The sequence below is a fragment of the Aegilops tauschii genome, chromosome 3 (assembly GCF_002575655.3).
Source record: "Aegilops tauschii subsp. strangulata cultivar AL8/78 chromosome 3, Aet v6.0, whole genome shotgun sequence".
Taxonomy (NCBI): Eukaryota; Viridiplantae; Streptophyta; class Magnoliopsida; order Poales; family Poaceae; genus Aegilops; species Aegilops tauschii.
Window position 1 is genome coordinate 233,054,408 of NC_053037.3, and position 72,089 is coordinate 233,126,496.

Below are 72,089 nucleotides of genomic sequence, written 5' to 3' on the forward strand. Positions count from 1 at the left end.
TAGAAATGATTTGGTTTTCAATAACAAAAATGCTTCTCCTTTGCAGGTTAATTTCCGTTGTACGCATTTGCTTCATACGTGGTCTATGCTACAACAAGTGGAGTACCAACCGTTGTTCAAGGCAGTATGTACGCGGTTGGAGCAGGTGGCTACGGAGGTTTTTACCCAACATGGGTGGCAGCGTAATCTCCGGATCGGTCCACCACCCCTTTCGACATAGGCATAGTGTCGATCTATATGACTCTACTGTCACCCATTTGTCTTTTTTTCTTTCTTTCTTTTTATCAAACTTTAGGTGATTGGTGTGTGCATCTTAGTTAGGACGCCGATAACGCCCACACGTGTGGGCGTTAAGGGATGTGGCCACACGTTTTGTGTGGTGTCTAAGAGAACCAGCCCACACGCATACGTGTGGGCAAAACAAGTAATGCCCACACGCTTTTTTTGCCTCGTGGTCCCTCCCACATGCCTACGTGTGGGCAAAATAGATAACGCCCACATGCCCGTACGTCAGGCCTCCTGCCTCATGGTCCCGTACGTCCCGCATGACAGTCACAACGCGTCCCCATAGTTGCCATGGTCCGGACACTCTTCCATGTTCGTTTAACTGCAGTTGCCATGTTGCTGAACTACAGTTGCCATGTCGGACAACTACAGTTGCCATGGTTGCTCAACTGCAGTTACCATCTTAGGTCAAGTGCCAGATACCATTTTTGGACAACTGCAGCTGTTGCCATGTGTGGTCTGGTCTACTACAGTTGCCATGAACTGAAAACTTTAGAAGTTGCCACCTACTAACACTAGGCAGTTGCCATGTAGCACTACAAAAAAGACATGGCAAAATAACATGTTCGGGTAAAGAGAGAGTTGCCATCTGCTTACAAGCACACTAGGGGCAGTTGCCATGTACCCTGCAAAACACATGGCAACTGACAACTTTGGGTGTGGGAGAGGAGACGGGCGTGTGGGCGCGGTGGTATCTTTAGGAGTTGCCATCTACTAAACACTAGGCAGTTGCCATGTAGTACTACAAAAAGGCATGGCAAAAAAATATGTTCGGGTAAAGAGAGAGTTGCCATCTGCATACAAGCATACTAGGGCAGTTGCCATGTACCCTGCAAAACACATGGCAACTGATAGCTTTGGGTGTGGGAGAGGAGACAGGCGTGTGGGCGAACTGATAAACACCCACACACCAGCCCCTTCTGCGTGCGTTGAAAACTGTCGTGTGAGCGAACTGCTAAACGCCCACACACCAACACCTCCGCGTGTGGAAACGGACGTGTGGGCGGCCGGATGAATGCTCACACATCAGCTCAATCCTACGTGGCATAAAAAATCTGGCAAAACATGCCAAGATTCGTGCAAACTCAAACCGACGTTGATCATGCGTGTGGGTAAGATGCAAACGCCCACACGCGTGGGCGTTAGTATTTCTGCTTAATTATGCAGAGGCCGGGTGTTACTCATAATGCTTTGTATCCTCTTGATGCTACATTATGAGATAATAAAAGTGCCCTTTATCGAAAAAAGCAAATATTCAAGGATGACCGATCCCGAGCGACTCATCATCTTCGCCTCATTTATTATAGAGCTGCTATTGAAGATGCTGTTAGTGTAGATATTGTTTTTCTAGCAAAATCTTTCCCAAATGATAACGCCCACACGTGTGGCTTTTTTACACATCGCCCACACACCTTGATCCACCTTAATTCTGTTTTGCACGAATTCTAAAGGGATCTAAGTGCCACGTAGGCATAACATGTTGTGTGGGCGTTAGAGTGCTCGCCCACACGACCCGCAATACGCGGTTGCCAGCTGTGCAGTGTGGGCGAATTAGTTCCTGCCCACACAGTCACCAACCAGCCCACGCGCGTGTGGGTGAAGTGCTATTCGCCCACACGATGCTTGAACAGTGATAGATGACATCTGCAGTTGCGCGTATGCGGCAACTAGGTAAACACGTATGACAACTATGATTCGTTGGTAGATGGTAATTGCAGTTGCGCATACGTGGCAACCAGGTAAACACACATAACAACTATGATTAAACCATACATGACAACTAGGTAAGCACATATGGCAATTATGATTTGATTGCACGCGGCAACTACCATAAATTAGACATGACAACTATAGTTAATCAAAACAGAGAGAGTTGCCATGTTTTTACAATTACATTTGCCATCCCGGATGGCAACTAAAGCGTCATCCCACGGGTAACTAATGTAGCTACACGAGGACGTGTGGGCATTTTTGCTTCATGCCACACGCACAGGTGAGATGAGCAATATTTATTGGGCGTGTGCCGTGAAATAGCTGCGCCCACACTTGTGGTCAGTTCTAATATTCGCCCACACATAACCAGTGTGGGCTGCCTCCTACTTATACTATATATGATGTGTGGATGGATGTCTAATATGCCATGCCTGTTGGCGTTATCAACGTCCAAACCTTTTGCATAATAGGGGCGCGTGTTGGAGCGCAGCGTTTGGGCGCACTATTGGATTGCGGCGACCGCGGAACGGCACGCATTATGTTTCCCACCTGCGCGGCGCAACCTCCGGCCGATCCGACCCACCCCCGCTGCAAAACCGTCGGTGGCGTCGCCCTTCCACCGCGCCGCCACTTCACTACCCCTCCGCCGCCGGCCTCGTCCTCCTTTCCGTCACACACCACAAGCGTTTAAAGAGAGGGGAGCGAGCGAGCGAGTGCCCGCACACGCGTCACTTCTCCGATCTGGTCCGGCTGTTCCGCCAGAGAGCAAGCCCGGGATCCCGCCTTTGTTCTAGCTGCCGCTGCGTGCTGCCAATTCCGAAGATCGACTCACAGGACTGAAGAGGCGCCTCCTTCCTTCTCGGTTCTCGATTTATCAGGCTCCCGACACGCGCCCGTGCCACGATGTCAGAGGACAAGGGCCGCAGTCGCGGCGGTGCACGGGTGAAAGTCCGGGAGGCGGTCTGCAACGCCGTCGCCGGCGGTTCGGCTGGTAAGTATTCCCACTCCTTGTCTCGGGCTTATTTCCTTGGTGCTGGTTTGATGATCCTTCTTGTTTTGTACTTTTGTGGGGTTGATGGTCGCGCAGGGGTCATCTCGGCGACGGTGCTGTGCCCGCTGGACGTGCTCAAGACGCGTCTGCAGGTGTACGGTCTCCCTTCAAACCTTTCCCCTGGCACTGCGCCGCCTGGTAATTTTGCTCGCCTGACGAGGATGACTGTTCAGTGTTGCGAAGATATTGTTTGATATTTGGAAGTCTCACAAAAATCATTTTGTTGGTACCGAGGCAACATCTCACATAATTAGTCTGGTCGTAACGGGGAGTATCATATAGTAATATCATAGTATATCATGCATATGATACTAGTGTATTAGTGTATGATACTACATTCGTAGTGCATAGTATCATGGGTTAGTACTATGGTAGATGACATCATTAATTGTCATGTATGACTCATAGTAGCATATCATTTATTATGATACGGTATCATAATATGATACTCAATCATCTCTTTCTTCATCTAATTCAGTGCCACCTCATCAAAATTGCTTAGTTGTCATGCATGATACTACCTATGATACTCCCATAACGGGCAGCCTTAGGAGAAATTAGAAATATAATCGCTTTTTTTCCCAACGAAAAGCGTTTTTATTAGCTTAGAATGTACGGTCATCATACTGGCCCAAAAATGCGAATATCCAGGCTTTCGATAAGCCCGTGATCACTTTTTAGCCTAAATGCTTATAACGCAGCAGTGTTTGCCAAACACCATCTAGTAAGTAACTTGAACAACCATTTACTAACTAAGGTATCATTATTGACTTGAAGGCCAAAACCTCCGTCGTCTTTCGATCGACAAACCACACTCCATTTGGTTAGCAGACCTTTTCTTTTCATTGTCTCCTTGCCAATGGAATTTGAATCTAGAATAATCTAGCTGGTCTTTCGGTCGACAAACCACACTCCATTTGGTTAGCCTGTACCTTTTCTTTTCACTGTCTCCTTGCCAAAAGAATCTGAAATAATCCTGCCTTTGCAGGACCCCTTTTGGAAGTTGAAAAAAGAGAGTATGTAGAGAGTTGTTTGTGAGAACAAAATTGATCGAAACCAGTAGTCCTCCAACAACGAGCAACTTGCCTGTTCAAGTTGACTATCCTTCACATCTTCACCAAGTTGACTATCCTTCACATCTTCAATGTTCAAAAAGCATAAGGTGTAAGTGAAGCAAGAGGCTGTCGCTTAGAGAAATGGGCACATAAGCATTTTTTGGGAAGAGCGGGATTTTGCTAGTCTCATCGCAGTGAAGGAAGAGGAGTTGTGGCGAGAGAGAATGAGCTCGAGATCCATGGTGAGGGAATGAGAGGAGTTCATGTTGAGGGAGAAGACGTCTCTCGATGGCAGATCTGGGCTCTGGTCTATATGAAAGCCCACTAAAAAACCCCTCTCCATGTCATCCAAACGGCCTATCTTTCTCCATGCCATAAAGACTGTCCATCATAAATAGAAAAGGGTCAGACTGAAGCCAACAACACTTGATATTCACTACTATTCGTGATGGTCACCTCCTAGTTTCACTCCTCGCCTCCTCTAATGCTTCTCCTTTCCAGTGTTTCTTCTCCCTTTAGGTCTCTGTAGATCCTTGATTCCTTGCTGAAGAAGACTATTCCCATCCGTAGTTGTTGATTCCTCGTCGGAGAAGGCCGATTTCTCACTGTATTTTCTCATCAGCCGCTTAATGTTTCGCTTAGGCCAAAGCGAGGCATTTTCCGTCTCAGCGGAGTTAATTGCTCAGCCACCACATTTGTGGGTAGGGTAACAGCTAACCACCGGTTTTGTCAAAAATCACTAAAAACCACCACTTTAGAGGCCGGTGAGTAGTAAAAAACACTGATTCACATATTAGCTGCGTCTAATAGTAACTGACCAATTGGGCCCACATGTCAAGCATGCGTGACATGTCCATATGCACACTGCGTTGAGGTGGCCAGGGGGTCCCACCTGTTAGCCCCCCACCTCTTTTTCCCTTTCTTTCTACCCATCTCTATCTCTCATTGAATTATCCTAAGCGTCGCTCCATTTTGCTCTGACGACCATGCCGCTGTCCTCTCCCCCACCCTCACCCCACACTTGTAGCCTCCTTCGTCTGGCTTCCCTTTGGCAGAGACATAGTCGAAGGGACATCTCTCTGCGGTCTGGCAAGGACGTGCAAGCCGCAGGGTACAGATGAAGTAGGACGTGCAACCGAGGAGCATGATCAAGGGGACCACTCGGAGGTTTGTGGGATGGCAGCAGGTAGGAGTCCAGGTGGCTCACGCTCATGCGGCGGCAGAGGACGAAAGTCCAAGTGGCTGAAGGCTGTTGACATCACGGAGATCCTCGACCCGCTGCTTCGCCAGGCATGAGGAAGACGATGTTGGTGCCCTCGCCAGGGTGTTCTGGAGGATGCGGGGTGGTGCTGTTGCCCTCGCCTCGTCGATGCGGGGCTCCAAGCACCCGGACAAGACGACCGGATAGTTGCATGGAGCGGAATAGCAGCAGCGTTGCTCCAGTGCTATGGTTGACAATAGTGGCGATGCGTGGTTGGCCGAGGGCTTATGGCCTGAAATTAATGCGTGCATCATGAGCAGGGACCGGAGGAACCTAGGCATAGAAGGAATTGGATAGCGGGGCTTCACGCCTTCACTGATGATGAAATCGTTGTGTCTGAGCCATTAGTCACCAGCTTAATGAACACTTGGTCAGGTGCGGTCAAGCCGCACTTGCCCATGCTCCTAGCGAACCGCGGCGCAGTGAAGATAATGACTAGGACCAGCACGACGGCGGACATTAAGAGGGCTTCTTCTCCCAGCCGGTTCACCTCTCATGAGTGGGCTCTCGTAGGTTGTCGCACAACTTGGGAATGAGTGTTACGAGCCCGTGGGCTGGAGGAGTGATGGCACACAACGCGTGGCTGTCGACAATGAACTTGAGTCCTCAACCACACCTTGTGCCCTCTCGACAACGCCTTGCCGGCCATGACACCCTTGTCCTCCATCAACACAAAAGGAGTTGCGTGGGCAGGAAAAAGGGGATGCACAAGCGGGGGAAATGGAGTCGGGGAGAGGCCGTGGTTAGCGGAGGCGCGGAGGGCTTCTTCATGGCGGAAGTCTCGTCGTCGCTTCATGGCTCGGGCATTTGGCTTCGAGGTGGTGGCTTCTACTCCTTGGTGGGGTCCCCTCGGCGCGCGTTCCCTCCGGCTGCACGGACCGAGCTCCACTGCGGCATGGCATGGATGATTTGGGGGAGGGAGAGAGGAGAAAAAGGGGAAAAGAGGTGGGTAAAAGTGTACACATAAGCATGCGTGTCAGCCCGACGGGTGGGTCCTGCCAGTCAGTTTTGCTGTTTGTCCGAGCTAATCCATGAATCAATGTTATTTGTTACTCGCCGGCCTCTGAAGTGGTGGGTTTTATTGAATTTTGGCAGAACCGGTGGTTACCTGTTACCCTAGCCATATTGTGGTGGTTCTGAGCAATTAACTCTCGCTCAACACTTGAGCGCTTTAGCGTCGCTTAAAAACGCTTTCTTGAACCATGCCACTAGGTGCAACCGCCCAAGTGGTATTGCAACAAAGAAAAAGTGAGATCGAAGGTGCATGGTTTTGTCCAATTTAGATAGTTGTGCAATAGAACATTTTAGGAACTTTGTTTTCTCTTAATTTTGGAGATACAAGCGATGATAATCGCCAAAAGAACACTAAGACTTTGCTGGAACTTATTTCGAACATAGCTCAACAACGTGCACAGTAGCATATCGACATCGCGCCCCACTGCTTGCTAGTGCAGCTCCAACCAACTGGTCTAATGAGATGTTGTGTTCGGTAGAGGGAAATGGTTAACCTTCTATGATTACAAGCATACATGATCAGCATAGATTGGCAGTGTACACACCGTGGTCCCAACTTTGACCCACCTCTGCTACCCTCATGGTTGCCCTTCTCCATTTTATATAATATGCACTCTACTCATGGATCTTCTCCAAGCTTCACCGGCTTCTGGAAGAAGCTACCCCGAACGCGTCAGCTCCTAGAAGCCAGCTTCGTGGAGCCTGTCCCCGACCAGTGTATTTTCTTCGGAGCAGCGGAAGCCCAACTCCTAAAAGAGTGGAAGAAGAAGTTGATCCAATTTATGCGAGAATGCCATTCCAAAGTGGTGCATGCGTACCGTTTCGATGTGAAGAAGCCCTCCCGAGAGATACAGAGCGACCGCACACACGCAGTCATACCTGGCGCCTCTCCTCCCTCCTTTCTGGCACTAACCCTAGCAGTCGCCAATCCCGCCGCCGCCCCATCGCCAGTCGGCTGGCCGCCACGCCGCTGGCAGTCTTCCGCCGCCGCCCCTCGCATCTCCGCTGCGTCCACCTCGCCGGCAACGGGATGCCTCAACCCCACGGGCGCCGACACCATGACGCTTCAACCCCAACATCTCCGGCAGCAGGACGCCTCACCCCCAGCAGCTCCAGCGCCCTGACACCATGCGTCGAAGCCATCCTTGCCCTCAACTCTAGCTCAAGGTGAGCTGCCCCTTCCCCTAACTCTCTTTGTTTTTGCTGACGGAGAGGAGCTGCTCTCTGTTGCCGAACGGATCGCTGCTCCCATCGGAAGCTGGTGCTGGCTGGCTTCTCGAGAAGTTGGCTATTTCGGGAAGCTAGAGAGGATCCGAACGGGGCCTACATCATGTGATTTTGGAGTAAGGTGCTCTCTAATGCCGTTTGATTAAGATCCAAGTGAGGTACCGGAAAACCTGGTGGAAAACCTATTACTAGATGTTTTGTACTTGCAGATAATGTGTGTATTTTTGTATTTTATGGGAGAATAACTGTACAGAAGGGCAGAAAAGGAAAACAAAAAGCTAATACAAGGCCCTAAGCCCTCTACTGCTGTAGAAAAAGTTAGATGAAAGCTTCAATGGTTCAACCCGAGCTTGTAACCCTGTGTATGCTTTCCTTTTTGCTCTATGAACTAGCCAGTTCATTGCTTTCTTGAATTTCCTCCTGCATCTATAGAGACTTTGCAAGACTCCTTCGAGAATAAAGTCATTTCTGGTGTTCCAAATCGCCTTGTACTTACGCAAGATTTGTACTTGAAGAGGGGTTGTTTTTGTATGAATTATGGACTGCACAATACAACCTTTTGTGTGTGTATAAATATGATGGTTTGATTGATAGAATGTCACAACATATACACTACTTGCTATATCGCCATTATCACTATAGAATCTTGGTAGATAAATGTTGGATATTCAGAAAGCACCGATGTCATGTGCATGCATTCCAAATCGTAAAATCCACCATGCCGTCTTCATTTGATTTTATGATCAACATTTTACTATGATATCTTTTTTTTGTTTCATTTGCTAAGTAATGTTCCTTTGTTTATTAGGTAGGATAATTCTTTCAGGATTGCAACACATACTCAAAACTGAAGGCCTTCCTGGGTTGTATCGTGGCCTTTCTCCAACAATAGTAGCACTATATCCAACTTGGGCTGTAAGTAGTCATTAATCTTGTATCTAATGGTACACAAATGTTGGGCTTCATTGTAAGTTGTTTGTACCTAAGTAATCCTTTTGTGTTTTGTTGCCTAAGTATGAATCCAAACAACAAATGAATTATAGAGCCATCCAGTGCTGATTTTGATGTCATCGATTCACTCGTGGGATGACCTATGTCATAAGTTTGTGTCCAACTTCTAGGGCCACACGGCCGATCCAATACCAAGCACAATCTACAATGCATTCGATCGGGAGACGACAAGCCACTTTGGGATTTAATCCAACGTTGTTTGGAGTCGCAACACCATCTCATAGATTCATGATTACTCGACCATTCAAGCCTTCAATTGAGGGCTATTTTCCACTGCTTGCGCTGCCAACCTAGCAAAGGCTCAGGCACGCTCTGTGAAAGCTGTCATGTGGGCATGGGAAGCCATGATGCTGAAGATGCCATGAAACTTCTCTTAAACAAGCACTCGGGCTCATCCAGGCTGAGGTCGCACCACAATGACCATGTGTCCGGCAAAAATAAGTCCTTGGGAAGCAACAACTCCAAGTCAACCTCAGTCGTTGCTTTTAACAACATGCCCAACCCCTCCATTCAAGGGGAAGGACAAGCCTACATCCACCGCCGCTGCTTTCCAGCCCCCACCAAGGGGAAGATCTGAATGCCTCGAGGTAGAGGTAATAAAAGCAAGAACACCTTTGGCATGCTTATGGCATCCTTCAAGCTTATGCCCTCGTCAGTAAATAAAAGTTCTCGCTTGCCAGGGGTGGAAATGATGGTCAACAGTTGTATTTTAGCGACCTTGTACTGCCTCTTGGACTCGTAGGGTGCTGAGCCCCTGAACATGCGGCCTATGGTGCGATCTGATAATCGGTCGACACAACTCCAATGGAATGCACCTCTCGACCTAGTACTTGCAACACCATTCATGTCAGCATAAGGACACCTTTCCTTTAGAGGAGAAACCATGATAAGGTGCCTCATGCGTAGATGGGTATGTCTTAACTGAGATATTGCGGGCGTCCACAGGGAGGAGAGTTCTGCATCGCAGAGTACTTGTTGCCACACACAATTGATCCGTGTTGCACCACAGATTCCTCGCTTTCGTGGAGGAGAGACGACCATTTTTTTGAACAAAACGACAAAGATGATTTAAACTCTAGGGCTATTAGGCAGAAGCTACGAACTAGCTTGCAGAACGTGACCTCCAAACATTGTTCCTTTATGGTTATTCATTAGTACACAATGCAAGCAATAAAATATTCTGTGCAAGATGCTAGTCATACTAGAGAACGGTTTTTGAGCTTACACCAATTCCAAATATTTGTCAATCAACCAGCTTAACGATCCATAATTAAACTAACTTGGCTGATCGAATAAACCAAATAGCCAAATTATACTTGCGACAACACTTCGGTCGAGAATGTTCATGACTAACCCTTCGCTCCTCATGTTAGACTATTTTCTAATAGGAATGAGACAGAGGCAGATTCGAGCCATGGATGACCGGGATGGCCGCGCGGAGATTAGAGGGACAACCTAACCATTAATTAAGGTTAGACATGGCACTTAAATTGCCTACCCAAGATATTTGTACCTCCTAGCAAACCCACACCTCTTTCTGCCATAGGGCCAACTTCAGCACCCTGATCTCTTGGGGCAGGCCACAATAAGCCCCTTTCAAAACACTACTGGTGCTCCTGCCTTGGCATTGCATGGGATTCGGGTAGAGGGGCAGAGACGCCATGTGGTAACCTATATAGTAAGCGGTGCCTTGGGACGACCTCAAAGATGACTAGGAAATCGCAACCTGCTCGCACATTCCAGAATAAGCAGGCTAGACCACCTGACCCAAGACACCGCCCTTGGGCTAAGCAGCTCGAGGACTAGGAAGGAGTTGAAAATTAACTAAAGATTAAATGCTATGGAGAAGAACAATCCATGGAAGGGGAGGTTGGTATTATTTTTCTTTAGTTACATAAATTTTTGGGTTGTACATAAATTTCTGGGTTGTACATTCATTATTACAGGGGAAGACCCTACGAGCATGAACCACTAGGGGTTGGAACATCCTCGCCGTCTGTTAGGGATCGAGTCGCCACACAGGGAAGTGGCCACGCTTCGGAAACCACACGTGTAGTCAATGAATCGTATGGAAGCTGTTGGCGACACGGGCCAAGATTTCAGTGACTGCTCTCTTGCTCGCTGATCTCACTTCTTGCACCCATTCCTGACGCATCGAGGCAACAAGGGAGTCTTCAACTTGTTGTAGTTCATCGAGGTTATCAAGATCCCTAAGGGGCTTCATCCATAGGACCACACGAGATAAGAAGCGATCACAAAAGTTGAAGACTGGCCCCAGACTCGCTCTTGGCGTGGCATCGCCAAGGACCTCTCCCGCGATGGGGCTGCCTCCACTGCGCCAAGGCGTTCCTTCAGTTAGCACAACTCCTGTTTCGACGCGGCGCAAGTCGTCCGCTCCGCCCCTCCATGGGGCGGCCAGGTGGCGTTCTAGGAGTTAGGATCGTGCGGTCAATAGAACATTGTCCTTCTCCTAGACAAGCAACTTGGCCTTGAAGTCCGACAGGTCTCCTTTCAGGTTGGCCACATGTGCGAGTCCCTAGCAGTACCATCTGCACACAATGATCAGGTTAGTACCTCTTGTTGAATCTACTTAATATAATTGCATTATTTTTTCCTTAGCATTATTCGCAGGCCAGGATGCCTGGAGGATAAGAAGCAACAGCTCGGCACAGGAGTCCAACCATGTTCCGTACACGTTGGTGGAGAGCCTCACACATAGCTCCTGGACATGGATATCGTCCTGCATCTTATCTCGATGGTTCTCTTGAGCGCTACAAGGCTCGTCTTGTGGCTGGTGGCTTTGAGCAGGAGCGTGATCATGGCTAAGACAAGATATTTGCTCATGTGGCCCACATGACCACTGTTCGCACCCTTCTTGCCATAACTTATGTTCACCATTGGTGTCTCTCTCCGCTTGATGTCAAGAATGCCTTCTCAATGGTGAGTTCCGTGAGCAGATCTACACGCGGCCACCACTTGGGCACTCTGTTATTGATGGCATGGTATGCCATCTTTGTCGCTCTCTAAATGGCTTTAAGCAAGCGCCTTGTGCCTGGTTTGAGTGCTTGGCCTCACTGGTCAATGCTATTATTTTCTGGCCAGTGATGATCATGGTGCTGTGCTCTTTGTCCACTATTTGTCTCGTGGTTGAACTCTTCTCTATACCGATGACATGATCATCACTGGTGATGACCCTGAGTACATTATCTTTGTGAAGGCTTGTCTTAGAGCACATTTTCTAATCTTGGTCCTCTTACTTCCTTGGGATTTAGGTTTCTTCTACCTCAGATGGCCTCCTTTTCTCCACTAAGAAGTATTGAGGATCTTTTTGCTCGTCCTGCTCTTCCTGGTGAGAGCACTGTTGACTTTTATGGATCTCAGAGTCCACCTCTGAGCTTCTAATGACGAGCCTCTATCTGATCTGATGCGTTATCATCATCTTGTTAGGAGTCTTGTCTATATAGCTGCCACTGGCCCAGTTTTCTCCTATCATGTTCACATTTTAAGTCTGTTCGTCTTTGCTCCTAGTCGGTTCACTACTGTCCCCTCCTTTCTATTCTATAATGTCTTCAATCTGTCGCTGTCTATTCATTCCATGTTCCAGTTCGTTACAATTTTTGGCCTATTTGGATGCTACCTGGGGCCGTAATCCTTCGAATTGTTTTCCCCCTTTTTGCTTATTGTGTTTTTCTGGAAGACGAGGAAACAAACTACAGTTTCCCGTTCATGTACAGAGGTTGAGTTGCGAGCTATGGCTCTTTCGACAACAAAGGTGACTTGGCTAGGGTGATTGTTTGACGATTTTGGTGTTCCTGTCACTACGCCAACGGTGTAATATCCCGGTTGTATGAGGGGTTTTCTCCATATGATTATATATTCCTGGGAGTATATATATGTAGGATATATAGGAAAATGATTATATACTCCTGGGAGTATGTACTCCCGCTCTTCATATACCACATAGATGATACAACTATACCTTATTATTATTATTTTTAATATTCCTTATTAATGATTACTAGATACCTCAAAATTAGTTTTGTGATTTTTTTTCATTTGGGTGCATGTATATTATTTATATGCACAAACTGCTTTTTTGTACGTACAAATGGTATATTACGCAAACTATGGGCCTAGATTTTGTTTATAAATTTTGTATCAAGGTATCTTAGAATAATTAATAAGGTATATTGAGAATGAAAAAGAGGTATAAACATTTGATTATGAGGTATATTGAACGTGTGAGTACATACGAGTACAGAAAATTAGTATATGTACTCCTGGGAGTATGTACTCCCGCTCTTCATATACCATATAGATAATACCACTATACCTTATTATTATTATTTCTAATATACCTTATTAATGATTACTATATACCTCAATTCAAGGCTTGAATGGTCGAGTAATCATGAATCTGCGAGATGGAAAACTCACACAATCTTTTGTCCGTAGTTCACATTTTTGCTATACTTTCATCAACCTTCAATGTCTTTTTTGTTTTTCTGCAGGTTACATTTTCAGTTTATAATTACGTGAGGGGTCTTCTTCGATCTCAAGGTTATCCAACCGTACTTTACGCATCGGTCTTATTATGTGTGTAACACGTTACTAGTAGTGGACAGAACTGTCATTTTTGTAGGTGGATAGTTGTGATTGAGTGGCATTATGTTTATTTTGTACATCTACAATTTTATTTTCAGTTATTGAAGCATTCAAATGAACATCACCATCTTGATATGCTTTTATTTTTTTATTTGTAGCACTAAACCATGTTTAATTGGCAATGTTGATGAAAATTTGATATCTGTTTGTTCATGAAATCTCCTTTTGTGATACCATCAAAGCGCTTCAGCTAGGAAAAATGTGTTTTTTTTATAAGAGTAAGGTCATACTATCTTTCATATTTAATTCATGACTTTTTGAGTGAAGGCGTATTCATTTCTAGAGTCCGATGCTTCTTTACAAGAATATATTTCAGCGTTATGTGATTTCTAGAGTCTGATGCTTCTTTACAAGAATATATTTCAGCGTTATGTGATTAACTGTAATGGGCATGGCAATTTATTTCATGTAGCTTGAATGTGGTTGGCCTTGTTACCCCTGAGACCCCATATGGCTTTCCCCATTTGAAGCTTAGCTTTCCTTCTTCTGGAATGAGTTTCTTCTTGAGCACAAGGTCGCCCACTGTGCTTGTTCTCTATTGTGACTTTGTGCGTTTCTTCTTGAGCACAAGGTCGCCCACTGTGCTCCACATTCTCCACTGTGACTTTGTGCTCGTCGTTGTCTAGGATGTTGGCAGTGCGTATTGATTTGAGCTTCAACTCTTCTGGTGTGACAGTCTCTTCTCCGAATAACAGTTTGAATGGGGTGAAGCCTATTGGTCAAGTCTCCATAGTCTTGGTGGATTGTAGTAACTTGTGTAGCTCTTCTACTCATCGTCTCTTCTCTAAATCATTGAGACATGTTTTCAATCCTGTCAAAATGGTTATTTTTGCCCTTTCCACAACGCCATTTGCTATTGGATTGCCCATTAATGCAGAGCATAGCTTGATGCCTGGGTTCTCACAAATGTTTCGAATGTCTTGTAGTCAAGTTGTCTAGCATTGTCTACTATGATGTCGCTTGGGACTTCAGATCTGCAAATGATGAACTTCGAGACAAATCTCTGGACAACGACTATTGCTTTCTTAACTAGAGGCACAACTACGTATTTCGCCTCTCTGGGGGCTATGCTCAGTCATCCGATTAGATCCATTTCACATCTTGTGATGGGCCAAATTGGTGGAATCGGTTGTAACTCATGAGCTGTTTTGTTTGCATCTCATGCCATCCATTGGCATGTAGACATCTCTTGACAAATTCCTGGGCGTCTGACAGGGTTGTCCGCCAATAGAATGGTGGCATGCCTTGGCACCAAGTGACCCATAGAGGCCTTCTTGAATGTCCTTTATGAGTTCTTCACCTAACTCTTTTGGCTTCACATCCTCCAAGTATTTTCATATTTTTTGAGCGCCAATCTTCTTGGTTGTAAGCAAATTGATTTTTAGAATTCCTTTTGTCGAAGGGTTATGGACCTCCTCATAAAATGCACCTTCTGGGATGTTGGTTCTAGATCTTGCTTGCAAGTGAGATGCCATAGAATCAAGTGAGATGTCGTAGAATGTTTCGTACATTTATTCTCCAAAGTGTTTGTGCATTCCCATTGATAAAGCTAGGTACCATTTCATTTTTTTGGATCCTTTGTTTGAAGTTCTTGTCTTTGTGGTTGGTGATGAGTTGAGAGTCAGTTTTGACCAATGCTATGTTGCTCATGTTGCTTTTAATTTTCTCAGGCCCAACAATAGTGCATAGTTTTTATGCCGTCCTCATATCGTCACCGTACCGACGATATAAAGTTGTGGCGCCCCTTCAGTCCAAGTCGTCGGTCTCGCAATATGTAGGTGTTGTAGCCAATGTTTGGTATGGAGGTGGTAGGGTGGGGCACTCGCTAGACGCAAGGCTCGTCGCCGTTTAGGCGCCTTGATCAGTAGAGGGGTGACAAGGATCCTGGGAATGGAGACGTTGGCCATAGGTGCTAGGAAGTCGACGGCCGAGACCTCACGGACTTGGTAAGCTTTGGAGAAGGAAACAGAACATACGTTGTTCGGCGCAACCCAATAGAGCTAGCCCGAGACTGGTCCGACTCTAGCCATGTAACCCTGATTTGACCAAGTATATATTGTAAGGCAAGTCATTTTCCCACCCATCTCTTTTCTTTTACTTGTCCGCCGCCAGGCCGAGAGACTTGTAACCCAAGAGATATAGATCTCCTCGGCGATCTTCTCGATCCATGGCGTGCACCACATCAATACAAACATCAGAGGCAGGAGCAGGGTCTTAATTCCTCCCGGAGGGCCTGAGGCCTGAACCTGGGTAAATCCTTCACCCTGTGCCTCACCATCTCGATCCGCCGTGTGCTTGCCCTATCGAACAAAACGTCGTCCCTTGACGGCGCCTGTACTACCGACATTTGGCGCACCAAGTAGGGGCAAAGTACGCAAATCTAACTTACCAAATCGAGATGGCCTCCGCAACCATGATTTGCGGTTCTGTGGCGAACCAAGATCTTACCCTTGGCATCCTCTACTTTGTCTCAAAGAAGGCAGAGGCCTGGATCCTTCCCACCCCTTTCCGTAAGGGATAGGCCTTTAGCTTCGAGGGCGTGGACTTCGTCACCGGGGTCCTTGGGTCGTGCTCTGTAGTCTCCACTCGGCCGCCTTGCTTGCCCCTTGAGAATCTGTGCCAAAGAAGGCCCTGGGCTGACCATGGGCTGGCGTGAGAAGTCTTCATGACGGGCCTGATCCTCGGCGCTGTCGGAAGTCATGACGTCCTGTCAACCCTCATAATGGAGCAAAGCCCTGCGGGCGCACACCTCTCCGTCGAGCAGTAGGAACTCAAGCGCCAGAAGGACAAGTTCGCCGCCCGACGCCTCAAACGCCTCCAAGAGCTACGTGACCACACTCTTCAGGTCAACAACTAGTTCGGTCTCCCGAAGAAGGGGAGTCCTCGTCTTCCTCTCCGGTCTGGAACCTCGTCATGGTTACGATAGCGGCCAACGCAATTGAGATCCTGGAAGGAGTACCAGGACATGAGAAGTTGCATTAGATCCGGGTCTAGTTCGAGGAAGCCGCCGCCTCGCAGGCGGTGATCTCCGTGGCGCGGGCTTGATTGGTAATGACAAGTTCCAATACCAAGAGCTCAAGGGCCCCTCAAGCTTTCGGCTCTTTGGCCCATCATCCTGGAGCCTCGGCGAAGTCCAGATTCGGCCATTTCAAGGACTCACCAAGGCATGCCTTGCCCTCATCATGCTACCCTGAGATCAGAAGTTGGACAAGCGACCGGCCTTTGGTCTGGCAGCTTCACCGTGAAGTACATGGTCCATGGGGGAGTGGACAACGAAAACGCTGCCATTTGCAAGGGAAAATTCTGCCACGACTGCAAATCTGGCTTCAGCCGAAAGCCCTGCAATGGCAGTAACTCCCACTAGAGTGACTACATCGAGGACGCGGTATGTCTGATCATGAGTGCAAGTATAGTCCTGTGCGGCATGCTGTCGGTCGTGGGATGGCGAGGTCCAGTAGGAGAGCATGCATCCAGCAAGAATAAAAGGGAGAAACGCAGCATTAAGTAAGCTACACAAAAACTCTTGTGTCTCCTCTGTTCTTCGTTTTTGACTGAGAGAGAGAGGAAGTTTTTCAGAGTGTTGACATCATGGAGAGCTTGGTTTGCTTCCTCCGCACGGTGAGCCTCTTATTGGCGATGCACTATGCGCTCTTCTTGTAGGCGACGTCGAAATTCTTCTTGGTGAAGTTGTGGTGCCCAATCCTCTTAGACGCATTTTTCATGAGCTTCTTGTTCACGGCGTTCACAGTGAAGTATGGGGTTTCGAAGTCCATTGCCCCTATGAGGAGATGGCGCTTGGTCTTCATGGTGGGATGTCGTCGAGCCCGGTGTGAATAGTGATGGAAGGTATCTCGAAAGCATGGGTACTTGATCGCCATCTTGAAGAAGGCGAATATCATGAAGACTTGTGGTTGTTGAACATGACCTGGATGCTCTCCATTTGCCCTTTCATCGTGGTAGTCCTTGCTGCGAGCTTCGAATTCGCGCATCTCTGCACGGAAGTCGGTGGCGAGGTTGTTGATGCGCTCATGCAAGATGGCATTCACATCATTCATAGCTTGTTTTAAGCTGAAGTGGTGCGTCTTGGTGACATAGTCGTTCGCATCCTCTTGGTTGCCGTAGACCGGGCGAGATGTACCATCCCTATCCGTAATGACACTCAACAAGGTGTAAGTAGAGATGGAAAAGAACAATACCAAATTTACCTCTTTTTGATGTTGGTGAAGGATCAAGCGATCTCACAGCTGACAATGTGAAATGAGTGCACTTGGTAATGAATCTTGTCCAACCTCACACCTACACACAAAGGCACGACTTAGTGGAGCTCAGTAGGGGTTAGTGGCACGACTCAAGCAGTTTGGAGTTCAACATGTTGTAGAAGTTGGAAGCGAACCGCAATGAACTCAAAATGCTATGCAAGTGATTACAAATGTAAGGATAGAGATATTTTGGGGATTTGGAGACCTTGTATTCATCTGCGAATTCCGTCAGTACCAGGAAACTGACTATGGAAAGGGCTTCGTGTCCATATGCTAGCCTGACTTGGGATTTCGAATTCTGTCAGTACCGGCAAACTAGCCACGGAAAGGGCTTCATGTCCATTTGCTAGGCCCTTGACTAAAGGTTGACTTTCGGGGCCCTCTGGTCCTCAGAACTAGATCCCGGTCAGCTCCGGGCGCCTTGTCATTCTCTTGGCTCCACTTGGGGGCACCTTCCGCGATCCTTTCCTCTAGGGCCTGTCGGACCTAGCTTGGCTGGTGTGGATCCTGGTGGGGCCTGGACATTCAAATTGTTGGATAAAAGCCAAGAGTGAGAACCCATAAATGATGATTGCATCAGTTGGAGGTGGACATGGTTCCATTATAGCACAGCAATCTAACTCCTTGTCATTGTTTTCAAGGCGTCCCTAAGGCGTCAGGGCGCCCTCCAATCTCAAGGCGTCGAGCTCGCCTTTGACAGCCACAGAAGGTATCCGCTTTGCAGCTTGAGGAGTCGCTTAGACGCGCAAGGCGCCACCTTGGGCGAAATTAGACACCATAGTCAGAGCAGGCAATGGGAAATAGCTCTCGAGCGGGAACATGGAGCTCGTGCAGGAAACTGAAGGGGGGGGGGGGGGGGAGGGGAGAGGGAAACAGAGGTGAAATCACACACACAAGTTGCGAAGGAGGTGAGAAAGAGAGAATCTGACCAGTCCACACCAAACGCTTGCGGAGAAAGGGCTTTCTCCTCTCTCACGGATGTTGGTGACTGGGGTTTGAAGAACCTCCACCCACGGCTTTGATCTGCGCCGCCGGCAACAAGGTATGGATGGATTCCGTCCTCTCTTCTTTCCCCTCGTATAACTTTTCCCCGCCCTCCTCTCCTCTCTAGGCGGCCGTTGGCGACCAGATCCGCCAGCTTCCTCTCCGGTTGCTGCTCCCCATCTGGCCCCTCTCCCCTCCTCTCTCTTCTCCCGCCCCCTCCCCTGCTTCAGTCCCCTCCTTCCTGATGCTGCGGCCCCAGCTCCTCGCCTTAGCGCCTTAAAAACATTGCTCCTTGTTGTATTAACTACAGGTAAGCTCAGAGCCATACAATAAAGTAGCAGAACATGGCTAATCATAGCAAACATTCTTCACAGCAACATGTTCCACAGGACAAAACCATGTTATTGCAACAATCTTAAATGCACCTTACTTCATCAGACCTAACAGCGATTGAATTTCACATGAAATAGGGGTTCTTTGACATTCATATAGGACATCTCCAAACGAGTGAGTAGTTTGGGCGCTGCCCATGCAGATGAAAGGAAGATACTGAGAGTTGAAGTTGAATTGATTTTGTACTGTGGAATGGAAGAAAATTTTATCTGTACACAGTTATACTGTATTAGGATTCGCCTTTCTCTCTTTCTTCCCACTTGGACTTTTAGATTGAACACCTGATATACATTCAATCTGCAAGAAAGATGTTCCATCTTTTTTACTGAGCTGATAAATTATCAGGTCAAATGTATATCTTAATCCTGGTTAGCAACATTAAAAGATTGTCACTACCAGGTGCCAAGTTGTACTTACTGGTTTTTGCTACTAGTGGCCTTGATAATTTTAAAGTATTTGGTTCCTTGTCCTTACATGAAATTCGTAATGTCTTTCTGATTCAGTGCCTTTTGCATGCAAAATGTGTTTATTTAACCATTCGGTTATGGAGACGTATTTATTATCCCCTGCTACAAGAGCCAAAATGGTTTTTACCTTTTTTTCACTTGCACCATGCACCACACTTAGCAGTTTTAACACATCTATTCACCATTTTTTTCTTAACAATTTACTTAGAAAAAGCACAAGCTGATATAAGCACACATATCACTAGCAATCAAGCTCAAGCACACATACTACAGCTATCACCTAGCTAGCTGAAGCAATTTAACAACATTTGAACATGCGTATTCAGTCGGTTGAGACAATTTGATTCATTCAAGCCAGGGGCAAATTAGGCATTTCATAGGTGCTATTTCTCCTCCCAACATGTGGAGTTAATTTAGTGACTGTTTTCTAGCAAATTCTGGATTTTTGTAATGGTACTTGGCAAATTGTGTTTTTCAGAGTGTCTGGGCAATTGATGTAACATCACATTGTCGAGGAGAAAATTTGGCATAAATATTACCCACGTGGTGTTTTTTTGTCTGCAGATGTATTTTTGTTATGATAAATTAATGGTGGTTTTTTTTAACCCACAGTAGTGGATTTTTTTAAACAAGAATTTAATTTGTACTGATTGTTGACAGCATACCATGTTAAATATTAAACATTAGCCATGTTCTATTTTTGTTGATGCAGATAATAGAACAACGTACATACTCGGGTGTCAGCTCCTGACTATTCTTGTTCATTTTGCAGATGCTAAAAATGGCGAACTGTCCATACAGCAAAATATTTTAGCTGCTTCCTGTGCAGGGATTGCAACAGCTGTTGCAACTAATCCATTATGGGTTGTGAAGACTAGACTACAGGTATGTATACTACATTGTTATGCTTGTCTTTATTTCAGAAGGCCCAATTTATTTTTGCAACAGAGGCACATATCTTATATACTCCCACCTTTTGGGTTTAGAAGGCCTCTTACCAAAATCAGATATGTTGCTAATGCAAATTCCATTACCCTTGCCATCCTGTCCCCACATTACTCGCTAGACCATTTACTCATTGGTTGATTTGCAGAGTTTAATACGAGCACTAACTGTGCTATGAGTAGTGCTACATGTCCGATGATTTCTCATTGGATCTTTGTCCGACGGTAGCCAATCACCAAGGGATCACATCGCTACTTGAAAAACAAACATAGGATCACGTTGCCGTACACAGATCAGATGTAAATCATCATACGCAAAACAATTCCTTTGTGCTATTGGCCGTGCATGGGCAGAGTTAAAAGGGGGGAAATTAGGTGGGAGATTATAGCGAGCATTTTAGGATGTGGTTAATAAAAAAGATTGAAATGTTAATGACTGTCTTGGTATGGGTTTTCTTTGTGAGGGGCCTTGTAAACCCAAAAGGATGGAGTATTAAGATCATGCAAGACTGATTGTATACCTTGGCTTGCATTAGTTTCTTTTACGCTGTGTTTGGGTGTGAACAATCGAATCAAAGCCGGATGGATGAAGTGGCGCCAAGCTTCTGGCCTTCTGTGTGATAAGAGAGTGCCACAAAAGCTAAAAGGCAAGTTCTACAGGACGGCGGTTCGACCCGCAATGCTGTATGGTGCTGAGTGTTGGCCGACTAAAAGGCGACATGTTCAACAGTTAGGTGTCGCGGAGATGCGTATGTTGAGATGGATGTGTGGCCACACGAGGAAGGATCGAGTCCGGAATGATGATATACGAGATAGAGTTGGGGTAGCACCAATTGAAGAGAAGCTTGTCCAACATCGTCTGAGATGGTTTGGGCATATTCAGCGCAGGCCTCCAGAAGTTCCAGTGCATAGCGGACAGCTAAAGTGTGCGGAGAATGTCAAGAGAGGTCGGGGTATACCGAATTTGACATGGGAGGAGTCCGTTAAGAGAGACCTGAAGGATTGGAGTATCGCCAAAGAACTAGCTATGGACAGGGGTGCGTGGAAGCTTGCTATCCATGTGTCAGAGCCATGAGTTGGTCGCAAGATCTTATGGGTTTCACCTCTAGCCTACCCCAACTTGTTTGGGACTAAAGGCTTTGTTATTGTTTGGATGTCTGTATTGGAGGCCTCCATATTGAATTGGTTTCATTTCCAGTTCAGCCATGAAATTGTAATGGACATGAATACGAATTCGGTTATTTGGGTGTTAACTGAATTGGCTCACGAAATCATACTGAGGTTTCAGTACGGAATCATGTATGGATGGCAAACTATGGAATTGCATAGCAACATATGTATGCGCATCAAAACAATTTTGTTTACAATGTGTGACTATAATTGGATGATTATATAGGATTTCTTTTACCAAATTTAACAACACAATAGTTCAGATAGCTTCAAGTTAAACATGACATAGTTCCAAATTTGACAAAACAATAGATAGGTTCAGATTCAACCTTGCGGCGCGCTGGATTGTTTAGCCCTATGACATTCCGATTGAAAATCACATGGTTGCAATTATTCGTTAACTATATGGCAAACACATTTGGAAGTGTTCTATAAAGGCGAAACGTAAGCACACAGATTTTGACGGAAACATAGTACTGACGAAAGAACAACAATTGAACCTGAAGAACAAAGATACAAAACAGGGCTCGTTCCTGTCGAGCTAGAGCTTCTTGAGATACATAAGAGGTCTGGTTCCTCGACAACACGCCACGCCATGCGGGCAGCCGGCCCTTGGTCCTCCTGGCAGCTGGCCCCCGGTCTTCCTGTGAAGCTGGATAGCCGGAAGGAGCCCAATAGCGCATGAACCACATCGGTCTCGGCAGCATCCAATGGCTCCTTGAATATCGATGAACCAGTGCATCAGCTCCCCCTCGGAGGTGTTGGAGGGGATGCAACAATGGGCTTGAGCTCAGATGGGACCTGGCGGTGTGGGGCCAGGGCCAGGGCCAGGGCCAGGGAGGACAAGATCGAACTGTGGCGAGGAGACGAAGGGACAGTGGCGGAGGAGGAAGGGAAGGGACGGCCTGCCGAAGATACCTGCGTTGCCGTGGTTGATCGTTGTGTTCTCTTTTGTCCTCGTTTCCTCCCCTTTTCTCTGTTCGTGGTCGTGGGACAAACATTTCATCCTTAACCGCTATGTTTTGCTGAAGAGCCAATTCGACCGAAATCAGAGCGAGAGGGCTCCGAATCGCTGGGACGATAGTTTGCCTGCGAGCTCTAATGTCTGTGTATTCGTTACAGTTTTGGTGTGATGTTTCAGAGTACATCCGAACACCTGTATTGAGAGCAGCCAATACCAAATCCAATTCGACAGCCCAATACAGACATCCAAACACAGCGTTAGTGTAAATGGTGCTTGTATTAATGTTGATGAAGGTGCATAATTGTCTAACAACTAATTCAAGTAAATCCTAGCCCCAGACACAAGATATTTAGCAAGGTTAGTCTCAACCTTGTAAAGGATGACGCTATCCATTGGGCTGTCGCATGTTGGCATCGTCTTAATATGAATCCAGGGGCATATATATGGTGTTCCCAAATTTAAGTTGTAAAACCTGATATTTTCTTTTACCAAACCGGAAGAGAACACAACGTACAATACACACACAACTTAGGATGTTGACCAATCTAGCAAAGATCAGCTGTATTACTTGGATGCTTATTATTGAGACTAAGGAAGTGTTTGGTTAGGGCACTGTTAACACAAATGCTATTGTAATGATTTTACATCGTGTTGTGTCTCTATTGAGACTATTGCTCATTTTGTTTGGTTCTCTCCGGTAATGGTAACAGTCTAACAGCGACAAGGCAAGCAATCAAAGAGGTGAGAAAAGGCACTTTAAGGGGTGCCACTGTGTGATTCTCCTGCTCTATTGCTGAGATGACCCAGAGCTGAGAAGGACCATGTGTAGCGAGCCATGCATAGTCGAACGATCTCCAACGACACACACATTGCCGGAGTCGAGATTATCAGCGGTGTGGCAATAGTGGCACGGTGCTTGCAGGGAGTGGAGTGCTATTGATCAACCAGATCAGGCGATGGCCAACGCCCGAAGCTGCTCGAAGAATGACTATGTACCCTAGTTGGCATTGTTGTGATAGATATGTCGAGCAAGCTGAGAAAAAAAGGGGAACAAGAATGACAGTGCCATGTACCGGGTTACACCAGCGGGCCGGAAGTCGACCCGCCAGGCCGGACATTTGCCCATCAGGCCATGATGCGGCCCATGCCCGCTTTCTGGCTGGCGGGCTCCTCAGGGCGTGGCTATTTACTTGGGGATCAAGCGTGGCTATCTCGGAGATCACGGGGTATCTCCACCGGGTCGTAATCAACATGGGCTCATGTAAACCCTAGGCCTTGTCCCCTATATAAGTGAGGCCTAGGGATAGACATCTAATCTAGTCTCAATACACCTATGCGATCATTGTACTCCAAACCTCAATCAATCTAGCAGGAGTGTAGGGCATTACCTCCACCGTAAGGGCCTGAACTTGGGTAATTGCTTCGTGTGCACTCTCGGCTAAACTTCCATCCCGCGCTTCCATCCTGGACTGGTAGCTCGATGACGCAATGGTTTATCTCACCCTTCTCCGGAACCCCATGGCGGTCGTGTGGATCTGCACGACAACATCAACCTCAGGTCAGATCAACCGATGGCCAAGTGATTCAACACTGTGATCAAGGCAACAGTGGTGCAACACGGCATGTCAACCCAGATGCGCAACCGACTAGCGATCACCTCTGAGCTGCGCACAAACGCCAATTCTTCGTGCCCAATTGCAACCGACCTGCAGCTCAAACTCGTTAGGCCGCCCGTCACCATTCGATCTGACCCTCATGGTTCAAGACCGACTCGTAAGTCGGCCGATGCGTGGGATACCATTCGAGCCCTTCGCACTCGTAGAGCACCACGGTACCGGTGGGACCCAGAGGTCCTTAGCCCGGTTCACTCAAGTTGGGCGGCATTCATCAACTTGGCATGCTTTATCAAAGACATCCTCGAGCACCCTTTCTCGCCAAAATTCCAGGTTTGGGGCATCGACAAATATATGGGCGACTCCAAGTCGGACAACTGGCTGGCCGACTACCTCACAGTCGTCAACCAAGCCAGAGGAGATGAACTGAATGCACTTTGCTACGTTCGTAGCCAATTCTATCTACAAGTGCCAGGTTTCTAGGATGCGTTCATGACAGATTTTGAAGGCACCTACCAGATGTCATGCAGTGCCTATGACCTCACTTATTGCATTCAAGAGCCTTAGGATACAATCCGCTGGTTCATCTCGTGGTGGCTCAATAAGAGAAACTCTTTGGACGATGTTTCCAGTGAGCTGGCTATTCAGGCCTTCAAATTCGGGGCCTGGAAGTGTATGTGCGAGCTCATGGAAATCGCCAACAACTTCGTGGCCGACGAAGAGTCCGTGTGAGCCGGCAGGAGAAACTGGACCTGCCAGGACAAGCCCGAGTCCTCCAAGTCAAGGGGCTACCGTGATCGCTCCAGGCAGAACCAGAAGCGCAAGCGCAAGAATGTCGAGTCGGACTCTGACCTTGTCGCCGCGGCGGAGTACAACACCACGATGTAAAGGAAGCGGCCCTGGAAACAAGTAGTAGTGCATGTGGCAGCTGAAGGGGAAAACCCCAAGAAAAACCTATGATGAGATAATGGATGGCCTTGCAGCTACCACACCTACATGGGCTACCAGGCGACACACACAAGCCGACAATGCAACTTCAACGACTAGTTGGTCGCCGAAAACCCAACAAGCAACAACGACTTCGAGAACAGTGCCCCAAGGGTGGCAGTCATCCCGAGAAGGTCTTCCCCCAGGACGTAAAGAAGGTGATGGGGTCTTTTGCGGCCTCGAATCCTAGCGGGTCTGAAAGATCACACAGTGCAAGGCAATGTGCTAGTGCCCGACGTCCCCAATACCTCGACTGGTCCTACCGTGCAATTCTGTTTGACCAGTCCAACCTTCCGGACTACATATTCCTCACCTAGGGAGATTCACCTTGGTGCTCGACTTGGTCATGGGGGTTGCCATCTGTCCAAGGTCCTGATGGAAGACGACATCAACATATTCTACATCGAGACGCCGGAAAAGATGGGCATATCTCACGCTTGCGGCCGACCTCCAGCCATTTCCACGACATCGAGCCGGGGAAGTGTGCCCAGCCATTGGGATGGATCTCCTGGGATGGATCTCCTTGGAGGTTGTTTTTGTCACTCTCGAACTTCCGAGCCGTGACACTATCTTTCGAGGTCATCCCTTTCAGGAGCGCCTATCATGCCCTCCTCGGCTGACCAACGCACGCGAAATTAATGGCAATCTTGCCTATCATGCCCTTCTCGGCTGACCAACGCACACGAAATTCATGGCAATCCCATGTTACGTGTACTTAAAGCTGAAGGTGCCGGGCCCCAACTGGGTAATTATGGTCAGCGGCAACTTCAAGTGCGCACATGATTTCATGGTGGCCAATGTCGACCTAGCTGAAGCTGAGCTCGCCAAAATCCAGAAGACGGCAGGTCCAGAGGCCCTCTCACCGACCAAGAAGGTCAAGTGACCTCTGCTTTCCAGCTAGGCCAGGACACCCAGAAGGTCAAGCTGACCGTTGAGATCAACGCCGACCTGAGCAACACATAGGAAAGTGCTCTCATCAATTTTCTCCATGAGAACCGAGACATCTTCACATGGCAGCCTGCTGACATGCCTAGTGTATCGGCAAAACATGCCAAGCACTCATTGCACGTCTTGAAGAGCGCTCGACCCGTGAAGCAAGCCCTGCGTTGATTCGCACCAGAAAGGTGTAAAGCTATTGGAGAAGAGCTAGCATGGCTCTTGGCAGCCGGTTTCATTTGAGAAGTTTCCCACTTGGACTGGCTGGCAAACCCAGTCCTCATCCGGAAGAAAAACTACACGTGCCGCATGTGTGTCTGACTACACCGACCCCAACAAGGCATGCCACAAGGATCCGTTTCTGCGCCCTTGCATCGACCAAGTGATCGATTCCATTGTGGGGTGTGAGCGCCTATGCTTTCGGGATACCTACTCGGGATATCACTAGATCCGGATGAAAGAATCTGACCAGGAGAGGACCTCCTTCATCATGCCTTTTGGGCCCTTCTGCTACATCATGATGCCCTTCGGACTCAAGAACGTTGGCGCAACATACCAGTGCACCATGCGGAAGTGCCTCGACGAGTAGATCAACGTCAACGTCGAGGCCTATGTCGACGACGTGGTGGTCTCAAGGTTTGGAGGACAGCCACCTGGCCGACCTCGCGAAGACGTTTGCCTGTGAAGACGTTTGCTAAACTGCGTCGATTCTGGATGAAGCTAACTCCGGATAAATGCCTGTTCGAGGTTCCTTCGGGCAAGCTTCTCGGCTTCATCATCTCCCAGTGTGACATCGAGCCCAAACCCTGACCAAATGGCGGCGATCTCAAAGCTCGGCAAACCCAAGAAGCTGAGGGACGTCCAGAAGTTGGCAGGTTGCAACCCTAAGCCGCTTCATTTCCCAGCTCGGCGAAAAGGCCTTGCTGCTGTACGGTCTCCTTCAGAATTCGGACTAATTCATCGGGATAGATGAAGCCCAGTCGGCACTGGACAACCTCAAGCAGCTGCTGTGAAGCAACCAATTTTGGCCGCTCCAAGAACTGATGAATCCATGCTTTTATATATCTGTGCTATTACATAGATTGTAAGCGTGGTGGTCGTGGTTTAATGCGAGGAGGAAGGCCGAGCTTAGAAGGTCCAACACCTGATGTATTACGTCAGTGAGGTGTTTTCCCCATCGAAGTCTCGTTACACCCACTATGAAAAGATCACCTATGGGGTGTTCATGGCGGCTCGGAAGCTGCTACACTACCTCCAAGCTCACCCGATCACTATGGTCAGCCACGCACCCCTGGCCGACATCATCAACAATAGAAACGCCATGGGCCTGGTCGCCAATTGGCGCATCGAGCTCCTTCCCTTGAAGATCACTTACCAGTCTTGCAAGGTGATAAAGTCACAGGCCCTGTACGACTTCCTAGTTCAGTGGACCAAGTCCCAGAATCTTCCGATGTAGGTCGACCTTGAGCACTGGTTTCTTGACGGATCCATTGGCGCATCGAGCTCCTTCCCTTGAAGATCACTTACCAGTCTTGCAAGGTGATAAAGTCACAGGCCCTGTACGACTTCCTAGTTCAGTGGACCAAGTCCCAGAATCTTCCCATGTAGGTCGACCTTGAGCACTGGTTTCTTGACGGATCCATGATGCTCGCGAGGTCTGGAGACTTCTTTTTTGTTGCCAATTTTTAGCCCAAAAGGTCCTGAATATGCATTTTCCTTATAATTATTTATCTGTTTGGCAAAACGTTTTGAAACTTTCCCTGATTGAATATCATGGGAACCAGTCAATGGTCAAAACTGGCTGGGATGACTAGGCAGTCAATGGTCAAAACCAGTCAAAACTGTGTGAAACTGGTTTAGGGTTGTTTTTTGAACGGTTTTGAATGTTTGAGGTTGTAAAGTAGACGATTTTGAAGTTCGGGGTTATATCTTTAGACTTTGGTAACAATTCAGGGTTGTAACATGGACTTCTCTCCGATTTAATTGAATGTTTATCGTTAACAACTTAAACTAAGTCACAATATCTTTGGACCTGATCATTTATAAGAAGTCATACATGAATTTTTGTTGTTGCTTAATTTTGGGGCACAATCTTGCATTTGTGTGGCACATTGAATGATATTCAACAACTATATTACTCTGTTTTCTCCTGAAGACACAAGGGATGAGGCCTGGCGTGGTGCCTTACACGAGCATCTTATCTGCGTTACGTAGGATTGCAGCAGAAGAAGGTCTCCGTGGATTGTACAGGTAGTCTGCATTTTGACTGTAAAGCTCAATCGTTTTTACTTTTTGTTGTGTCCTTGATTGTTTCTTCCATGACAACAGTGGTCTTCTTCCTTCTTTAGCTGGGGTTACTCATGTAGCCATCCAGTTCCCAGTATACGAGAAGGCGAAGCTGTACATTGCCAAAAGAGGTAATGAGATATCTTCTACAATGAAAAGTGAGACGAATCTGGGCAAGAGATTGACTGAAAAGTGTATGTGTTTTCCAGACAATACTACAGTTGACAAGCTTGGCCCTGGTCAAGTAGCAATTTGTTCTTCAGGATCCAAAATAGCAGCCTCGCTCATAACATACCCTCATGAGGTATGTTTATCGATCCTCCCTATTCGATAGTATACTTTCATCATCCAAATGCTTTATCATTTGCTGCATACATGCTTCTCCTTCTATGGTAGTACAAACGCAGTGTAGTTTGTAACTTCTGCCAGATCTGTTTGTGTCCCCATTATGGAATAGCAAATCATGGAGTGCAACAATTTTAATGCCTTTTTACTTCTCACTGGGATAACTGAATGGAGCAGTTGTTACTGCCTACTCCAAATGAGGAGTCTATTTTCAAATGAAATACATAAGCTTATGAAATGAGAGGCTAAAGAAATATTTCATCCATTACAAAATGTAAGTCGTATTTTTGGCCAGACGAGGATTTGACCAATAATTAGTCCATTAATATGTGGTTTGCGTCTACAAAGTCACAATCAGGATTCTTTGGACAACATATCTAGTGACACCAATAACATGCCTTGATGAAACAAAATAGACCCTGACATGGATGGAGTATGATATATCTGATCTCCTTTAGGAGTTAAATTAGAGAAAGAAACAGAGAGATGTGTTTAATTTAACAAGGAATAATCACCTTCTGTTGGCACATCAAAAGGCCCTTGCTATTATTTAAATTTTCAGTCATTGTTTTACACGCAGGTTGTACGATCTAAGTTGCAAGAACAAGGCCGTGTTCCCCATGGTGCTATACGGTATATAGGTGTAACGGACTGTATAAAGCAAGTGTTACAGAAGGAGGGGATTGCTGGATTCTACCGAGGTTGTGCTACAAATTTGTTGCGAACAACGCCGAACGCTGTCATTACTTTTACTAGTTATGAGATGATCAATCGACTCATGCACCAGCTCCTGTCCTCCTAATTGAAAGATGGAAACCAACAAATCTTCAATGTGCTTGCAATGCTGAACCGTAAGTTCTGGCTGTAATGGTTCGTTATCGTGGTTGCATTGCCATTTGTCCATTATTGGAGAAAAGATAGCTGTTGACGACAGATTTTGGTAAAAGTAGACAGATCCAGAGGTTTGTGTTTTGCCGTGAGGGAGAAACCCTATTGTTTTAAATTCATTCTGCATAGTTGTTAGGAGCAAATCGTTGTCTACAGAACGTTGGCATGCTTTTCTTTTTTTGTGCATCAAGAACGTTGGCATGCTAATTGTCCATTCACGTTGATTTAAGCTTTTAGAAGAATATTTGGCCAGCTATTGTAGCTGATCATATGTTATCATTTTTTTCTTTGAAAGTGTCTTTTTTTGAGAGTACGCAAATTGCGTACCATAGCTTTATAGAAGGAGAGAAAATTAGTACATGACATCTACCACTCGTTGCGAACAATGAGCGTAGCACAACACCACATTCGGCTATCCTCAGGACAGCCACACACGACAACACAACTACAACATGGAAAACCTGCCCAAAATCGAAGAACCTCGCTGTGTCTTGATCGACTCCGAACACCTTCGAAGAATAGCAACTCCAGCTTCCTTTGGATTCATCCGCGACGACCATACATAGCATTGGAGGAGAGCGGCCAGGGCCACGATCAACACTAGAGGAGTGCCAACAGGAAACTCAGTCTCCTCATACGATGCTCCCAACAGAGAAACGACGTCGCAGACGCCGCCATCATGCCGCTTTAGAGGACAAAGGCTTTTGACCGGAGACAACTACCAACACCAAGCACGAGGGAGATGGCGACACATTCGACGTCGCCTCCAGAGAGGGGAACGACACCCAAGGGTGCCATCGACGCTGGCCGGCAAAAACCGGACATGATTTTCATTCGTAATGTTGCGCATCTCCACTCCGACGAGGTACCGGTAGCACTGTTCCTGAAGTCTCGCACCGCTGTCACCGTAGCCAATCCGCCGAAGCCGTGTAGCCATGGTCCAGCACCACCTGCACTGTTGAGAGAGCGCGAACCAGACCTCCACCAACATCGCCGTCGAGAAGCAACCACACCTCCAAGCGGAGCAAAAGCCAGATCCGCTTCATCGGCCTTCATCGACACCAAGAGACTGCCGCTAGATTGGATTTGGCCCGCCCCTCCAACCTCACTCCGGCGCCATCTTCACGGGGGCATCGCCGCGATCCCCTCACACGGAGGCGGCCGGAAGCCCGCTGCACGCCAGGACACCTTTCTGGCAGGGCCATCTCGGCGCCGTCGCCCTCATGGCCAATCCAACGCCGCCGCCACCGCCGTGCTGGCGCTCTACCTGCAGCCACCTACCAGTAGTGCTCCTCAGCAGGATCCGGCGAATGCCCTCGCCGTGCCCCCGCTGTGCCTCCAAACCTCCACCAAACAGCCGACACCACCCCGCCAAGCACACCGCAACCACCAACACCACCACGGTGCCCAGCAGCAGTCAGCCTTGGCGACACCACAAGGCGAGGAACCAAAGGCGAGAGCTTCCCCACCGCCATCACCTGCACCATGCAGAGATGACCGGTCAAGCAGCCCGAACATCACCACCGAAGCCAGCTCCGGCAACACCAAGCTAGATCTGACGTCCCAATGCACCACGGCTGCTGCCGCTCTTCTAGCCGCACCTAGACGAGAGCACGAGCAACACGTCTCCCTTCTAGCCGCGCCAGATCGAGAGCACGAGCACACCGCCGCCCTTCAAGCCACGCCAGATCGGCAGCTCGCCGCCGCCGCCTTGAAGCTCCTTTTCCCGAATCGCTCCCCATCCAAGCCGACCACCGCCACGTTGAAGGAGCCCGAGGCCAACTCCCCGGCGCCCACGAACCGCCTGAGCAACGCGCCGCACCGGCCGGATCCCTCCTAACCAGGCCGGGCGGGGAAGGAATCCGCCGCCGCAGACAAGGCCGCGCGAGGGAGAAAACCCCGTCGCCGCCGACCATCATCGGGGCTTTGCCCGGTGACGTCACCTGGCGGCGGCGAGGGGCGGGGAGAGGAGGTGTGGAGGGCGGCGGCGGGCTGGGGTTCGTCCGTGTCGCCCCCTGGGAGCGACGCGGACGCGATGGGGAGTTCCTTGATCACATGTTTGTTGTTTCTTCTTTGGAAGTGTCACACCCTTAGTTTCAACCAGTGGCGGAGCCAGGAAAGAAATGGTGGGTGTGCACACCTAAAAAAATTCTACCTAATCCAAGTGTCATACATATAATAGTTGGCAAAAATATAATACAAATAGCCCAATCAAGTCAGACAACATTATAGTTCCCAAATATTCCAAATTTGCAACGTTGCAAATACAAATAGTCTTACATGAAAGATATACATATGTAGGCATGTAGAAATTATAACACTAAGTAACTCTACGACGTTCCTTTGCCATGAAATCTTCAACTATGTCTTCCTCGCTTACTTTCAAGAACACGTCTCGCTCAATGAATGTTACTAAACAGTTGTTCATGAGATCATCACTCATACTATTTCTCAACTTATTTTTCACTAGATTCATTGCCGAAAATACTCTTTCAACACTCGCTGTGGCCACCGGTAAGATCAATACCAATTTGATAAGCATGTAGACCAAATCATAGAGAACATGTTTGTTTGTACCGACAAGCATAACAGAGAGTTCACCAATATTACGCACATATCTTAACCTATCATCTTGTCTCATATCATCAATAAAAGTATCAAGTTGGAATTCAAGCCTTACCAAATCCATGCTTGATATGTCCTGGGGGTAGAATTCAGCAAGTTTCATTGCCTTGAGTGCATCATAAGAAGCAAATGAATTGGCGGGGTTCAAAGCAGACATGCAAATAAGCAACTCCATATTAACCTCATCAAACCTATTGTCAAGCTCTTGAATGATTTGATCAAGGATACCAAGATATATTTCTCTTCTATAACGATCATCATTTGTTTGCACTTGATAATACCGAGGTGATCTTCCACGAGGCACATAATTATCCTCTGGTGTAGGAACTTCAATGCCATGTTTGTTGCAAAACAATGTCACCTTTGCAAGAAATTCTTCCTAGCCATGAGACCTCATATGTCACATTTTATTCTTTGCCAAACTAACAAGTGTCATTGCATTAACAATATCTTGATCTCTCTTTTGCAATGACTGAGACAACTCATTAGTGTGGCCAAGAATAACAAGCATCACGTGAAGATTGAAAACAAAGTCATATGACTCCAAGGCAAAAGCCACTGCACGTATTCTTGTCCACTCACCACTTTGTGAAGGATCTTTTCCAATAGTATCAAGTACTTCTAGTATTGTGGGGTACATGGTAATAATGTGCAGAATGGTTCGAAAATGAGAACCCCACCGAGTATCACCGGGTCTAGCTAATCCCATCTCTTGATTTAACCCACTTCCACTTTCAATTTCACCCATTTCAAGTGCTTCCAGAACCTTTTGAGCTCTAACATCTCGAAGCATGTCATGACGCTTGCAAGAAACTCCAACAATATTCAGCAAGTAAGAAACATGATCAAAAAACCATTTACATGGTTCATTTCCCTTTGCCACGGCAATAAGAACCAATTGAAGTTGATGTGCAAAGCAATGAATGTAATAAGCAGAGTGCGACTCTTCCATGATCAATGTTTTCAACCCTTTAATCTCTCCTTTCATGTTGCTAGCCCCGTCATATCCTTGCCCACAGATTTGAGTAAGAGTCAAATGATGATCGGTAAGCAAAGATTCAATTGCAGCTTTAGGTGACAAGGAAGTTGTGTTGGCAACATGAACAACTCCAAGAAACCTCTCACACCCCTTTCCAACTTTATCAACATAACGTATGCAAATAACAAGTTGCTCTTTATGAGATGCATCACTAGACTCATCAGCTAGGATCGCATAGTGCTCATCACCAAGATCTTCAATAATTTGTTTTGTAGTTAGCACAACACAACATTCAATAATTTGTTTTTGTATCGTTGGACTAGTCAAGATGCAGTTTCCAGGAGTATTGTGCAAAACAATCTTATCAACTTCATCATTTTCTGCAAGCCATTTTAGAAGTTCAAAAAAGTTCCCCCTATTGCTAGATTCTTCACTCTCATCATGTCCATGAAATGCCAATCCTTGGTTCAAAAGAAACCTCAAGCATCTTAGTGAATAAGTTAGCCTAGCCTTGTAAGGACGCAGATCATGTTTAGACACCCTCACCATGGTATTACAAATTGACGTTTGAGGTGTCACAAATAAATTGTACTTCTCTTGAGCTTGGTTGTGAATGCTACCAATACCGCCCATATGTTTGTCCAGTGCATCAGGTTTGTTCCAATTTCTCCAACCAGTTTTAACAAAGGCATCACCCCTAGGCCCCCCATTAGTTTTCCCTTTGAACAAATAGCACACAAAGCAATATGCTGCTTCCTTTGAGACACTATATTCTAGCCAACTGTACTTTTCAAACCAAACAAAACTAAAGTGTCGATTTTTACCGTAGATTTTCCTGACTTGAAAAGCATGTGCATATGGTCGGCATGCAGTTTTTGCAATGTATCTTCTTCGAACACTATCTTGATCATTAAAAGCATACTCTAAAATAGGAGTTCTTTTCCCTGGATCACCTGAAAAGACATGTGCACTTGGCTATTGGGGTGATGGAAGACTTGGCGTTGCATCTTCAATTTCAACATCGATCTCAGTATCTGTATCCATGTCCGTATCGGAATGGATTGGAGGTGGGGAATTAGGACACCGCACATTTTCAATAACTTCAGTGTGATGTTCAGTAGCAATCTTCCTCTCTTTCTCTTCATGTTTTCGAAAAAGGTCCAGAATGGCACCATTCCTCTTCATGTTCTGCTCTGCAATTATATCAAAATTAAAACATCATTGGTAGCAGCAGCATATCGAATCAGTTCTACACAATATAAGCATCAGCTATTGACCATTGCATATAAACCAGTACAAATAAACGCTGGATTGGGCCACCGGGGCACTGGACATCAACTACTAGCAATTCATAATTCATATACACTGGACTGGGCATCAATTTATTTGGAAGCAGCAAAGCATCAATTTTGGGGGGAAGCTTGGAATCTCACATTGCTGATTTGTTCAAACGGAGGTTGGGGAAGATGATTTGAGGCCGTCCGGCGCAGTACTGGTCCGGCGGTGGCAGTGGTGAGGGAGACGCAGCTGGAGAGGCGTCCAGCCAGCCGCGAGCACGGCAGGATCGATCCAGCCGCAGTCTGCAGGGGAGACGCAACGGATGCCCCTGTCTCGTCTCTCCTAGCCTGACGACGGCGACTGTGGGCGCCTGGGCGGGGCGAGAGGAGGGGAGCGGCGAGAGGAGGGGAACCAGTGGCCGGAGCTCGGAGGAGAGATAGGTGAGGGATTAGCCGCTGAGGCGGCGTGGCCAGAGAGGAGACGGAGGCACGGAGCTGCCTTCACACGCGAGAAGAAACCTAGATGGCTGGGGCTGGGCTTTGGACAGTCCTTTGGGCTAAATTAGTACATGGTAGAAAAAAATTCTTCAAATTCTGGGTGGGCACGGCCCACCGTGCCTACACGCTGCCTCCGCCACTGGTTTCAACAATGACGATTATACTCCTATATAAAGTATGCTGGTGCCGCGAGGACAGGGCGATCTGCCTCGGCGGTAAGGTGTGGTGCCACCATCATGGAGCAGATTCGGTTGTGCTTGTGAGGAGCCCCCCTTGCGCCCGCTTGCTCGTGATGGCGTGATTGGACCTGCCTGTTGGCTGGCTTGTACGCCCCGTGTCGGCTGCCCGGTTGCGACAGGCAGGGCGTGCGTTTCGCCCGACGCCCACGCCCGCGACACTGGTTCACGCATGGAGGCTGGCTGTCAGCATCGTTCTAGACGGGCATGCGTGGCTGACACAGCATGGGACAGACGACTATTTAGAGAGGGCCAACTGGCAGTGCTTGGTACGCTAGTCGGTTTTACTCCCTCCATCCCAAAATAAGTGTCTTGAGCTTGATACAAATTTGTACTAGAGCTAGTACAAAGTTGAGATACTTATTTCAAGACGGAGGGAGTTTTTGCGTGCTTGCCCGTTAGTTTTATGTTTTTTTGGATTAGCTAGTTGATTTTATGTGCGTGCTTGTCTAGACGGCCAGCATTCGTCGCCCCTGCTGGGTCGGGCCAAATATAGTGTTTTGACCTGTTAAGCTGGATTTGACCTGGTTCGAAAAAATTTCAGAGGATCTAGTCTCTATCCTTATTGTTGGGGTCGATGGCGGTAGGGTATAACTGTCTACCGCCGAGGCCCTTGGCGGTAGGCCACTTATCCACGCCAGCTTAAGTAAAGGACTTGTCACCCGTGCCGTCAACCCTACCGCTGAGGCCCCTGGCGGTAAGCTGTTATACCCTATCGCCAGCGAGCCCGGCGGTAGGTTTTGAACAGTTATAAGCCGGCTGGCGGGGCCCACCCACCAAGCCAGCCCCTACCACCAGGGCGGTAGGGTTGCATACCCTACCGTAAAATATAACCCACTCAGGAACAACACAGATTTCCCCTCTTCGACACCTACCGTCGAGGTAGTTGGCGGTAGGGTACTACAGGCTACCGCCAGGCACTCTATCGCAAAATAAACCCCAGTTTCAGGAATAGAATCGTTTGGAGCTCGGTGTCTAGGGAGGTGTGTGTGTGTGGGGGGGGGGTGTTTGAAGCCTACTGCCAGATACATTGGTGGTTGGGTACTTCACCCTATCGCAGCCTTCTTTGGTGGTAGGTACATTCTAACCACATCAGCAACAACCAACGTTGTCCGCCTCTGCCGTCAATCCTACCGCAAGGGGCCTCGGCAGTAGGTAGTTATACCCTACCGCCATCGACTCCGGTGGTAGGAAAAGGGTTAGATCCTGATTTTATTTAAAACGAGGTCATATTCGGCTTAACTTCTAAAAAGGGCCAAAACACTAAATTTGGCCGCTGGGTTGCCTCGTACGCGTGCGCCGCGTATGCTTGTGCACACGAATCGGGGTGTGAGCGCTGCATGACCGGCCTTGCCTGCCGCATGGGTGTTTGCTAGGTGCTTTTCTGGCCGGTCTTGTTTGTTTGCTTTTCTGGCCAGTCTTGTTTGCGTATTGTTTTTCGAAAAGAGGGGACATCCCTTGGCCTCTGCATCGAGTGATGCACACATCCTTTTATTTATCATATCAAAGTTCATCATCGGACCATAACAAAGTTCAACCAATAAATTGTCGCACACGACTGCCCCCGGGGCAATTTTTTTTTAAATAGAATATTATAGGGAAATGGGACTCATGCATCACAAATCCTACTAGTAGTCCGCCAACCAAATCGGCTGAATAAATATTGATAGACCATCTCCCATCGGTTGCACCCAAAGATCATGGGTGCCCAATCCTCCTCCTTGTGTAGTAACGACCATATATGGATCCAGCTGGTAGCCTTGAAGATAACCTGCAAAAAGTTCGAAACTTTCGTTCTGTTAAAAATACAATCATTACTAGTGTTTCAAATGGCCCAAAGTAAAACACAAATTCCCACACGGATGTGAGACTTCAACTTGGGGTGCACCCTCACTAACCAGTTTCCAAATATATTCGTACTACTCGTGGGTGGAGGTGGATTGAAAGCTATATGGATTGTTCACCATAGTAGCTTGGCAAGTGGGCATTGAAGGAATAGATGCTGAATCGACTCCTCATCACCACAAAAGCAACACTTAGTGCATCCCTGCCAATGTTTTTTAGATTATCCCTTGTCAGGATGACATTGCGATCCAAGTACCACATGAAGATTTTTATTTTCAATGGGACTTTCATTTTTCATATATATTTGAGGTGAAAAGGCTGCCCATCATTGACGAGGTCTGTATACATGGTTTTTTTGAACCGGGCTTTACCCCTTTCCATTGCAAGAGAACGGAAATACAAACCAGTTCAAGTTGTCAGGAGGAGGGAAAGAGGGTAGAGCAAGTTCAAGCACTACCCGGAAACCCATCACATCCGCTCGCCGTTGAAACGGATGCCATGGGGCGAAAACCTGGTAACACCAACTTTGTCAAGTCTATTACAAGCCAAAACCAACCAGGGCAAAGCCGAGGTAACACAAAACAAATAGCGGACTAACGACCTAATCAGCTAGAGATGAGAATAGACAGCGGAAAGCTTTTTGACTGAAGACGCCTTTGTTGTCTTTTTTTGGGATGCATGGGTCTTGGACGCCTACGCAGAAGCACCCATGACCTTTCACGAGCTTTGGATCGGTTGCTTGCCAGCGTCGCACAGCCTCATGAGTTGCATCGTGCTGGTCCTGATCATCTCCGCGCCCGCGCGTAGCTCCCCAACCGCTTCTCCTTTTCGCAATCCTGTCCAATATAAAAGAAACGAACAAAGAGAGAAAACAATCTCAAAAGGAGTCTTTATCTGCTTCTTTTCAAAGGTGGCCCGATTACGTGTCAGCCAAATGGCCCAACAGGTAGCAGCTAATCCCACTGTATAGAATGTTTCTTTCCTAGGAAGAAACTTATTGCACCAAACAAAGTACTTCCAGTAGTTGTTGGGGCACTTGTCAGTGCCCAAAACCACCCCAATAGATCTCCAGACCACCCTGGCAACTGGGTATGTAAAGAATAAATGTTTAGAAGTTTCTACCTCCTTGCAGAAGGAACAACAAGGATTTCCTGGCCAATTTTTCTTCCTTATCACTTGTCTCATATGCACCGCATCCTGAGATAACTACCATTAGAAGATTTTAATTTTAAGAGGGATTTTAGCTTTCCACACCCACTTATAGTTGCATCCAGCAAGAGGTTTTTCCAGCAGTTTGTACACAGACTTGGTACTAAACTTGCCGTTCTGGTTAAGCCCCCAGAAGATTCTGTCACTGTCACCTCCCCTGACAAGGGGGATTTTTCTGACTATAGATAATAGTTCTTCCCACTGTCTAAGCAGCTCAGGGGTAAGTCTGCGTCTAAAGAACGAAGGTGTCAGCACCATTCATTTTGTTCAAGGTGCAGTCAGGAGTTACATATGTCAAACATTTGAGGGTATTGCTCCTGAAGAGGAGGTAACCTGTTAATCGAGTCTTTCCACATCCTAGTGATGTTCCAAGATTTAGTCTCAATCTTTCTGCCTATCATATACACCTCTTTTACTTTTAGTAATGCTTTCCAGCATGGTGAATCAGAGAACCTGGGAGTGACATCCGCAACAGTTTTGTTGCGGAGGTATCTGGCACGAACAATATCCTGCCAAAGCCCTTTTTGAGTTTCAAGTTTCCACCACCATTTAACCATCAAACTGATGTTTTGTTTTCGAAGATCTTTTATTCCCAGTCCACCTTTTTCTTTGGATCTACATATTCTTCTCCATTTCACAAGGTGGTACCTCCTTTTTTTGTTGCATCCCTGCTAGAAGAATCTCCTTCTGTGCTTATCTAGCCTCTCTATGAAGGTTTTATTCATAAGCCACATCGACATATGATACAAAGAGATCTGTGTGACCACGGAGTCTAATAAGGTATGCCTTCCCCCCATTGAGGCCGCATTGCCCATCTAGGCCTAAAATCTCTTTAGGTACTTGCTCATAATAAATTCCCAATCAGAAGTTTTCAAGTTCGTATAGCTAACAGGCATACCTAGATATTTGATAGGGGAACTTCCTATCTCACAATTAAATAGCTCCGCGTATTTTTGACAACATTCTCATCCCCCCACTGTAAGAATCTCACTTTTTTGGAAATTTACTTTCAGCCCAGACATCAATTCAAACAAGTAGAGCAGTAACTTCAGGTTAACTGCTTTCTCTACATCATCCTCCAAGCATATGATGGTGTTGTCTGCATACTGCAAGACAGCCACCCCATCAGGGATGAGATCAGATGCTAAGCCCGTGATCAGTTTGTTTTTCTGGGAATTTCTGATCATTTTGGTGAGGCATTCAACAGCCAGGTTGAACAGGAAAGGGGAGTGGGGGTCCCCTTGGCGAACCCCTTTGGCACTCTGAAAGTAGGGACTAGTACAGTTATTCAGTTTGATACTAACTGTCCCATTATACAGAATTTGCTTAATCCATCCACGCCATGTTTCATTAAACCCCACATTTTGTGACACTCAAGGAGGAATTCCTAGTTAACTTCGTCGTATGCTTTTTCAAAATCTAGTTTAAGAACAACCCCCACTCTTTTCTTTACATGCGTGTAGTTGAGTATCTCATGGAGAGAAAGCACTCCATCCATGATATTTCTTCCTTTCACAAAAGCATTTTGAGTGAGAATAATTAGTTTATCAGCATACACAGCAACTCTGCGATCGAGCACCTTAGTGATGAGTTTGTAAGGACATCTAAGGAGACATATAGGCCTGAACTGCTGGATTCTCTTAGCACTAGACACTTTCGGGAGAAGGGTAACGATCCCATAATTAAGGCATTTAACATCAAGTTTTCCTTGATGGAAATGATCAAACAAAGCCATGATATCCCCTTTTACGATACCCCAACAGACCTAATAAAATTCAACAGGAATATTATCAGGTCCGGGGCTCTATTAGGGGCCATGTCAAACAGAGCTTCTTTAACTTCTAGCTCCGTAAAGTCACGACAGAGATCTAGGTTATCACTCTCAGTGAGCTTCTCATCGTCAGTCCACGTATCTGGGCTTAGATGGAATTGATTACCAGGAGCTGGGCCGAATAGATCTTTATAAAAGTTAATGGCATGAGCAATCAAATTGTCCGTGCCCTTAATTGTCATCTCCTCACCCACCTTAAGTGAGTGGATGGTATTTTCGCGTTTTCGCCCATTGGCTATCTTATGGTAGTAATCTGTGTTCAAATCCCCTTTAAGGAGCCAACGCTCGTGGGACTGTTGCAACCAGAAAATCTCTTCATTCACAAGCATTTCATGTAGTTCAAAATTGGCATCCATCTTCCTACTGTAGAGCTCAGGAGGAAGTGGCCCATCCTCTTCAAGTTCCTCGAGCATGGAAAGTTCCAATCTAAGGTCTTCCTTTTTCTTTTTATCATGACCATATCTATCGGACCCCCAGCCTTTGAAGTAAGTTTTAAAACTTTTGAGCTTGATATTCAGGATATCTATAGGATCAGATGATTTAACTTTCCTAGTCCAGATTTGTGTGACTAGTGGCAGGAATCTATCATCTTTAATCCAGGAAAGGTTAAAACGGAATTCTCTCGGTTTAGGGGCTTCTCTCCCCTCATCACCCGAAGAGAGCAACAAGGGATTGTGATCAGAAATCTCTCGGACTAGCTTTCAGACAGATACAAGAGGATACATGTCTTCCCAATCTTCTGACATGAGGATACGATCCAGTTTCTCTAGTGTGGGGTGAGCCTGGTTATTAGTCCATGTATACTTCCCCCCGTTAATGTGGATCTCATGCAGCGCTAAGGTACTAATGATAGAGTTACATACATACAGATGATTGTGGTCCGATGAATATTGAGGCTCGTGGCGGATATCGTTATTTTCTCACCTTCACAGATGATTTGAGCAGATATGGGTATATCTACTTAATGAAACATAAGTCTAAAACATTTGAAAAGTTCAAAGAATTTCAGAGTGAAGTTGAAAATCATCGTAACAAGAAAATAAAGTTTCTACGATCAGATCGTGGAGGAGAATATTTGAGTTACGAGTTTGGTCTACATTTGAAACAATGCGAATAGTTTCGCAACTCACGCCACCCGGAACACCACAACGTAATGGTGTGTCCGAATATCGTAATCGTACTTTACTAGATATGGTGCGATCTATGATGTCTCTTACTGATTTACCGCTATCGTTTTGGGGTTATGCTTTAGAGACGGCTGCATTCACGTTAAATAGGGCACCATCAAAATCCGTTGAGACGACGCCTTATGAACTGTGGTTTAGCAAGAAACCAAAGTTGTCGTTTCTTAAAGTTTGGGGCTGCGATGCTTATGTGAAAAAACTTCAACCTGATAAGCTCGAACCCAAATCAGAGAAATGTGTCTTCATAGGATACCCAAAGGAGACTATTGGGTACACCTTCTATCACAGATCCAAAGGCAAAACTTTTGTTGCTAAATTCGGAAATTTTCTGGAGAAGGAGTTTCTCTCGAAAGAAGTGAGTGGGAGGAAAGTAGAACTTGATGAGGTAACTGTACCTGCTCCCTTATTGGAAAGTAGTTCATCACATAAACCAGTTTCTGCGACACCTACGCCAATTAGTGAGGAAGTTAATGATGATGATCATGAAACTTCAGATCAAGTTATTACTGAACCTCGTAGATCAACCAGAGTAAGATCCGCACCAGAGTGGTACGGTAATCCTGTTCTGGAGGTTATGTTACTAGACCATGACGAACCTACGAACTATGAAGAAGCGATGGTGAGCCCAGATTCCACAAAATGGTTTGAGGCCATGAAATCCGAGATGGGATCCATGTATGAGAACAAAGTATGGACTTTGGTTGACTTGCCCGATGATCGGCAAGCCATTGAAAATAAATGGATCTTCAAGAAGAAGACTGACGCTGACGGTAATGTTACTATCTATAAAGCTCGACTTGTTGCGAAAGGTTTTCGACAAGTTCAAGGGATTGACTACGATGAGACCTTCTCACCCGTAGCGATGCTTAAGTCTGCCCGAATCATGTTAGCAATTGCCACATTTTATGATTATGAAATTTGGCAAATGGATGTCAAAACTGCATTCCTGAATGGATTTCTGGAAGAAGAGTTGTATATGATGCAACCAGAAGGTTTTGTCGATCCAAAGGAAGCTAACAAAGTGTGCAAGCTCCAGCGATCCATTTATTGACTGGTGCAAGCCTCTCGGAGTTGGAATAAACGCTTTGATAGTGTGATCAAAGCATTTGGTTTTATACAGACTTTTGGAGAAGCCTGTATTTACAGAAAGTGAGTGGGAGCTCTGTAGCATTTCTGATATTATATGTGGATGACATATTGCTGATTGGAAATGATATAGAATTTCTGGATAGCATAAAGGGATACTTGAATAAGAGTTTTTCAATGAAAGACCTCGGTGAAGCCGCGTATATATTGGGCATCAAGATTTATAGAGATAGATCAAGACGCTTAATTGGACTTTCACAAAGCACATACCTTGACAAAGTTTTGAAAAAGTTCAAAATGGATCAAGCAAAGAAAGGGTTCTTGCCTGTGTTACAAGGTGTGAAATTGAGTAAGACTCAATGCCCGACCACTGCAGAAGATAGAGAGAAGATGAAAGATGTTCCCTATGCTTCAGCCATAGGCTCTATCATGTATGCAATGTTGTGTACCAGACCTGATGTATGCCTTGCTATAAGTCTAGCAGGAAGGTACCAAAGTAATCCAGGAGTGGATCACTGGACAGCGGTCAAGAACATCCTGAAATACCTGAAAAGGACTAAGGATATGTTTCTCGTTTATGGAGGTGACAAAGAGCTCATCGTAAATGGTTACGTCGATGCAAGCTTTGACACTGATCCGGGCGATTCTAAATCGCAAACCGGATACGTGTTTACATTGAACGGTGGAGCTGTCAGTTGGTGCAGTTCTAAACATAGCACCGTGGCGGATCTACGTGTGAAGCGGAGTACATAGCTGCTTCAGAAGCAGCAAATGAAGGAGTCTGGATGAAGGAGTTCATATCCGATCTAGGTGTCATACCTAGTGCATCGGGTCCAATGAAAATCTTTTGTGACAATACTGGTGCAATTGCCTTAGCAAAGGAATCCATATTTCACAAGAGAACCAAGCACATCAAAAGACGCTTCAATTCTATCCGGGATTTAGTCCAGGTGGGAGACATAGAAATTTGCAAGATACATACGGATCTGAATGTTGCAGACCCGTTGACTAAGCCTCTTCCACGAGCAAAACATGATCAGCACCAAGGCTCCATGGGTGTAAGAATCATTACTGTGTAATCTAGATTATTGACTCTAGTGCAAGTGGGAGACTGAAGGAAATATGCCCTAGAGACAATAATAAAGTTATTATTTATTTCCTTATTTCATGATAAATGTTTATTATTCATGCTAGAATTGTATTAACCGGAAACATAATACTTGTGTGAATACATAGACAAACAGAGTGTCACTAGTATGCCTCTACTTGACTAGCTCGTTGATCAAAGATGGTTATGTTTCCTAGCCATAGACATGAGTTGTCATTTGATTAACGAGATCACATTATTAGGAGAATGATGTGATTGACTTGACCCATTCCGTTAGCTTAGAACTTGATCGTTTAGTATGTTGCTATTGCTTTCTTCATGACTTATACATGTTCCTATGACTATGAGATTATGCAACTCCCGTTTACTGGAGGAACACTTTGTGTGCTACCAAACGTCACAACGTAACTGGGTGATTATAAAGGTGCTCTACAGGTGTCTCCGAAGGTACTTGTTGGGTTGGCGTATTTCGAGATTAGGATTTGTCACTCCGATTGTCGGAGAGGTATCTCTGGGCCCTCTCGGTAATGCACATCACTTAAGCCTTGCAAGCATTGCAACTAAAGAGTTTGTTGCAAGATGATGTATTATGGAACGAGTAAAGAGACTTAACGGTAACGAGATTGAACTAGGTATTGAGATACCGACGATCGAATCTCGGGCAAGTAACATACCGATGACAAAGGGAACACCGTATGTTGTTATGCGGTCTGACCGATAAAGATCTTCGTAGAATATGTGGGAGCCAATATGAGCATCCAGGTTCCGCTATTGGTTATTGACTGGAGACGTGTCTCGGCCATGTCTACATAGTTCTCGAACCCGTAGGGTCCGCACGCTTAACGTTACGATGACAGTTATATTATGAGTTTATATGTTTTGATGTACCGAAGGTTGTTCGGGGTCCCGGATGTGATCACGGACATGACGAGGAGTCTCGAAATGGTCGAGACATAAAGATTGATATATTGGACGACTATATTCAGACACCGGAAATGTTCCGGGTGATTTCGGAGAAAACCGGAGTGCCGGAGGGTTACCAGAACCCCCCGGGAGAAGTAATGGGACTTATGGGCCTTAGTGGAGAGAGAGAGGGGCAGCCAGGAGGGGCCGCGCGCCCCCTCCCCCTCTGGTCCGAATTGGACTAGGAGAGGGGGGGGGGGGCGGCGGCGCCCCCCTTTCCTTCTCCCTCTCCCCCTTCCTTTCCCCCTCCTAGTAGGAGTAGGAAAGAGGGGAGTCCTACTCCTACTAGGAGGAGGACTCCTCCTCCTAGCGCGCCAACAAGGGCCGGCCGGCCTCCCCCTTGCTCCTTTATATACGGGGGCAGGGGGGCACCCCATAGACACAACAATTGATCTATTGATCTCTTAGCCATGTGCGGTGCCCCCCTCCACCATATTACACCTCGATAATATCGTAGCGGTGCTTAGGCGAAGCCCTGCGTCGGTAGAACATCATCATCGTCACCACGCCGTCGTGCTGACGAAACTCTCCCTCAACACTCGGCTGGATCGGAGTTCGAGGGACGTCATCGAGCTGAACGCGTGCTGAACTCGGAGGTGCCGTGCGTTCGGTACTTGATCGGTCGGATCGTGAAGACGTACGACTACATCAACCGCGTTGTGTTAACGCTTCCGCTTTCGGTCTACGAGGGTACATGGACAACACTCTCCCCTCTCGTTGCTATGCATCACCATGATCTTGCGTGTGCGTAGGAATATTTTTGAAATTACTACGTTCCCCAACATTGACGTCCTTTGTCCAGGATCTGTTTCACCCATTACCTCCACAACCTGAGCAAAGTTAGTAACTGTGGATGAGGGATTTAAATGTTTTTCATTATGTGGTTCACAATTCACCTAAACTTCTTGTGAACAAGCCCCAATGGCAACAAGATCCTTGGGGATAATCCACTGAGAGGAGTTCAGCTTCTCCCCACGAGTAGATTCATCAATTTCTCTCTACATTGTTTCAATGAGAAGGGAGGTATCTGCCTCACTTTCGGACGAGACATCTTCATCTTTCTCAGTAGGCAGCAGGCGACAGGCCTTGCCCCCACGATATGAATTGTCAAGCTTTCCAGATCTATGAGCATCAGGGGACTCTCTTTTTTCTCTTGATCAGTGCGTTTCCTTTTAGGAGTGTATTCAGGCTTTGTTTTATCATCAGAAACAAGATCCACAGTTTCTTCCTCAACAGGATTTTTTACCAGAATTTCTTCAATCTCATAAGTGAACTTGTAGAAACGTCCCCCCAACACACCCTCATCAGTAGCAGGAAGTTGAGCCACAAATCTGCACCCAATTCTGGCTCTGACAGAAGAAGGGCGATTTATAGTAGACATGTCAACTTCCAGAGTGATCCCAACCAGCCCCCCCGCATAAGCAACAACCTTATCAAATCTTTTATTAGGTGGAATTTTACCAATTCTAACCCATGCAATTTCCAGAAGCCCCTCGGAATCAATGTCCTCAAACCAGGGAGAGAATTTGACACTGACTCCGCATTTTTTAAGTCTAACATGTTCAACAAACAGAGCTCTATCAACCTCTCTAGGGTTTGGCATTCTCATGACAAATTTCTGAGGAGCAAAGAATCTAGCAGAGCATCGCCACCCCTGACCAACATAGACACTCAGCTCATGCTCAATATCTTTGGTTTGAGAAGAACCCTCAGTAATGGTGACCACAACATTGTAAACTCGCTCTCTAGGCTGCCTATCAACACCAAAGTCAGGAATATAAAAGAATCCCTGCCCTTTGGACTAGAAAGCACACCTCACAGGAGTGCATTCCCAAGGGAAGAATTCAGTGCACACAACAGATAGATGACCTCTTTTTTTTCAACGATCACAAAGTGCTTGTGGACATCTAACTGTATAATGACTAGGAATATTGCATATCTGACAAGCATCACAGGAGGGGATATTAGTACCAGAGGAGGTGTGGAGCTCACAATTCCTTGGAGGAGTCTTGTTCTTGGTGGAGGCGCGCGGATCTTTGTCACTGCCGTCAAGGGCACCCTGCCTCCCAAGATGCAGAGGAGGAGCCGTCTGCTTCCCGGCGCCTCCACCTCGCCTGGTTACTGTCCGGCCTCCGCGCTCCCGCCCCAGCGAGATTGATGAGCGTGAGCAGCTTGATGCCCGCCGGCGGCTTCATCCCACTTATCGAAACCAGATCCGCCAGATCCGAAGGCTCTGGTCGAGGATGAGTTCACCACCTCCAGCCTGCACTTCCACACATGGAAATCAAAACCACGGCCGCGGCCGCGGTTGAAGTGTCCAGCCCCGCGGCCATTGCGGCCCGCACCGAAGCCCTCCCCTCTTATCTCAACACTTTGCTACCTCTCAGTGACTCGGGTGGATTTGTGGAAGGGGGAGAAGCAACTACTTGAGTGAAGGAGCGAGTATCACCATGGATATTGCCTTCCCACCAGGTGTAGGGCTGACGAACCCTAGATCTGGCGAGAGGCGGAGCGCTCCAGAAGTGGGCGAGGCACTCGTCCAGATCCAAAATGGGGGAAGGGGTAGCGGCCACGCGTTTAATCCCTACGGCGCCCGCAGAAACCCTAGGTCCACCCTTTCCATGGCGGTCGGATTCGATCTCTACCACGTGGCGCACATCCGGTTCATGGCGGTCCGGTGCGCGCCCGAGAACCCCCGGCCCATCTGTTATGGGGGGTGGGCGGCGACGCATCCCCAGGAACGTGCGCCAGTGTTCGTGCACCACCGGGTCAGTTGGCCCCGTAAGTGACGTTCCCGCGCCATGCAACGGTGCGCCCTCGCCGGAAATCGTGGAGTTCGCCGGATTTTGGTCCAAAACCCTCGCAAAATGACACGGGAGATAGACAATATCGCCGATATCGATGAACTCACCTGCCCTAAGGAACCACACATCCACCATGCGCCCTGCGATGTTGAGAAGGACGATCCTGAGCACCTTCGATCGGAGCCACAGCTCGCCGTCGTCGAGTCGGACCTGTCCCACCGTCCCTAGATCTGCCGCGTATCGGACCCGCCAGCGTACGTCGCCCGCCATCGTGAATCGTCGCCCTTCGGCTCGCAGGTCTCCACCTATCAACTAGTGCAGAGATGAGTGCACGATCAATTGAGTGCAGGAGTGCTAGCTGGACTGCACATATACATGGATTTGACTGTGAAGGCACCAGAAGCAGTCCAACTCCCAACGGCATGTGTCTGATTCGTGTGAAAGGTTGACCATCATCAACCTTTCGACAAGGTTTAATCAGTCTGTCCATTTGTCCCCAATCAGTGGTCTTCTGAAGGCAACATTCAACGGTATGTGGCCCATCACAAAGGCAACATAGACATCTTTCTGCTATGCAATATGATAGAGACGAGGGTATTGCATGGCTATTGGCTTGTCCCCTAGCCATGTATCTTCCCAGAACCTAGTAGTTAGGCCATTTCCTGCAGTGAACATCCTTTTGTGAAAAAAAATCATTTTTAACTCCCATGAGTCCTTTCCAGAAATGCGAGTATGTTGGTTTTGCCTGAACCTTACAAAGGGTTTTTGAATGAAGGTACTTATTCCTAAGTAATTCTTGCCAAACCCGTCCCCGGTAAGTATCTTGTAAAGCCGTTTGCTCAACGGACACTTATTTTTAATCTCAAGGTCTTCCACCCCTAGACCTCCTTGGTCTTTAGGGCGACATATCACATCCAACCTTGTCAGGCGGTATTTACGCTTATGTTCATCGGACTGCCAGAAAAACCTGGATATGTAGTAATCCAATCTTTTTCTTACCCCTTGAGGTATTTCAAAGAAAGGTGACATGAACATAGACAAGCTTGTGAGAACGACATTGATTAGGGTGAGCCTTGCCCCATAAGACATAAGCTTACCAATCCAGCAACTCAACGTTTTCTCAAAGCGATCCTAAATACCTTTCCATTCTTTATTAAGAAGTTTACGGAAATGCTAGGATACCAAGGTATCTAAAGGGGAAAGAGCCTGACTCATTAGCCCGACTCACAACCAAAGAAGAAGAGTTCGCTTTTGTGGAAGTTAATTTTGAGACCAGATAATTGCTCGAATAAAAAAAGAATAAGTTTCATAATTTTTGTCATTTCAATGTCATGTTCCGTGAAGATGATGGTGTCATTGTCATACTGAAGTACCGATACCCCACCGTCCACAAGATGAGGAATTAAGCCCGCAACATGACCCACTTCCTTGGCTCGGCTAATGAGAATCGGTAGAAGATCTGCCACAATGTGGAAAAGAATAGGTGACATAGGGTCTCCCTGTTGCAAACCCTTTAGTGTTTGGAAATAGTGACCAATGCCATTATTTATGTTGACACCTACGCTTCCTCCTTTCACAAATGTGTCAATCCATTGACACCATTTTCTCAGGAAGCCTTTCATGCGCATACATTGTTGCAAGAATGGCCATTTAATTTTGTCATAGGATTTTTCAAATTCCACTTTGAAGACAACTCCATCAAGTTTCTTCGAGTGTAACTCGTGAATCGTTTCATGCAAGACAACAACCCCATCCAGGATGTGTCGCCCTGGCATAAACATTTTCTGGGTTGGTCTCACCATGTAGGATCGAAAGAAGGTCTAGAGGGGGGGGGGGGTGATTAGACTACTTGACCAAATAAAAATCTAATATTTTCCCAATTTTAGTTGTGCGCAGATTTTATCAATTAGCACAAGTCAAGCAATCAACCTACACATGCAATTCTAAGAGTGTAGCAGCGGAAAGTAAAACATTGCATATGAAGGTAAATGGAAGGGTTTGGAGAGTGCAAACGTAATGATGACACGAAGATTTTTGGAGTGGTTCCGCTAGGTGGTGCTATCGTACATCCACATTGATGGAGACTTCAAACCACGAAGGGTAACGGTTGCGCGAGTCCATGGAGGGCTCCACCCACGAAGGGTCCACGAAGAAGCAACCTTGTCTATCCCACCATGGCCACGCCCATGAAGGACTTGCCTCACTCGGGTAGATCTTCATGAAGTAGGCGATCTCCTTGCCCTTACAAACTTCTTGGTTAAACTCCACAATCTTGTCGGAGGCTCCCAAGCGACACCTAAACAATCTAGGAGACACCACTCTCCAAAAGATAAAATATGGTGTGTTGATGATGAACTCCTTGCTCTTGTGCTTCAAATGATAGTCTCCCCAACACTCAAACTCTCTCTCACAGATTTGGATATGGTGGAAAGATGATTTGAGTGGAAATCAAATTGGGGAAGGCTAGAAATCAAGAATCTTGTGGTAGGATTGGAATATATTGATCTCAACACATGAGTAGGTGGTTCTCTCTCAGAAAATGTATGCTGGAAGTGTAGGCACGTTCTAATGGCTCTCTCACATATGGAGAAGGGGGTGGAGGGGTATATATAGCCACCACAGAAATCCAACCGTTACACACATTTGACCCAACTCAGTCAGACCGAATAGAAGAACTCGGTGAGACCGATTTGGTTCAAAATGTGAACGTTAGGAATCTCGGTGGGACCGATGTGCTAGGGCTCAGGTGAAACGCCCATGATGCGGCTATATCTCCCACGTGTCGAGGCACGACTTAGAGGCATAACCGCATTGTGGTTTTGTCGCAAGAAGGGTCATCTTCATACAATCACATGTAATGAAGAAGAAAGGGATAATAGAAGGTTGGCTTACAATCGCCACGTCACAAAATGATCAAATAATTCATACATCATTCAGAGTACACACATAGTCCGACTACAGACAAAACCAAATGAAAAGAAGATAACCCCAAATGCTAGATCCCGATCGTCCCAACTGGGCACCACTAATGATCATCCGGAAACGAACATAGTAATGACCAAGGTCTTCATCGAACTCCCACTTGAGCTCGGTTGCGTCACCTACACTGGTATCATCTGCACCTGCAACTGTTTTGGTAGTATCTGTGAGTCACGAGGACTCAGCAATCTCAAAACCCGCGAGATCAAGACTTTTTAAGCTTATAGGTAGGATGTGGGTATGAGGTGGAATTGCAGCAAGCGCTAAGCAAAATATGGTGGCTAACATACGAGTACAAGAATAAGATAAGAAACTACACAACGGTCGTGAAGCTAGAAGTGATCAAGAAGTGATTCTGAACTACTTACGTTCAAACATAACCCAAACCGTGTTCACTTCCCGGACTCCGCCGAAAAGAGACCATCATGGCTACACACGCGGTTGATGCATTTTAATTAAATCAAGTGTCAAGTTCTCTACAATCGGATATTAACAAATTCCCATCTGCCACATAACCGCGGGCACGGCTCTCGAAAGTTTATACCCAGCAGGGGTGTCCCAACTTAGCCCATCACAAGCTCTCACGATCAACAAAGGATATTCCTTCTCCCGGAACAACCCGACCAGACTCGGAATCCCGGTTACAAGACATTTCGACAATGGTAAAACAAGACCAGCAAGACCACCCGAATGTGCCGACAAATCCCGATAGGAGCTGCACATATCTCGTTCTCAGGGCACGCCGGATGGGCCAGACGTCGGGTTGGCATAGACCCTGGTTGCCCAGGGGGCGGCGGACATCGCCCAGGTTGGACCAGCACTCAGAGGAACACTAGCCCGGGGGGGTTAAATAAAGATGACCCTCGGGTTTATAACTCCCAAGGGAAATGTTTAGGTTGCTGTTAGGCAAATGGTAAAACCAAGGTTGGGCCTTGCTGGAGGAGTTTTATTCAAAACGAACTGTCAAGGGGGTCCCATAACCCCAACCGCGTAAGGAACGCAAAATCAAGAAACATAACGTCGGTATGACAGAAACTAGGGCGGCAAGAGTGGAACAAAACACCGAGCAAAAGGCCAAGCCTTCCACCCTTTGCCAAGTATATATATGCATTAATTAAATAAGATATATTGTGATATCCCAACATATCCATGTTCCAACATGGAACAACATGCACTGCACCTGCAACTAGCAACACTATAAGAGGGGCTGAGCAAAAGAGGTAACATAGCCAAACAACGGTTTGCTAGGAAGGTGGGTTAGAGGCTTGACATGGCAATATGGGAGGCTTGATAAACAAGTGGTAGGTAGCGCGACATAGCGATAGAACGAACAACTAGCAAGCAAAGATAGACGTGATATCGAGGGTAATGGTCATCTTGCCTGAAATCCCGCTAGGAAGAAGACCGAATCCATGAAGTAGACGAACCAACGTAGTCGAACGAATCCTCACAATCGCAGCGTAACCGGAACTATCAAGGAGAAGCGCAACCGGAAAGAAGAAAACATCATGGTAAACAACCATCACATAAACATGGCATGGTGCGCCATCAAGTATGATGCATGTCCGGTCTAAATAGGCATGGCATGGCAAAGTGCAACAAACAACACTACAAATTAAGTGGAGCTCAATATGCAACGAGTTGCATATTGATGAAACGCCACGTTCAATTATTTAGTTCGCTCTTGTTTATGCTACTCATCAATATTAAATATTATTAAACATGGCAAGGGGTGAAGCATATGAAAACAACCTATCTAGGCAAGTTTAAATGAGGCCGGAACAACAAACAACAATTCCGGAAAATCCTCATATTCATATTTCGAATTTGCTACTGTTCTGCCCTATACACAATTTTAGAGTTGTTAAACATGCAAAGTAATGCCACTATGTTAATCTATGCATTTTTCCACCCCATTTACATATAAAGTTTATTTAAAATGGAGCTACGGTTATTTAGTTATGAAATAAAGCCTTTTAGCATGGCATTTAAGCAAATTAATGCAAACAGAAATTTAAACATGGATGAAAGTTGCATATTATGAAACTAGATGAAATTCTAAGCATTTTACCTATATAAATCATTTTAATCCGATGCACGGTTTGTGAGATATTGAATGCATGAAGTGCAAGGTTTTTTTTTTGTAAAACTGGCAGTCTGTGGATAATTAAAAAATTCGCAAAACTGGAAAAAAACATGACATGGGCCGAATCTAGTTGGGCCAAGAGTGCACAGGAGAGGGGGTGGGTGCTGCTCACCCTGGGCCAAGGCCCAGCCTGGTGAGGAGGGCGCTGGCTGGGCCAGATCTGGAGGCAACGACGCGGTCAACGGGCGCTGCGGGACTTGGCGCTGGTTGTCCTCCTCGCATGCAGAAGTAGGGGAACAGCGCGACGAAGAGGCCAGGAGCACCGGCGCGATGCAGAGGAGGCAGCAGGCTGTGGGGCACAAGGAGATCGGCGGAGCTCGTCGTGGACACTGAGAGGAAAAGGATCCGGTGGCGAGTTGAGGCCAGGGCCGTGGGGTCGATGCGGATGAGCGAGACGAGCACTCCGGCTCGTTGTAGAGGAGGAAAACCGACAGGTTCAGGAGACGACGGCGGTGCAGGGACGACGCGGGGTCGGACTTGAGGCGCAGGGGAGGAAGCGGAACTTGGCACGGCAGCGAATGCAGGAGACGGCGGTGTCGGGACCTCGAGGCCGAGCTCAGGCCATGGCTGGCTTCCATGGCTCCTGCACGGGGAGAGAACAGAGAGTTGAGAGAATCGAGAGAGAAAGAGAAGGCAAAGAGCAGGGTAAGGAGAGAGGCAATGAAGCAGCAGCCTGGTGGTGGTGCTCGTCTCTGGCGAGCTGGCAGGTGACGCGCGGGACGACGGCGGGGCCGAGCAGAGGAATCATACGGGAGGTGCTCCAGAAGAAGCTCCTCTTCCCTGGATCGAGAGGAGACAGGGGCTTCGGGAGAGCGAGGAGGGTCTCCTCTCCTTGGATCGAGCAGGTGGAGAGCTGCAACACCGGTTGGGTAGGCGCACAGATCGAGGGAGGTAGGTGGTGCTGCGGGTTGGCTCGGGTGGAGTGGATCGGGAAGGTGGGGGCTGGTTGGGTGGCTGAGGAAACCGAGGAGGATTTGGAATGAGCGGCGACGGCGAGTGAGGGGATGGATGGGACAGCCGTCCGAGATTTTAGGGTTAGCTTATTTATATAGGTAGGGATTAGGGTAGGGGTTACATGGACCCTCCAATCGTAATCGGACGGTTCGGGAAAAATAGGCTAGGACAGTTTAACAAAGAACCAAAGATATTTTAGGGGTGTTTGGAGATGATCCGGATTCATCAGTCACGACTGCCCGGGTCGGGTTTGGGACAACTTTCGGATGCGCACGCGAGGGGAGGTTTGAGAGAGGCCATGAAGACAAGGGGTTTGATGGGCTCAGAGAAGAGAGAGAAGAGAGCAGACTGGTTGATCTGGGAGGAGGTCAACAGAAACAAGGAAGAAGCGACAACTACAAGCGGATGCAAGTTTTATGAAAACATGCGGATGCAATGCTCATGATGACATGATGAATGCAACAAAAAATTATTAACACAGCTGGCACGCAAAACATGAAAGGCATCTGGAGCGCCGGTCTCGGGTCGTTACAACTCTCCTCCACTTACAAGAGATCTCACCCCGAGATCTAGGGATGGCACCGGAGAGAAGCGGAAGAGGAATAGGTAAAACAAAGTTGCTTCTTGTACAAATGAGTGAAACCAATGAACCTTGAGAGGTTAAACAATTTTGAGAAAAGAATACAACGGAGATGATTGAAGTTGAAAACACTCCGTTAGAAAAGAGGAACAAGGAACATTGCGAAAACCTTGGGGTTGCAAAGACATGAATGAAGAGCTCCAGCGACAAGGAAGGACATGTAACCACTCCGGTTGAAACGGAATAAGCAAGGAATGAGAACAAAAGAATGCAGGCAGCACTCCGGTAGAAAAGAGAAGCAAAACTTGACAAAATGGGAAGAACTTGAAAAGAGGACACGACTCTCCGGTTAAATGGATAAGCACGAAAAGAACACGATCCTCAATTCGAGATGTTGAGTGAAGAGAGCAACATCACAATGCCTCCGGAAGAAAGAATAGAAGATAGGTCATTGGAATAACAGAATGGAGAAGAAAATGCCAACTTCTGCCACAAATGAGCTTGGAAAGCACCCTTCCAAGATGGTTACAACGGAGTTGTTGGAAAAAACCAACAACGAAACAAATAAGCTTGTAGTGGGCTTATGGAAAACTTCTCAAAATTGAGGCGAAATTCTGCCACTACGGAAACAAATAATATAATTGATAACACCAACGAGATGAAAAACTTCTTCCACCAAGATGATAGAGAGATAACTTGGATCATTGATAAACACCACAATAGCAACATTCCTTAGGGAAGGCTTTAGGTGAAATATGACACAAGATAACTCCAACGAAGTGGTTGATGGATTTAAAATACCTCATTCTTGACAACATGTGAATCGTGAAATATGAATGGAAATTGTCAAGAATGATATAACACCATCTCGAAGATAAGGTAGAAGGAATTGCACTTTGGAATGCAAGATGAAGAATACTTGAACTCCTCAAAACAAATCATGTGCTGAGCACCCTGTTTAATTTTGAGTATAGCTCGGCGGGTCATAACTTCGAGAGAAATCTTGAAGAACAATTGAAGAATGAAAAGAATCCTTGACGCACCACCATGTAGAGCCTCCATGAAGAACTCCGGTAATAAAAGGATGATAAAAAGAAAGAGAAGTTGAAAACACAAAGTGGAGCCTTACGATGATTTAGATGGAGCTTCACGACGAGATAATGCGAAAAACTTGGAACTCCGGAAAAGAAAAGATGAAGCATCTCGAACCGAGAAATGTGGCATGATGAACAACTCTGGAAAGAAGAAACTAGATCACTTGGATGAAACAATAATAAGAATTACGTTATGCGTATCGTTCACCAATTTGAATTGATGACAAGCAACGGATTATGCATGCCACTTATTCTTCTTGAAGGATTAAGGATAGACATAGAGCAAACTTGAGAAGGTATTGATGGAACCACCGGTGGGATTTGGAAACAACGAATGAATTGATATGATAACGAAGGAAGAGAAATCTTGAACGAACCACCGTAAGAACTGAAAATGAAAGTAGCAAAGGCACAATTCACCGGGAAGAATTGGAAAACGAACGAAGATACTTGAGGGGATTTAGATACATGAGAACGATAAGATCATGAACTGATTAGAGGATATTTGAATGATGCACCGGAACAATCGGGGAATGAGAGCTGAACGTTGAGAAGGAATAAACCCGAAATGATGGCCTTCGTTGGAATAAAATGGAAAGAACTCATGAAATGCTCCGGGTGGGTATGAAAAGATTTCTCGTAATCGAAAATAATTATGAGAGGATGGAAACAAGTTAGAACCACACATCTTTGAGAGAACGGATAAGATTGAAGAGAAACTCTTCTTCGGTCTTCAAATGATGATGAGAACCACCATGGAAATTGATGAGCCACTCCGGAACAATGAAGAATAGAAATGATGAACCAATGATGATAATGTTTTGAAAGCGATCTTGGAAAACATCTGACTGATGAAATTCATTCTTATGTCAAACTTTGAAAATAATTTGGGAATAGCTCCGGGAAAATTGGAAGAGTCAGGTAAGATCCTGGGAAAAGACCTATGGGTTAGGGCCCACTCAAAAGAGAACATCGTTGGATGTTTACTTGAAAGGGAGATTGCACCGGTTGATTTAACTGGCTTGAATGAGATAACAACCTCGAATTAGCTTGAATGGATTAAAAATGGAAACACAAATCTTCTGCGATATCTTCAACACTCCAGAACAAGAATAGCGATAAGTGGATGATTGAGAGGTCCACCGGCATGAAAAGGCATTAGAAACGAGGAAAGGGATATCATCAAGACCGAAAGCTTGAATTGAATCCACCGGAGAAGAAAAAGAACGAAGAATAATAAACTTGAAGCTCCGTTAGTATCTTCCTGAGAATCACCGGATAAGAACATTGACGGAAAAGAATGAAGAGACTTCCCATGAATAAAAGTATACTTGATTAAGAAATCTGAGTCCTTGAAGAAAAGGGTGGGAGGGCGGGAAAACAAAGGCAACTTGGGGCAGATGGAACAAACACCGTTGAGAAAACTTAGAATTGATCTTGCGGATGTTGAAAATGATCGGGTCCACTTGAAGAGAAGCACACCGGTTGGAAAAAGAATTGACATGACAAACTTGATGATCAAGAAGGATTAGCATTCCCATAACATATGAGAACACCGCTTAGGAAAAGGTATGGAATCAACACTTGAGAATGAAGCAACTCGAATACCACAACTGAAAACAAAACATAGGATTGGCTTGGAAAATAAGCCGGAAACAAACATATGATAGACCCCATATCATATCATGTGTGTGTTGGAAAGATATCCTACGCGATACTTGAATTCCCACCTAAAAACTCCCGAACTTTTTGGTTATGCAATCTGGTGTTGGGGATACAGGGGAAGCACAATATCTCACCCAACTAACAATCCCTACATCCAGTTGTATCCATCCGTCAACACATAACCAAGAAAACTCTAGAAATCGTGTACCTCAACCTTCGAAAAGCATCCGTTATACAAGCTATGGCAATACTTCCGAACTCCCGCCCCAGTACTGGGTGGCGTCGAGGTTATCTCACCACTAACTGCATAAAAGAGATTTTTTATGTCGGCGAACTCAGGTATTCCAGAACTGCAACGATAAAATTATGATGACAACACCTCGGAGCTCAATTCCCCGGGACACTGCCACAACCCCTAAATGTCAGGAGGCACCAAGAACAATGTTCTCGTCACAAGAATATCGGAACGATCCCAAGATACCCGCATGATCGGAATTTTTTTTTGTAAAAATTGAGGAGAGGAAAGTCACAACATCTACGTCAGGAGTCCTCACCAGAGCGACGAATGGACTGAGGAGTAAAAAGAACCTACCCTCCGATATATATAATCCTAAGACTCAAAACATTTTTGTTCTAGACTCAACAATGTCAACGGTTCGATCAAGCGGGGGGCTCCTAAGTCGGGGATGGCTCTGATTACCAACTTGAAACGCCCACGATGCGGCTATATCTCCCACGTGTCGATGCACGACTTAGAGGCATAACCGCATTGTGGTTTTGTCACAAGAAGGGTCATCTTCACACAATCCCATGCAATGAACAAGGGATAATAGAAGGTTGGCTTACAATCGCCACGTCACAAAATGATCAAATAATTCATACATCATTCAGAGTACACACATAGTCCGACTACGGACAAAACCAAATGAAAAGAAGATAACCCCAAATGCTAGATCCCGATCGTCCCAACTGGGCACCACTATTGATCATCCGGAAACGAAACATAGTAACGACCAAGGTCTTCGCCGAACTCCCACTTGAGCTCGGTTGCGTCACCTGCACTGGTATCATCAGCACCTGCAACTGTTTTGGTAGTATCTGTGAATCACGAGGACTTAGCAATCTCAAAACCCGTGAGATCAAGACTATTTAAGCTTATAGGTAGGATGTGGGTATGAGGTGGAGTTGCAGCAAGCGCTAAGCAAAATGTGGTGGCTAACATACGAGTACAAGAGTAAGATGAGAAACTACGCAGTGGTCATGAAGCTAGAAGTGATCAAGGAGTGATCCTAAACTACTTACGTTCAAACATAACCCAAACCGTGTTCAGTTCCCGGACTCCGCCGAAAAGAGACCATCACGGCACGCGGTTGATGTATTTGAATTAAATCAAGTGTCAAGTTCTCTACAACCGGATATTAACAAATTCCCATCTGCCACATAACCGCGGGCACTGCTCTCGAAAGTTTATACCCTGCAGGGGTGTCCCAACTTAGCCCATCACAAGCTCTCACGATCAACGAAGGATATTCCTTCTCCCGGAACAACCCGACCAGACTCGGAATCCCGGTTACAAGACATTTCAACAATGGTAAAACAAGACCAGCAGGACCACCCGAATGTGCCGACAAATCCCGATAGGAGCTGCGCATATCTCGTTCTCAAGGCACACCGGATGGGCCAGACGTCGGGTTGGAATAGACCCTGGTTGCCCAGGGGCGCCGGACATCGCCCAGGTTGGACCAGCACTCAAAGGAATACTGGCCCGGGGGGTTAAATAAAGATGACCCTCGGGTTTATAACTCCCAAGGGAAAGGTTTAGGTTGTTGTTGGGCAAATGGTAAAACCAAGGTTGGGCCTTGCTGGAGGAGTTTTATTCAAAGCGAACTGTCAAGGGGGTTCCATAACCCCAACCGCGTAAGGAACGTAAAATCAAGGAACATAACACCGGTATGACGGAAACTAAGGCGGAAAGAGTGAAACAAAACACCGAGCAAAAGGCCAAGCCTTTCACCGTTTGCCAAGTATATAGATGCATTAATTAAATAAGAGATATTGTGATATCCCGACATATCCATGTTCCAACATGGAACAACCTGCACTGCACCTGCAACTAGCAACGCTATAAGAGGGGCTGAGCAAAAGCGGTAACATAGCCAAACAATGGTTTGCTAGGAAGGTGGGTTAGATTAACATGGCAATATGGGAGGCTTGATAAACAAGTGGCAGGTAGCGCAACATAGCGATAGAACAAACAACTAGCAAGCAAAGATAGAAGTGATATCGAGGGTAATGGTCATCTTGCCTGAAATCCCGCTAGGAAGAAGACCGAATCCATGAAGTAGACGAACCAACGTAGTCGAACGAATCCTCACAATCGCAACGTAACCGGAACTATCAAGGAGAAGCGCAACCGGAAAGAAGCAAACATCATGGTAAACAACCATCACATAAACATGGCATGGTGCGTCATCAAGTATGATGCATGTCCGGTTTAAATAGGCATGGCATGGCAAAATGCAACAAACAACACTACAAATTATGTGGAGCTCAATATGCAAAGAGTTGCATATTGATGAAATGGCACGTTCAATTATTTAGTTCGCTCTTGTTTATGCTACTCATCAATATTAAATATTTTTAAACATGGCAAGGGGTGAAGCATATGTAAACTACCTATCTAGGCAAGTTTAAATGAGGCCGAAACAACAAACAATAATTCCGGAAAATCCTCATATGCATATTTCGAATTTGCTACTGTTCTGCCCTATACACAATTTTAGAGTTGTTAAACATGCAAAGTAATGCCGCTATGTTAATCTATTCATTTTTCCACCCCATTTAGATATAAAGTTTATTTAAAATGGAGCTACGGTTATTTCGTTATGAAATAAAGCATTTTAGCATGGCATTTAAGAAAATTAATGCAAACAGCAATTTAAACATTTTAAAGATGGATGAAAGTTGCATATTATGAAACTAGATGAAATTCTAAGCATTTTACCTATATAAATCATTTTAATCCGATGCATGGTTTGTGAGATATTGAATGCATGAAGTGCAAGAGGTTTTTTGTAAAACTGGCAGTCTCTGGATAATTAGAAAATTCGCAGAACTGGAAAAAAACATGACATGGGCCGAATATGGCTGGGCCAATAGTGCACAGGAGAGGGGGCGGGTGCTGCTCACCCTGGGCCAAGGCCCAGCTCGGTGAGGAGGGCGCCGGCTGGGCCGGATCTGGAGGCAACGACGCGGTCAACGGGCGCTGCGGGGACTTGGCACTGGTCCTCCTCCTTGCACGCAGAAGCAGGGGAACAACGCGAAGAAGATGCCAGGTGCGCCGGCGCGATGCAGAGGAGGCAGCAGGCGGCGGGGCGCGAGGAGATCGGGCGGAGCTCGTCGTGGACGCCGAGAGGAAAATGATCCGGCAGCGAGTTGAGGCCAGGGCCGCGGGGTCAATGCGGATGAGCGAGACGAGCGCTCCGGCTCGTTGCAGAGGAGGAAAACCAACAGGTTCAGGGGACGATGCCGGTGCAGGGACGACGCGGGGACGGACTTGAGGCACTGGGTGTTGGTGCAGAGGGCTGCGGCACGCGACGGCGATCACCGGAGACACGACCAGAGAGGAGGAGGAAGAACACAGAGGGTTTGCCGGCGCACGAACGCCCCCCCGCACGAACGGGATTTTCTGTATTTTCTCTTCGAGCTCGAACTCGATCTCCTCCACGATTACATAGGGTTGGAGTGGGTCTTATACCCGCGAGCTCCGACATGCCGGGCCGCGCTCGAACGCACCCACCTGCCACTCGCCACGTCCCGCGTGCACCGGTTCGCGCGCTCCGATCGCACACGCACGCGATCGCCGCGGCCATGCTGCGCCCGACGCGGTCCACTCCCCCTGGCCCCTCGCTAGCTACCCAGCGCACACACACGCTGACTCACACACACACGCACACCTACACCTGGGCACGCACGCACGCACCCATGCTCGCCCTGGCCCGAGTCCGACGCGGCCACCGCACGCGCGCGCGCACCGCACGCCGTGCTCGCCACGGGTTATTCCCAACACGCTCCCCCCTAAGCCGTGGCCTAGAGGAGGCCGTTGTCCTCGACGTCGACGTCCGCCACCAGTGCCCGCTCCGCCCCCGGCGCCTTCCGCAGCTCCGGGAAATCGCGCTTGAAGTGGCCGCGCTCGCCGCACTTGTAGCAGCGGCCACGCCTGTTGCCGCCATCCTGCGTCGCCACGCTGCGTGCATCGTCGTCGTCCCGTGCTCCCCCTTGACGCCGCTCTCGCGCTCTCCACTGTGCCGCCGTGTACAGCAGCTGCCCGTCCGCCCGCTCGCCGCTGTTCTGCCCGCGACGCCGCACCCGCTCGTCGAAAGCGCGCAGCCGCCCCAGCGCCTCGTCGTACGTCAGCTCCTCCAGGGCGCAGAATTGCTCGATGCCGGAGACGATGGGGAAGAGGCGGTCCGACACGGTGTCCAGGAGCTTCTTCACCAGCTCCGTCTCGCCCAGCGTCTCGCCCAAGCCCGCGAACCTCGCCGCCATGCCCGCAAGCCATCCGGCATACGCGTCTAGGGACTCGCCATCCTCCATCTTCAGCCGATCCAGCTCGCCGCGCAGCGTCGCCCTCCTCACCGCGCGCACCCGCTCGGCGCCGACGAAGCGCACCTTTAGAGAGTCCCATACCTCTCTGGCGGTGGCTTTCGTCGCCACCGAGAGCAACACGTCCTCCGGCAGCCCCGACAGGAGCAGTGCCCTCGCCGTCTTGCACTTTTTGGCGTTCACCGCCGCATCGCCCGCCGGCGCCACCGCCTCCCACAGCGTGTGGGCATCAAGGATTGCCTGTGCCTTGATCGCCCACACGATGTAGCCGTCCGGCGCAAGCACCAGCATCCCCATGGGCACCGATCCGCCCGCGCTGCCTCCGCCGTGTGGAACCAGAGCCATCAACGCCGGCGATCTCCGTCAGCTCGCTCCCTCACCTCGCTCCCTCACCTTGCTCTGATACCAAATGTTGGTGCAGAGGGCTGCGGCACGCGACGGCGATCACTGGAGACACGACCAGAGAGGAGGAGGAAGAACACAGAGGGTTTGCCGGCGCACGAACGCCCCCCGCACGAACGGGATTTTCTGTATTTTCTCCTCGAGCTCGAACTCGATCTCCTCCACGATTACACAGGGTTGGAGTGGGTCTTATACCCGCGAGCTCCGACATGCTGGGCCGTGCTTGAATGCACCCACCTGCCACTCGCCACGTCCCGCGTGCACCGGTTCACGCGCTCCGATCACGCACGCACGCGATCGCCGCGGCCATGCTGCGCCCGACGCGGTCCACTCCCCCTGGCCCCTCGCTAGCTACCCAGCGCACACACACGCTGACTCACACACACACGCACACCTACACCTGGGCACGCACGCACGCACCCATGCTCGCCCTGGCCCGAGTCCGACGCGGCCACCGCACGCGCGCGCGCACCGCACGCCGTGCTCGCCACGGGTTATTCCCAACACTGGGGAGGAAGCGGAACTTGGCACGGCAGCGGATGTAGGAGACGGCGGCGTCGGGACCTCGAGGCCGAGCTCAGGCCATGGTTGGCTTCCATGGCTCCTGCACGGGGAGAGAATAGAGAGTTGAGAGAATCGAGAGAGAAAGAGAAGGCAGAGAGCAGGGTAAGGAGAGGGGCAACGAAGCAGCGGCCTGGTGGTGGTGCTTGTGTCAGGCGAGCTTGCAGGTGATGCGCGGGACGACGGCGGGGCCGAGCAGAGGAAGCGTACGGGAGGGGCTCCAGAAGAAGCTCCTCTTCCCTGGATCGAGAGGAGACAGGGGCTTCGGGAGAGCGAGGAGGGTCTCCTCTCCTTGGATCGAGCAGGTGGAGAGCTGCAACGCCGATTGGGCAGGGGCACAGATCGAGGGAGGTAGGTGGTGCTGCGGGTTGGCTCGGGTGGAGTGGATTAGGAAGGTGGAGGCTGGTTGGGTGGCTGAGGAAACCGAGGAGGATTTGGAATGAGCGTTTGCGGCGAGTGAGGGGATGGATGGGACAGCCGTCCGAGATTTTAGGGTTAGCTTATTATATAGGTAGGGATTAGGGTAGGGGTTACCTGGACCTTCCGATCGTAATCGGATGGTCCGGGAAAAATAGGCTAGGACACTTTAACAAAGAACCGAAGATATTTTAGGGGTGTTTGGAGATGATCCCGATTCATCGGCCACGACTGCCCGGGTCGGGTTTGGGACAGCTTTCGGACGCACACGTGAGGGGGGGGGGTTTGAGAAAGGCCATGAAGACAAGGGGTCTGATGGGCTCAGAGAAGAGAGAGAAGAGAGCGGACTGGTTGATCTGGGAGGAGGTCAACAGAGACAAGGAAGAAGCGGCAACTACAAGTGGATGCAAGTTTTATGAAAACATGCCGATGCAATGCTCATGATGACATGATGAATGCAAGAAACAATTAATTAACATAGCTGGCACACAAAACATGAAAGGCATTTGGAGTGCCGGTCTCGGGTCGTTACATCAGGGCAAAGATCAACTCGGTGGCACCGATTGCATCAACTTGGTGAGACCGAAGTGAAGCAATAAGGCAACAGAGAAGATGTCAAGCCAACTCGGTGAGACCGATCGCTATTTCGGTGAGACCGAAATAATTCCAACAGGCAACAGAGACTTGTCAAGGCCATCTCGGTGAGACTGAGATCCGTATCGGTGTGACCAACCTGTTAGGGTTTTTGGCAGTGGCTATGTCAAATGAACTCGGTGGCGTCGGATAGAAAGGATCGGTGAGGCCGAGTTGAAGTTTAGGGTTTTGACATACTTGGAATGAGAAAGTGGTTGAGGTCTTTGGAGCAATATCACTAAGCATTTTTAGCAAGTTGACCATTAAGCAACGCCTCATCCCCTTTAATAGTATTGGCTTTGCTATGGACTCAATGTGATCTTGGATCACTAAAATATATATGAAGAGTCTTGAGCTTTTGCCAACATGTGTCCTTAGCATTTTGAGGGGTCCACATCTCTAGTCCATGCCATGCCCTTCATGGAACTTTCTTAAATATTAAACTTGAATGGATATTAGTTCAATGAGCTATATGTTGTTATGAATTATCAAAACCACCAGGGGATTAGTTGCACTTTCAATCTCCCCCTTTTTGGTAATTGATGACAACATATAGATCAAAGCTTCGACAAATGATAATATGAATGAAATACATTGTCGCTTTGAGAAGTATGTGATTAGCAAAAGTTCCCCCTAATTTTTTGCATTATTTAAAAATTTGCGTTTGAATGCAAATGCACAATGGATTAGGATCATGGGTCACTCTTCCATGCGCTCAAAATGATAAGAATTAAATAACATGCACTCATCACCAAAGATATAAGTGATTGATCATACACAAGCATTCATAGATATAAGCGTAGTACGATCAAACACATGATCACATAAGTATCTCACGAGCATAACACAAATGTAGCAAGAGTAGCAACAACCAAACAAAGCAAAGTAGCAAATAAAACCAACAAAAGGAAAAGGCACTCTCTCTCGAAGCCTATGATCTATACACTTTCTCCCCCTTCGGCAACACGTTACCAAAAAGTTCGAAAACGTATAGTGCTATGCGGCACTCTAGGCACGATCTCCGGGAGCTCCTGAAGTGGTCTTCTGGCTTGTAGCTCCGGTGTGCGTAGATGGCGTTGAGATGACTGCGTGGAGCAATTAGCTAGAGTAGCTCCATGCAGAGCATTGTAGACATTGAAATTTGCAAAATACACACGGATCTGAATGTGACTGACCCGTTGACTAAACTTCTCTCACAAGCAAAACATGATCACAACTTAGTACTCTTTGGGTGTTAATCACATGGCTATCTGAACTAGATTATTGACTCTAGTAAACTCTTTGGGTTTTGGTCACATGGCGATGTGAACTATGGGTGTTAATCACATGGCGATGTGAACTAGATTATTGACTCTAGTGCAAGTGGGAGACTGATGGAAATATGCCCTAGAGGCAATAATAAAATGGTTATTATTATATTTCCTAAATCATGATAAAGGTTTATTATTCATGCTAGAATTGTATTGACCGGAAACTTAAATACATGTGTGGATACATAAACAAATACCATGTCCCTAGTGAGCCTCTACTAGACTAGATCGTTGATCAAAGATGGTTAAGGTTTCCTAACCATAGACATGAGTTGTCATTTGATAACGGGATCACATCATTAGGAGAATGATGTGATGGACAAGACCCATCCGTTAGCTTAGCATATTGATCGTTCAGTTTATTGCTATTGCTTTCTTAATGTTAAATACATATTCCTTTGACTATGAGATTATGCAACTCCCGGATACCGGTGGAATACCTTGTGTGCTATCAAACATCACAACGTAACTGGATGATCATAAAGATGCTCTACAGGTATCTCCAAATGTGTTTTTGAGTTGGCATAGATCAAGATTAGGCTTTGTCACTCCGAGTATCGGAAAGTCATCTCTGGGCCCTCTTGGTAAGTTAGTTGCATGATGATGTATTACGGACCGAGTAAAGAGACTTTCTGAAACGAGATTGAACTAGGTATGAAGATACCAACGATTGAATCTCAGGCAAGTAACATACCGATGGACAAAGGGACTTACGTATGTTGTCATAAGGTTCGACCGATAAAGATCTTCATAGAATATGTAGGAGCCAATATGGGCATCCAGGTTTCTCTATTGGTTATTGACCGGAGAGGTGTCTCGGTCATGTCTACATAGTTCTTGAACCCATAGGGTCCGCACGCTTAACGTTCGTTGACGATATAGTGTTATATGAGTTATATGATTTAGTGACTGAATGTTGTTCGGAGTCACGGATAAGATCATGGCCATGATGAGGAGTCTTGAAATGGACGAGACGTAAATATTGATATATAGGACGATGGTATTCGGACACCGGAAGAGTTTCCGGATGCACCGGGTAGTCATCGGGTCACCGGAAGGGGTTCCAGACACCCCTGGTAAGTGTATGGGCTTAATGGGCCAAAGGAGGGGACATACCAGCCCACTAGGGGGCTGGTGCGCCCCTCTGCATGGCTGGTCGGCCCTAGGGGAAGGAAAGGGGAGGGGTGGCCCCTCCCGCCTTTCCCTCCTCGGGAGAGAAAGGAAAAGGAGGAGGGGGCTCCTCTTCTTACCTTCCTCCCGCACTCATATATGGAAGGGGGTGGTGGCGGTTTGGGGAAGTCCCCAAGTAGGATTTGGCCCTACGTGGGGCGCCCCTTGGCCTCTCCCCTCTCTTCCCGCCTATACATATGTGGGAAGGGGGCGCCTAGCACAACCACGACAAATTGCTTAGCCGTGTGCGGCGCCCCCTTCACCGTTTACATCCCCGATCGTATTTTCGTAGTGCTTAGGCGAAGCCCTGTCGAGATAGCTTCACCATCACCATCAGCACGCCATCGTGCTGCCGGAACTCATCCACTATCTCACTGTCTTGCTGGATCAAGAAGGCGGAGGACGTCACCGAGCTGAACGTGTGCTGAATGCGAGGTGCCGTACGTTCGGTACTCGATCGGTTGGTGCGCGAAGAAGTTCGACTACATCAACCGTTTTAACAAATTCTTCCGCTTACAGTCTACGAGGGTACGTAGACACACTCTCCCCTTTCATTGCTATGCATCTCCATGGATAGGTGTTGCGTGTGCGTAGAATTTTTTTGTTTTCCATGCAACGTTTCCCAACAGTGGAATCATGAGCCAGGTCTATGCATAGATGATATGCACGAGTAGAATAAAAAGGATTTGTGGGCGGTGATGTTCATACTGCTTACCACCAACGTCTTATTTTGATTCGACGGTATTGTGGGATGAAGCGGCCCGGACCAACCTTACATGTCCACGCTCATGAGACCGGTTCCACCAACTGACATGCAACTTGTTTTGCATAAAGGTGGCTGGCGGGTGTCTGTTTCTCCTACTTGAATCAAATTTGACTACGGACGGTCCTTGAAGAAGGTTAAAACAACAAACTTGATAAATCACCATTGTGGTTTTGCGTAGGTAAGAACGGTTCTTGCTAGTTGCCCATAGCAGTCACGTAAAATTTGCAACAACAAAGTAGAGGACGTCTAACTTGTTTTTGCAGGGTATGTTGTGATGTGATATGGTCAAGACGTGATGCGTTATACGTTGTTGTATGAGATGATCATGTTTTGTAATATCGACAACCGGCAGGAGCCTTAGGGTTGTCTCTTAATTATTGTATGAAATACAAGCGCCATGTAATTTCTTTACTTTATCGCTATGCGTTAGCAATAGTTGTAGAAGTAATAGTTGGCGAGACGACCCTGACGCAACGATGGAGATCAAGGTGTCAAGCCGGTGACGATGGAGATCATGATGTTGCTTTGGAGATGGAGATCAAAAGCACAAGATGATGATGGCCATATCATGTCACATATTTTGATTGCATGTGATGTTTATCCTTTATGCACGATGGTAGCATTATAAGATGATCCCTTCACTTAATTTCAAGATAACGTGTTCTCCCTGAGTATGCACCGTTGCTTAAGTTCGTCGTTTTGAAGCACCTCATGATGATCGGGGGTGATAGACTCTACGTTCACATACAACGGGTGTAAGCCAGTTTTGCACATGCATAATACTTGGGTTTAACTTGACGAGCCTAGCATGTACAGACATGGTCTCAGAACACTGGAGACCGAAAGGTCGAACATGAGTCATATAGTAGATATGATCAACATAGAGATGTTCACCATTGAAGATTACCCCATATCACATGATGATCAGACACGGGTTAGTTGATTTGGATCATGTATCACTTAGACAACTTGAGGGATGTAAGTGGGAGTTCATTAGTAATTTGATTATTTGAACTAAAATTTGTCATGAACTTAGTCTTAATAGATTTTGCATATCTATGTTGTAGATCAATGGCCCCTGCTACCGTTCCCTTGAATATTAATGCGTTCCTAGAGAAAGCTAAGTTGAAAGATGATGGTGGCAACTACACGGACTGGGTCCGTAACTTGAGGATTATCCTCATTGCTGCACAGAAGAATTATGTCCTTGATGCACCGCTAGGTGACAGACCTACTGCAGGAGCTGATACAGACGTTATGAACGTTTGACAAGCTCAATCTGATGACTACTTGATAGTCTAGTGCGCCATGCTTTACGGCTCCAAAGACGTTTTGAACGCCATGGAACATATGAGATGTTCCAAGAGCTGAAATTGGCATTTCAGGCTCATGGCCATGTTGAGAGGTATGAGACCTCTGACAAGTACTTTGCCTACAAGATGGAGGAGAATATCTCAACCACTGAGCATGTGCTCAGAATGTCTTGGTACTACAATCGCTTGAATCAAGTGGGAGTCAATCTTCTAGATAAGATAGTGATTGACAGAGTTCTCCAGTCACTATCACCAAGCTACTAGAGCTTCGTGATTAGTCCTGGCCATGGGCCACCCGACCCGAACAGCCCGGCCTGACCCGGCCCGAACAGCCCGGCCTGAAAAAGTCCGGCCCGACGCTGCTCCCGAGCCGGGCCTGGGCCTAGGTTTTGAGCCCGAAGACTAGGTTGGGCCTGGGCCCGCTATTTCTGCCATTTACTAAAGAGGCCCGGCCCGAGGCCCGGTATGTTTTTTGCTGTGACGGGTCGGGCTTGGGCCTGAAAAGTAGGCCCGACGGCCGGGCTGGGCTAGGCTCGGGCCTGAGTTTTTTACCTCTGGCTTAGTCAGGCCCGGCCCGAAGCCCGGCCCAGCCCGAAGGATGGCCAGGTCTATTCGTGATGAACTATACTATGCAAGGAATGACTAAAACAATTTCTGAGCTCTTCGTGATGCTGAAATCGGCGGAGGTAGAAATCAAGAAATAGTATCAAGTGTTGATGGTTAATAAGACCACTAGTTTCAAGAAAAAGGGCAAGGGAAAGAAAGATAATTTCAAGAAGAATGGCAAGCAAGTTGCCACTCCCAAGAAGAAGCCCAAAGCTAGACCCAAGCCTAAAACTGAGTGCTTTTACTGCAAAGGAAATGGTCAGTTGAAGCGGAACTGCCCCAAATACTTGGTGGATAAGAAGGATGGCAATGTGAACAAAGGTATATATGATATACATGTTATTGATGTGTACCTTACTAGCGCTTGTAGTAGCCCCTGGGTATTTGATACCTGTTCAGTTGCTAAGTAACTCGAAATAGGAGTTGCAGAATGAACATAGACTAGTTAAGGGTGATGTAACAATGAGTGTTTGAAGTGATTCCAAGGTTGATACAATCACCATCGCACACTCCCTCTACCTTCGGGATTAGTGTTGAACCTAAATAAATGTTATTTGGTGTTTGCGTTGAGCATGAATATGATTAAATTATGTTTATTGCAATACAGTTATTCATTTAAGTCAGAGAATAATTGTTGTTCTGTTTACATGAATAAAACTCTTCTGTGGTCTTACACCCAATGTGAATGGTTTATTGAATCTCGATCGTAGTGATACACATATTCATAATATTGATGCCAAAAGATGCAAAGTCGATAATGATAATGCAACATACTTGTGGCACTGCCGTTTAGGTCATATTGGTGTAAAGCGCATGAAGAAACTCCATGCGGATGGACTTTTGGAATCACCTGATTATGAATCATTTGAGACTTGAGAACCATGCCTCATGGGCAAGATGACTAAAACTCTGTTATCCGGAACAATGGAGCGAGCCAATGACTTACTGGAAATAATACATACTGATGTATGCAGTCCGATGAGTGTTGAGGCACGCGACGGGTATCATTATTTTTCGATCTTCATAGATGATTTGAGTAGGTATGGGTATATCTGCTTGATGAAACACAAGTCTGAAACATTTGAAAAGTTCAAAGAATTTCAAAGTGAAGTGGAGAATCATCGTAACAAGAAAAATAAAGTTTCCACGATCTGACCGCGGAGGTGAATATTTGATTACGAGTTTGGCCTTCAATTAAAACAATGTGGAATAGTTTCACAACTCACGCCACCTGGAACACCACAGCGTAATGTTGTGTCTGAACATCGTAACCATACTTTATTAGATATGGTGCGTTATATGATGTCTCTTATTGATTTACCACTATCGTTTTGGGGTTATGCATTAGGGACAGCCGCATGCAAATTAAATAGGGCACCGTCTAAATCTGTTGAGACAACACCGTATGAACTGTGGTTTGGCAAGAAACCTAAGCAGTCGTTTCTTAAAGTTTGGGGTTGCGACACTTATATCAAAAGGCTTCAGCCTGATAAGCCCGAACCCAAATCGGAGAAGTGTGTCTTCATAGGATACCCTAAGGAAACAATTGGGTACACCTTCCACCACAGATCTGAAGGCAAGATCTTTGTTGCCAAGAATGGAACCTTTCTAGAGAAGGAGTTTCTCTCGAAAGAAGTGAGTAGGAGGAAAGTAGAACTTGATGAGGCAATTGTACCTTCTCTCAATTTGGAAAGTAGCACATCAGAGAAATCCGTTCCCGTGATGCCTACACCAACTAGAGAGGAAGCTAATGATGATGATCATGAAACTTCAGATCAAGTTACTAATGGACCTCGTATGTCGAACAGAGCATGTTCCGCACCAGAATGGTAAGGTAATCCTGTCCTGGAAGTCATGTTACTAGACCATGGCGAACCTACAAACTATGATGAGCCCAGATTCTGATAAATGACTTGAGGCCATGAAATTTGAGATAGGATCCATGTATGAGAACAAAATGTGGAATTTGGTGGACTTGCCCGATGATCGGCAAGACATTAAGAATAAATGGATCTTCAAGAAGAAGACTGACGTTGATGGTAATGTTACTGTCTACAAAGCTGGACTTGTCGCGAAAGGTTTTTGACAAATTCAAGGAGTTGACTACGATGAGACTTTCTCACCCGTAGCGATGCTTAGGTCTGTCCGAATCATGTTAGCAATTGCCGCATTTTATAATTATGAAATCTGGCAAATGGATGTCAAAACTACATTCCTTAATGGATTTCTTAAAGAAGAGTTGTATATGATGCAACCAGAAGGTTTTGTCGATCCTAAAGGTGCTAACAAAGTGTGCAAGCTCCAGCGATCCATCTATGGACTGGTGCAAGCATCTCGGAGTTGGAATATACACTTTGATGAGGTGATCAAAGCATATTGTTTTATACAGAGTTATGGTGAAGTCTGTATTTACAAGAAAGTGAGTGGGAGCTGTGTAACATTTCTGATATTATATGTGGATGACATATTGTTGATTGGAAATGATATAGAATTTCTGGATAGCATAAAATAATATGTGAATAAGATTTTTTTAATGAAAGACCTCGGTGAAGCTGCTTATATACTGGGCATCAAGATCTATAGGGATAGATCGAGATGCTTAATAGGATTTTCACAAAGTACATACCTTGGCAAAGTTTTTGAAGAAGTTCAAAATAGATCAGTCGAAGAAAGAGTTCTTGCCTGTATTAGAAGGTGTGAAGTTGAGTAAGACTCAAAGCCCGACCACGGCAGAAGATAAAGAGAGAATGAAAGTCATTCCCTATGCCTCAGTCATAGGTTCTATAAATGATGAGGACATGAATACCATTGTTACACCCACAGCCCCTGCTGCTATACATACTGGACCAATTACTAGAGCTCGCGCACGCCAATTAAATTATCAGGTACTTTTGTTTCTTGGTAATGATTCTAATGTTCATGAGAATATGATGCTACCTAAATTGGATAAATTTGTTTTGCTTACAACTGAAGGGCCTGTCATGGATAAGAGGGATGAACACTGGAGCAAGACCAAGCATGGAGATGGTGGCATGCACAAGGGGAACAAGAACGGAGTTACAAGTGATGATTTCAGGACTTTGAAGCCACCATAATGAGTGCATGAAGCCTGGGATGAAATATACAAGATGCCACTTCATAATATTCGTCCATAGGCTATTCTAGGTGCTGCGTCACCTTATTATTGGGCCAGGCCCATGTAATTTCGAAATACATAAGTATAGGCTGTTTTTAGAGTCTGTATGTGTGGGGAAACAAGAGATAGGGTTGGTTTCGGATCCCTTCCCCAAGGGCCACGAAATTTACCCCTCTTCCTCCATATATACAGCCCTTAGGACACCGTTTAGACTTTGGGTTTTGTTTAGATTAAAGTTCGCCATAGCTGCAACTTCACGTACTTCATTTGTGTTCAATGACCAGACAAAGGCGTCACAGAACCCCACCTTGATCAATAAAGCTTTCCTCTTATATTCGCAATATCCAGATTGCAATCTTAGTTTCTTGCTTGTTCTTCGTTTGCCTGCAGGAAACAGACCTTCGTGGTCAGGTTGATTGTGCTCCGGCGTGGTCAATAACCTCTCGGAGTTGGTTTAGCGATTGCTAAGGCGCGACGTCCTCGCACGTTCGTAGTCGGATCGTCAAAGTCGACTTCCTCCAAAATGATAGCCACCATCTCATCGAAAGACGGGATACCTTTGCCTCTATCAAGTGGTACTTCCTCCAAA

General features: G+C 46.8%; 1 protein-coding gene across 1 annotated transcript; it reads left to right on the top strand.

Moving 5' to 3' along the window:
- The first annotated feature begins 2,466 nt into the window (after positions 1-2,466).
- LOC109749658 (nicotinamide adenine dinucleotide transporter 2, mitochondrial) lies at positions 2,467-29,789 on the top strand. The gene is made up of 9 exons (XM_020308609.4): positions 2,467-2,989; positions 3,086-3,187; positions 8,415-8,521; positions 13,129-13,177; positions 20,158-20,270; positions 28,155-28,249; positions 28,328-28,416; positions 28,495-28,589; positions 29,211-29,789. Exons 1-9 carry the CDS (start codon positions 2,902-2,904, stop codon positions 29,430-29,432), a joined length of 960 nt encoding a protein of 319 aa, XP_020164198.1. The 5' UTR covers positions 2,467-2,901; the 3' UTR covers positions 29,433-29,789.
- Positions 29,790-72,089: the final 42,300 nt, after the last annotated feature.

Bases quoted from the DNA above. Each gene is read 5' to 3' on its own strand.
- LOC109749658 (XM_020308609.4), top strand. From the start codon at position 2,902: ATGTCAGAGGACAAGGGCCGCAGTCGCGGCGGTGCACGGGTGAAAGTC. The intron at 20,271-28,154 runs GTATGTATACTA...TTTCTCCTGAAG, and splicing joins TTGTGAAGACTAGACTACAG to ACACAAGGGATGAGGCCTGG. The intron at 28,250-28,327 runs GTAGTCTGCATT...CCATGACAACAG, and splicing joins GGTCTCCGTGGATTGTACAG to TGGTCTTCTTCCTTCTTTAG.